The sequence below is a fragment of the Coffea arabica genome, chromosome 7e (genome assembly GCF_036785885.1).
Source record: "Coffea arabica cultivar ET-39 chromosome 7e, Coffea Arabica ET-39 HiFi, whole genome shotgun sequence".
Taxonomy (NCBI): Eukaryota; Viridiplantae; Streptophyta; class Magnoliopsida; order Gentianales; family Rubiaceae; genus Coffea; species Coffea arabica.
In genome coordinates, this window is record NC_092323.1 from 3,511,491 (window position 1) to 3,579,342 (window position 67,852).

Sequence of the window (67,852 nt, forward strand, 5' to 3'; positions counted from 1 at the left end):
AAGGTTAGATTATTTTCCATTATTGCTAGCTGTACTATTACATTGCTGTTTCGTTATAGCTATTATTAGTGACTTGTCAAATGATGTGTAGTTTTAACTTTAATAAATTCGATTTCATTATAATAAATATACAAACTAACCTAAAAGCAATATATTATGATCATCCAAAATACCCGAAAGAATATAAAACACACGCACACACATATATATTTATGTATATTGTCCCTGTTGAAGACTTAATTTTCTGAAAGGCCCCTTCATTCAAATTGATTTCTACTTTTACCCCCCTGTCCACATGAGTTATTTGCATTGGCCAATTGTTCGTGCTCTTGTAGGGATGAGGGGCATCTAAACTACAATTGCAATTGTCGAATGGAGCCCATGCTTTGCGCTGGGTCTTTTTTCCCCCCTCTTTTTTTGCCTTATAACGCAATAGTATTTTTGAGTTTTGTCCAGAAGTACATGTCAGATTGTTGTTGTTTCTACTTTCTACACCATTGTGCATGTATGCATTACCGGTGTTTATGTGCACGTTACCATTTTGGTTCTAACATCACGCTCTGCATTTAAGGTAGCTACACATAGATTGCTATATATGTTTAGAATTTAGAAGAGATTGAGATTTTTATACAATTGTATGGTGCAATTGAAATTGGCAATAATGAAAGCTTCTAAACCTTTTAAAAGTATCGTAAGATGTTAAATTCGGCTAAAGCAGCAATCAAATAAAGGGAGGCTCCTTTAAAGATTTATGCATATATTTGGAAATGTTTGGATAGTAGATTATTTTTGGATATTTTTTTATTAAAAAAATAACGTAACATTTTTTTATACATGTATTACCATTACATGCGTCACCAATGTATCAGCACTTACTTAGGATGTGGTATGCCATGTGAATTCGACATATAATTCATCAATTACAGCTAAATTATACTTAAGGTGCGTTTGATAAAATTGAAATATGAATCCATAAGTTATTGAATTGTTAAGTATTAAATCTAATACATTTGAGTGTATATTACATTCCGTGATAAATGAATAGCTTATCACTGAATTTTGAGAGTAAATTTTGCATAAAAAATTCGTTGCCACTTAATTAATTCAGATGTTCAATTTTTGTTATCAAACGATTTGAATATGTTAAAATCTAAATCTATTAAATTTAAGTGCTGAACTAGGTTATCAAACAGAACATTAGTCAAATAAATACTTACATAAAATTAGACTAAATTTGCCACGTTTGAGATTTAAACTCAAGACCCGATCAACATATATATAGATATGTATATTACTTTTTAAGGTATGAAAACTAACTTTTAGGGAAAGATATTCGAATCAATGTGCTGAATAACGGCATTGCTTTGTCATGCACAACGTTTTTCTTTAAACCTATAGTTGATGTGTACGTATCATTCACTTTTGTTATTGAACTATGAATTGTTGCTCTGGTAGACGAACAATGGACCCTCGTACGCAACGACGCGAGTCAAGAGGTAGAAAGTATTTTGTTTTGTCTGCCCAAATCCCAGCCGTATTCTTATCCCGCACCAATGCTGAATATGAAAAAAAGGAGCCAATCCTCCGCAAGCAACCTCCCGAAGTTAATAAATTTTGAGACACCGAAGAGATATCCCATCTGTTTTAGATTTGGATGATGCCAAACAATCAATCAACGGAGAATATTATTATTAGCCTGTTAATTTCATGCAGAGACGTGAATCAAGATAACACCATTTGTTATGTTTTGGGGCGGTGGGGGTGGTTGAGGTGGCTAAATCAAGCAGGCATTTTGGGCTCCTGTCCCTTCCAATATCCATCCCAACTTCGATACATCTTTTTCATCGCGAAAGAGAAAGAGAGATGTGAGTGCCGAATCTACCATGTGCATCCAAAACCCATCTACTCAGGCTTGGTGACCTCTGCCTGGTGGTTCCACTCAATTAATTCTTCCCGCTTTATCATTTGGCTATTTACATTCTCATGCTTTCATTTCATGTCTCCGACGAGGCTTAGCTACCAATTAGTCTCACCTTCTAAATACTACCAAACAAACGGGGGAAAAAATCGCAACGGATCTTCTGTTTCATATCCTGTGTCACTCTCTGTTCCACGTTTTATTATATTACTATTTCTCCTATATAAACATCATATTTTAGTTTTTTTTTGTTTTCTTAAGATTCAATAACTATTAATTGAATAAAAAATAAATACAGCAGCTTAAAAAAAGCAATATATAATAGAAAATTAAAAAATACAGTAGAACATTCTTAAAAAATCTCATTTTTTATGCATTTTGATTTTTTGAGTTTGTTAAATTTTGTGTATAACTCAATTAATAGTTATTGAATCTTAAGGAAAAAAAAAAACTAAAACATGATGTTTATGTAGAAAAAATAGCAATATAATAAAAAGTGGGACAGAGAGTGGCACAGGGTGTGGGATAGAAGATCTGTTGCGGAAAAAAATCCCCTTTTTTTTTTTCCCTGGGTACAAATAAACAGAGAGAGTTTTCTCCTCCATAATTGTCAGGCAGAAATGTTGGTCCAAAAGAAATAGGCTTTCATTCCATGGAAGCATTTTTTTGCTCATGTGATCCATCACGAACTAGCAAATTTGCCCGTGTGATCCATTTGTTTCCTTCAGTAAAATCTCCTTTTTTTTTTTCCCTTCTGGAATTTATTCTGTTGATCATGAGTTAACGGAATTCATCCTGGGTGGGTTCTTCATGATTATTCGCAAATGAGAAGGAAAATGGAAATGTCAAAAGGTCGCACAACTAGGTAGGTTAATACGATTCCTTGCTCGTCTAATGGAAGACCATGCTCATCGCGTCGATCCCAAATGCTATGTCTAAAAGTTTTTCCTGTTCTTTGTTTCCTTGCAAGTATTTAACGAAAAATAAATAAATGCACGACAGACCCCAGCATTATATCCTGGAAGAAAAAAAAAGAGGAAAGAAAAAAAAAATGAATAGAAGAGCTTTATTGCTGTTCCATTGCTTTTCCCCAGCCTAGCCCACCAAAGCTTTTCATTTCGTAAAGATGAAAAGAAATTTCTCAAGAAATGCAGCGTCGTGCTCCCATCGTGCATGTTGCCATCCACAGCAGACCTTTGCTTTCGGCTTTCGCGAACCAGTTGATCTGTGCATATAAAGGCTTCACCACCTTCCTCCCAAGTCCTACCTAATCTTCTGATCAAAAGTTACGAATCAGAACTTGATTACTAAAATCATGCATACTCCTCTGCTCTAGCAGTATAATAAATACTACTAATAACTAGCTGCGGCTAGCCTTATTAGCACGATCATGAGCAGCCAAACAACGTGGCTATCTAGGTATAGCTTGGGACTAGCATCTCCCAGGAAAATGTCAAGCGTCGTAGGAGGAAATCCCATGATTCTTCCTCCTGACAAATAGGTCAAGTGTCGTAGGAGGAAATCCCATGATTCTTCCTAAACATCGTCAGTTGACAGGGAATTTAACGTTTTCTAGCCTGTTGTAATTACGTTTTTCGGCAGCTGCAACAGTTTTAGTACATTATTATTGGCAGACAATGGTTAAACTATCAAATCAAATGCTCGCGTCCTAGAAAGCGATATATCCCTCCGTCCAGATTCAACTGATTAGAAGTCCTGAAAACAACGACGGAAATGAAAAAAGTGAAATCGCTGCCACTAATGTTTACAATCAGGAAAGTGAGATTGAATGATCTTAAGTGGTGAGTGTCAGATCAAACAGTTACTAAATAGGAAATACGCATGGTCTGCTAAAGCGTTTGGCAAAAAGAAGCTCACAACTTAACTTACTATGGTTTGGAATCGGCCCTTAAAAAATTGGGACTTCAGCATCGAAAGGTGCTTTGGTCAAGAAAGTATGGAATGGGAACGATAGGCCTGTTATTTGTTTTTGAGCAATGAGATTTATTAATAAAAATGAAGTGGCTTCGGTTGGGTTGTAGGCGCTTTTGGAGACATTAGATCCATTTTCGCGAATAATTTAGGAATGGTTTAAATTTAGTTAACAGCAGGGACTGGTAGGCTACTATGTAGGCATGTGACATGCCCCTGAAAATTACGCTTCGTCCATCTGCAAACATGATGCATTTTTCTTTCTTTTCCATCACTTTGTGCCGTCGCTTCTCCGTCCTCTAACCCAACCCGCCGCAATGACGATTTGAAGAATAACCATTGCGCTCTTTTTCTTTCTTTTTTCTTTTTACTGTTCCACGACCATGATCAATGTCATAGGAGCAGATTGGTTCAAAATTCCGCAATCATTTTATTATTATGGGTATGCTGCATTGGGAAACAGCAATAAATTTGAAAAAAAAAAAAACAGCTTCACAACAATGGACTTTTAATAATAATAGATAAATGAAAACTTATTCTTTAATATTTAATTATGAAACCCATACAAGGAGTCTATGAAACTGGCGGTTAACTGATACAGGCTGACCTTAAACAAACATTATATATTGATATAATTAAAATTGAAACTTATTTCCTATCTTGAAAGTCACTCTTTTGTTTTTCAATGTAAGTGAAAAGGTTCGAAAATGAGTCTCTTACTTGCACTCTTTCCTTCTTTGAAAGTCACTTACCATAATGGCAATTTATTGTGAAGAAAAATAGTACTAACATATATATTCCCCTTGGCCCCAACCAGAAATATATATGGTTCTCAAATTGCTAAAATTCTTTCCTTTGCTTTTAGTTTCTTAGGAATGGGGAGGAAAGAGGGGGAACATGTTTGGATACTAATTGTTTTAAAATATTATTTTATCTATATCAAAAAATATTTTTTTTATCTTACGTATATAAAATTATAAAAATAAAAAATTTACAATAAATATTTTAAATAATTTTCTATCCCAACACGCTTAAAATGCACCTGCGATGAACCTTTTTTTTTATTATTATTATCGGTTTAAATAGAATTACGTAGAGGCCCATCAATGCGGCAGAGTGCAACTGTGCATGAGGGAACCACAAGGCAATGAAAAACACGAAAACTACTAAGAAAAGGTCTCGAAAACTAAAAGAGCAGCCAGCACCAATGAAAGGCAAAAGTTGTAGCGGGAGGGCTGGACGATGCGTGGAGCGGAAAATGCTGGAGTATTGGACCACCAACCAAACAAAATAGTTTTAGTATATGGGGTTTCGAACTTTCCAGTCAACTTACAACAATCTGCTTCTATAAACAATAATAAAAGAGTAATTAAATTACTGGTAGCGTTGGTGTATTTGGATTTGCCAGCTTTGCTTCCAAACTCATATCATCAATTTGATAGCACTTGGATACGGAGATCGCTTTTGTCTGCCTTAGTATGATATGATTGCTCACCCGCTGTAGACATGATTTAAAGGAAAATAACACAATATATATATATAAGACCAACAAATTATAACTCAAAACTTTTCAGTAATGTTAATTCTAACACATGTGACTAGACCTGCTATCATCAGCTGCAATTCTAGAGGAAACTTGGACCAGATCAGAAGTTGTAAAGGGCTGCAGTCCATTCCTGCACTATTCAGTTTACAGGTAGATGGGTGGACCATTATATGGATCTGGTCCAGCGTGAATGCAGTTGTAGTAAAGACATGTTGGATTTGTTATGGATCAAACTACTACTAGTAGGGAAATGCTTCAAAGACTTCTCTTGTGATTTTCTCCCAGCCGAATGGTCCAAGTACACTAGCAAAAGAAGCACAAACGGTACCAATGACTCGAGCGAGCTGAGATTTTGGGCTTCAGATTAGCACAAGACAAAAGGATTTTTCACTTTTCTTCTGTAGGTGATCCTGGACTCGCAGGTTGGCATGCTCAATTCAGGAGGTTTTGAGATTGGATAGGGTGTTGGTTATGAATGCACCGCAGGTTGGCATGCTCAATTCAGAGCCCTTCACATGTAACCGTGTGTAGCCCAGGCCCAAATGCCCCGGAAGTTTAAACTGAAATCTCGGAAGAGCAGATGGCAACGGTCGTAATTCGTCAAGCAATCCGAAACGTCGCCACACCCCCACGCCAGCTGGAAAATCAGTTCAAAATTCAAAATCATTTTGGAGCCGTTCAAACAAAATTGTTTCAGTTTTGCCCCTCGCCTGCTGCCCTAATCTTACCCCGCCATTGGGGCTTGGATTACTCGCTCCAGTCTATATATATAACTCCCTCCCGCATTGCCTCACCACACGACCCCAAGTCCTCTCCTTCTTCTCCTTTCCCAGATCTCGGAGGTCTCTCACTCTTCCGATCCAGAGACGTCTTTGTATACGCCTCTGGTATCTCCATTCCTCCTTTTTCCCTCTCTTCCAAAAATCTCCTATTCATTTCTCAAAACATCGCGAAAATGAGAGAGTGCATCTCCATCCATATTGGTCAGGCCGGTATCCAGGTCGGAAATGCCTGCTGGGAGCTCTACTGCCTCGAGCACGGCATCCAGGTAAATTGCCTTCTATCTAACCTCTTATATTTCAGATCTGCTGTTTCTCTCATTTTTGTTCAAGGAAATGATTCATCTTTGGTTTGATTTTGGGTGTTGTGGAATAGCCTGATGGACAAATGCCGAGCGACCACACCGTCGGCGGCGGAGACGACGCTTTCAACACCTTCTTCAGCGAAACCGGAGCCGGCAAACACGTTCCTCGTGCCGTGTTCGTCGATCTGGAGCCCACTGTCATCGATGAAGTCCGAACCGGCACCTACCGCCAACTCTTCCACCCTGAGCAACTCATCTCCGGCAAAGAAGACGCCGCCAACAACTTCGCCCGTGGCCACTACACAAGTATGTAACGTCATATCTAGTGCCATATATGTCAAACACACGTATCTCGTTTTAGTTTTATCGTTTCATTTCTGCAATCTCTGGATCTGTTTTGAGTTTTAGGCTCTTATTTTATTTTAGTTATTAGACGATTTTCGGGATCTTAATTGTTAGTTCGTAAAATCACGATGTAGTTGGGAAGGAGATCGTTGATCTGTGCCTGGATAGGATTAGGAAGCTTGCGGATAACTGTACCGGGCTTCAGGGATTCCTGGTCTTCCACGCCGTGGGTGGGGGTACCGGATCCGGGTTGGGATCTCTGTTGCTCGAGAGGCTTTCCGTTGATTATGGAAAGAAATCCAAGCTTGGGTTCACCATTTACCCATCTCCCCAGGTCTCCACCGCTGTGGTTGAGCCTTACAACTCTGTTCTCTCTACTCACTCCCTTTTGGAGCACACCGATGTTGCCGTTCTCCTCGACAATGAGGCCATTTATGACATCTGCCGCAAGTCCCTTGACATTGAGAGGCCCACCTACACCAACCTTAACCGCCTCATCTCTCAGGTACTCACTTTTTCTTATTTTAAAATAAAATAAAGACCTTGGTCTGCACTCTCCGTTATTAGTCGTTGTCAAGCAAAATTCGTGTTTCTTATTTATGAAACAAACCTTGTTGTACCTCAGGTGATTTCATCATTGACCGCATCTCTGCGATTTGATGGAGCCTTGAACGTCGATGTGAATGAATTCCAAACTAACTTGGTCCCATACCCAAGAATCCACTTCATGCTTTCCTCCTATGCACCCGTGATATCAGCCGAAAAGGCCTATCATGAGCAGCTCTCCGTTGCGGAGATCACCAACACTGCATTTGAGCCATCCTCAATGATGGTCAAGTGTGATCCCCGCCACGGCAAGTACATGGCCTGCTGCCTGATGTACAGAGGCGATGTGGTGCCTAAGGACGTGAATGCAGCTGTGGCCACCATTAAGACCAAGAGGACCATCCAGTTTGTTGACTGGTGCCCAACTGGGTTCAAATGCGGTATCAACTACCAGCCTCCGACTGTGGTACCTGGTGGAGATTTGGCTAAGGTTCAGAGAGCCGTGTGCATGATCTCCAACTCCACCAGCGTTGCTGAAGTGTTCTCTAGGATTGATCATAAGTTTGATCTCATGTATGCCAAGCGTGCTTTTGTGCATTGGTACGTGGGTGAAGGTATGGAGGAAGGTGAGTTTTCTGAGGCTAGGGAAGACTTGGCTGCTCTGGAGAAGGATTATGAGGAAGTTGGGGCGGAGTCTGCTGAAGGTGAGGAAGATGAGTACGACGATTGAGCACAAGTTTGAGCTCATGTTTGTGGTTGAGGGGTGCTAATGAGTGCTGCTAAATGATTTAGTGTTTTTTTTTTTGTTTTTTTTGGTTCCTTGTTTGTGGGTCAATTAAAAAACCAATGTTCTCATTGGTATGAACAAATTGCCGTGTTGATTTTGGCTCATTCTTAAATCTGGATTTGGTACTTTCTATTTTGGTTTACTGTGTTTCACTGTTGTTTTGTTCTTGAATTTCTATTGAGCTTGATTAGTAGTAATTGGCCTGTTCTTTTTACTTCTTTCTTCTGTTCATCGTAGTCATTTCGGTATATATATATTAGCTATGTCAATTCAACATGCTGATTTCAAGAACATAATTCATAAAGCTTTTTAATGACAGTTTACTGGTGCCACAATTTTTGAGTTGTGTTCATTTTACTCAAAAAACTTGAGTTGTGTTCATTTTACTCAAAAAACTTGAGTTTACTCGAAATTTTTGAGAACGGGTTTTGGAATTTACGAGCCAGTGCGCGGGTCAATTACTTCAATTTTAGAACTTAATAAACAACAGCTTGCGTAGAGATTTATATAACGAAAGTTACATATATTTGGTGAGGAAAGAAAATTCATATTATATCTGGGAGAGAAATTTTTTTAGTTTTACAAGCAAAAAGATCAACATAAGTAGGAGACAGAAGAGTTGAAGTTGCACTTGCACTTGGGTTTTTTATGAATATTTGTTGAGTCGGAAGTGTACAAGAAGAGATGATTATAATTCAACACCCATAAGAAGAATAAGAGCAAAGCAGATCTCGGAAGATCCAGCCGTAATTTTCAAGCAAAATGTTGGGTATCTGCAATTAGGTAGCTAATTATGACAGCGAAGATGGGAAACACGCTGAGCTCTTCTTCTTCTAGCTGTTGGAATGAATTGGTTGCAACAATGAGAGGGGAAGCCCTGCCGCGGGCATCATACACTCAATGTCAATGTGGTGGCTATAAGTAGAAAAGCAAAAAGGACTCGATATCTCCTTAAGCGTTACGTTTGCTGCAAAATGTATGTGGCAAGAGTGTATATTTTTTTTATTAGCAGTGGTGTATTTTTTTGATGAAAATTTTGAGGTTGTGGCAGAATAATTTCAAATCCAAAGATGGAAGAAAATACAATAATGCCAGCACCCGCATGGGCACTGCTGGCAGAGCATATATATTAGGTATAATACTCTACTTGTTACCACCATTACTCAAAAAAAGAAATGAGTGTTACCGCAGGCAGCCTTTCGCTTTCTCAAGATTTGACGAAACTGCCTTCCGTTTCACTTAATCTTGCTTTCCTTCATTAGGAGTGCATTGAAATTTACGGCAAAATTATTGAAGCAGAGAACTAATATTTAAAACTGTACAATAGCAATAGTAGCATCATTCAGTTTAAAACCAAAACTGTACAGATAGTAAATAACCTCTCTACTGCCTATTACATTTACATACACAATCACCTCTCTCTCTCTCTCTCTCCTTCCACCACCAACCGCCTGAGTGTATCGATTGAACCTACGAAATTCCGTGAAATGCGTCAATTCTCCATAGAAGAGCACAAAATCATCATTGATTTACTCAAGATAAGACAAGAAAAAAAGATTATGCTAGCTAGCTAGCAGCTGGGGATGTTTGAAGAAATGTTGGGCCTCTTCTCAGGAGGAGTTAAGAAGAGATTATTGAGTTTTTATTTAAACCTTCTTGATGATGATTAGTTAAAGGGAAGCTAGAAAGTAATGATTAACCTGACATTCATTAATTAATCAATTGAAAATTCAAGCAGGCTATTGGTCCAGATCATTAGATGGTGAAAGCAACCCGCGAAACCGCGGATTCCTCCAAGGTTTTGGTTTTCTGTCTAAAAAAATCTTATGTGAAAAGAACAAGAAATTGTCAGATAAAACAAACGATTAAGATGAGGCAGAGGAGGGTGAAACAAAATCAGGCACCAAAGTCAGGGAAAGAAAACAAACCTTACCAGACATCATAAAGCTAAAGTTTTGATTTAGTCAGCAGCCTGGACGGACGGCAGAAGTACTATTGTTTCCAGTACTGAGAGGTGAAGCCGGCAAGGCTGCTGGCCGCTTCGACAGCTCCATCACAACGCCAACCTCGTGCTTATTATTATTATTATTATCATCATCAGAACAACCAAACAGGTTAAGAAGCACATCCGCATGAATGTCCTCTCCTATGTGGGAATCCTCATCTCTGATCCTCCTTATCTGGCTATGCAGCAAACTGAATCCGTCTCCAACGTTGTTTCTGGATGTGGTGGTGGTGGTGGTCGTCCCGTACCTATTACTACTACTACTGCTACTACTATGACTCCCTGCTATATGATTATATATTCTATTTTTGGTTATGGGAAGCAGAACTGATCTAGGCGAACAGTCCATCTCCTCCGACGATGAACCCACGCCCTCCTGACCTGCGTCCACCAACTCTCCTCCAACACGGCAAACCGTCCTCTTGACCATCATCATCCTCTTCTCATGAATATATATATTTACTAGTCCTTAACTCTGATCAATATTACTGCATAAATAGTTAAAAGCAAATATTCGGCATGCACGGCAACGCTCTCACAAGCAACAAAACTATGCCGCTCTTCTGATGTCACCCCTGCTCCTGCCTTCTTCTTCTCTTCCAGTCTCTGATATATATATATATATATATATATATATATATGTGTGTGTGTGTATTTAAGTGTATCTTACGCAACACTGACGTACCTAATGTGTTTATATATGTAGGGATAATTTCTGAAACCTCCCCTGAGGTTTCTAAATATTTCACTTAGTTCACTTGAAGTTTTAAAAATTACACTTACCTCCCTTGATTTGACACTTTGGTAACCAAACCTTAAAATAAGGTCAAAAATTTAATGAATACCTTAATATGCCCTTATCTTATAAAGTTCAATTCATTCTTCTAAATAGTTGTAAAGTAATTTGACACAATTATTTAAAAAAAAAAAGAGCATCAAATATATATATTTTTTATAGTGCTTTATTGGGAATATAGATTATTTTTAAGATAGAGAAGAAAGTATTATTTTGTGTTTTTTATGTTTATGGACTATTTTTTAAAAATAAAAGTTTATGTAGTAGTTTAGTAATGGAACTACCATAGTTTGGTAGTGATTTTTGGCCATTTATTTTTAATTATTGTTGATTTATTCTTGATTTTGATACAAAAAAAAAGAGCTAAAAAAAATGGATGATATAAAAAGTCATCAAAAAAATTACTGGTTTAACGTTTAATCTAAATAAATTTAGCGACAACGTTGATAGTTCTTCTATACTTCTAATGAAATATAAGAGAAATGAATAAGAAGAAAAAAAGAAAAAAATTATGAAATCCATCCATTGTATAAACATGGCAACAAGAGAGTTTTATTAAAATATTAAGATTAGTATTGTCATTTTAAATGGATAAGAGAGGTAGGTGTAATTTTTGACACCTTAAGGGAGCCACGTGCAGTTATCAAAAATCTTATGGGAGGTTTCTAGAATTATCCTATATATATATATATATATATATATATATATATATATATATATATATGATAGAAGGGTATGTCTCGAATAGAAGGAGCTTTAAAGGTTGAATCGAAGCAATTTGTGTAATTCTTATTGTTACTCGTGTACAATTTTAATAAAATCCTCAATTTAGTTGTTTAAGTTGATCAATTTAAATTCACATCCAAATTGTTAGTATATTAGAAGTTACAAAAATTACATGTACTAATTTAAAATTATACTACAAAACTGGAACTCCTGAGGCTGCTGTTAACTGTTAGGTGTGAGGGAGGGGACGTGTGGGTTAGGTGGAGGAATACCAAATAGCGGCGTTGTTCGGATGCATGTGCGTGTGTATGCGGTGTTGATGGTGTTTACTTGCGGAGGATGGTCCGCTCGATGCCATTACTATTCATATGATTTTTGGTCAGTATTATGCTCTGCATGTTCCTTCGCTCGGCCAAGTGTCTCGGACGGTTAAAAAAGCATCTTCATACATCACGTGTTTGCGTCGCATGGGGAAATTTAATACTACTGATATTATCAAGACTAGCAAAGGAGTACTTGAAGCTGGACTTAAGACAAAGAGTTTGGATTGAGTTCGAATTTGTTTTTATTTTGCATTACTTGAATTCGAACTCGAACTCATGCTTATCAACAACAATCGAACTTATTACGAGTTTAATTGAGCTTAATCAAATCTAAGAAATATAAATTTATATTTTATATAATTTTAAATAAGAGATAAAATAGACACTTCATCTTAATAAATAAAAAATTCAAAAAAAATACTATGTAAACTTCGAATAGCTCAATTAACCGCCATATCTTTCTCATTTCACATATTAAATTTGAGCGCGATTTGTCAAATAGTTTGAAATGCTCAAACTCAAACTCGAATTCAGGCAAATACGAATTCGAACTCAAATTTTGATCGAATAAACTCTTAAACTACTCGATCAAGTTCGACTTGTTTGTATTCCTAATAAAAAACTACATGGTTTCGAGTATTTTGTCTATATCAATGACAAGACCTGTGCATTTTAGAAAGTGAAAAAAATATTAAGCCATAAATAGATGAAATTAATAATTTTGGATTTTGATATTTGTCAAACACTAACAGTTGCAAATGCTCTCCTTGCATCTGAAATCGAAAACATTTTATTCAAGTAAAAAGCAGAAGCTATTTTCAACTCCAGAAACTTCTGCAATTGAGGACACTCACTGATCCATGCGTTTTTTTTTTCTAAACGATCCATGCGGTTAAGCACCAGGTCTGTTTAGATATTACTACTAGTAGTTAAAAAAAAGGTATTAATTTAGTCAGGCACTAATGGCTATGTACCGTGTGATATTGATACCCCATAATATATTTGATGTGTAGGGGGCCTTGGGATGTTCCTTGACGTACGTGTACAATAAGACAAGCCCCATCCATTTTATTTTTTGAAATTAGTAAATCACGATTCTCACGTGCCCCTTGGGATAGCACTTAGCAGCGCGACAAGGAGAGGATTAGGAAGTACTCAGTCCACGTGGCACGAAATTAAGAGCGCGAGGGATCGTGGCCAGCGAGCCTAATCTCAATTCTCATGCATTCACCCTTGGAAGAGTATTGGACAGTGAGTGGACACCCTTCCCGTTTGGGTTAGGACTTGGGAGTCTCAGAAGAGACCATTAGTGGCCTGCGTGAAATATTAAGCTGGATTAGGCTTCAACTTCTTCTCTCAATTTCAAGAGACGCAGACATCTGTAGGAGATGGGCCTATATTTTGGGCTGGGTCCTGGGAGGGTAGGAGTTTGTAGTCTTCACATTACACGTGTTAAACTCACATATCATCGTATCACAAAGTCATCGCCGTACGCCAACCAACGTGAGTTGCCACATCGGGTATTTATCGCATGTCAACGTCCTCATAGGACTCAAACAAGACCCGCGCCATTCATTTTTTTATTTATTTTTGTGAATGGAGGATATCTATATGTGATAGCTCGTACTTACCCTATCTCATACTCAACTGGGTTAAAGGAGACCAGAGGAGGAAGAATTTACCTCTAGACCAAGAAAAGCATTATTGTACGGTTTTCAAATTTTTATTGCAATGCAAAAACTTAAACCTCCTCTAATTCACAGTTAAACTCGCTCTTATAGAAACAAACATAAACATATGCTACTTATGCAAAATGTGAATTTTAAATTTAAAATTGAATTACATGACACACATTCACACCCATTTGTATATATATATATATATATATATATATATATATATATATATATTATCGGAGCATAAAAATATATTGCCCATAAATAAATGGAGTACATAATTTAACCAAAAAACTGTCCCTTGGATTTATCTTGCGCCCTTTCAGAAAAGCCGTTTTTCTCTCAACACAGATACGAACGTACATGAGAAAACTCCTTACTTATCTACTCAAGGATTCCTTTTCTGCTAGTTCACCATTATTTCAAAAAGTGTATTGCTACACCATTAGAAATCGAATTCGAGTTCTAATTCCAGGCTTCGCTTGATTTGCTTTTGTTGATGAATACTGAAAAAGTTTCTCCTTCGCGGGAGGGAAGCCTGGGAGAGGGAGTTGGAATACCTAATATCTGATCACCTTTCAGGACGAGAAAAACAAGCTGCACGCTTAAAAGTTAAAAGACCCATAACTGAAGATGAAACGCAGAAACAACGAGACATACACCTAAAAAAAATGAAAAGGTAGGGTGGAAAAGCACCCACTCCAGCCTGGATCACACTGAATGAATCGATAGCATAACCACAATAATAATAATCCACGTTACTAAGAAGCAAAACTAGATTCTGAAAAATCTAATAAGACAAAATTCCAAATAGCAGTCAGATGTAAATGTAATGGCTATCTTCTGGAGGGTAAAAGAAAGAAGGCATCTAACACGAAATGGCTCACTCTTCATCTTCTTCATCACCATCACCACCAGCAGCTTTCTTTGCAGCTGCCTTCTGGTTCTTACGCTTGACTCTTCCAGCACGCCCGCCACCAAATGGACTGGTGATTGAAAAGTCAATGTGCTTCTGGGAATCAACTCTCACCAAAAATGAAGGAACATTAACTACCTGCCTTCCAACCCTGACAGAATTAAACGAATCAGTATGTAGCATTTTACCATATGCTTCCTAATAATGCAAGTCTATAACCCAAAAATCCAGGAGCCTTGAGCAAATTTGTAAAACCAAAAGACACAAAATTAAAACACTGATATTGAACTTACGCAAATTTATAAACCAAAAGAGGCATATTTGAGTTCCTGAATCTTCCATTGTCAATTTTATACAGGCCAAGTTAGACAAACTGCTTTTGGATTAGCTTTTCAGTCACAGAAAAAGCAACCTCAACAAGGAGCACCTAGTCTAACCTCTAATATGAAGAAATTAACTGAACTAGACCAAAAAGAACCTCCATGCATGATTATCCACACACACAACCTCAGATTACAAAAGCACTGTACATTTATGGTACAATAGTTCGACAAGGTTAACTTAATTCATTTTGGAAAATTTTCTTTCAGGTGTTCAGCAATCCTTGCTCCATACCTTTCCAATAGAACTGACTTCATGAGCATGTGGCAGGCTCAGAACTCTCAAACCTTATAATTATCCATCATTCTGGAGATATAATTATTACCCAAAATGTCTTATTATATATCCAAATTGCCCACAAGCAGAAGCACTGAAGGATAACAAGTGTATATAGCAATGCAAAGGGCATTAGCATTCTTTTATACCTCATAAATCAAAAACTCATTAGAAGCATTTCTCATTAACTAAAGTCTTTCCAAAATCACTGAGCAATATCAAATAAGCCTTTCCAACTTCTGGATTCACATGTGAAGGTACAAAAGACACCTAAGCAACATTAAGGCAATCTTCCAGCATCGATAGTCAAATGAAGAGATATAAAACACACTTATCCAATTTGACGAAGTACTCGTGAGCTGTGTATATACCTGATGTGCCTCTGTCTAATGAGCACGCGAGCATGGTGAATTGACTTGGCCATGCCTGTCTTGAAGACGAGTGTTTGCAGGCGGCGTTCAAGAAAGTTCTCCACAGTCAGAGCCAAGACATAATCGAGCTTGTTTTGACTCTCTTCCAAAAGTCCATACCTGTTCATCCTGCGCAAGAGGGCTTCACCCTCAAAGATACGACGAGGGTCTTTCTCATCAAGAGTTAGAAGCATTCTAGCATTATTACGAATACGGCTCAATGCATACTGGACCCTCCAAAGCTCCCTCTTGCATCTGAGTCCATATTCTCCAACAAGCCTCAACTCAGCATCCAAACGCTCCTTCTCATATGGACGCCGAGGCTTTTTGAAGGTCTTCCCATCTAAGATACGAGGGGAGAAATATGTATCCTATTAAACAAATCTGAAAAACAATCCACTCCAAATGAACTAAGCAGAAAAGATTAATCCAATAAAAAATATCTCAAAAATTGCATCACTCAAAAGCTATGCAGACAAGAACCACATTGAACAGCATCAGTAAAATAAAAAAACCCAAAAAAATTCGCAGAATAAGAGAGAAAGGGTCATACGTATCATATATCAAGATATGATCTAGTTAAGAGAAGTGCTATACAAGCATAGGGCAGATCACAGTTATGAAACGCATCAATAACATGCGCGATCAAAAAGAAAGAGAGTTCGGTACAGTGAGAGATCATACAGTTGCGATAGAAACTGACGTGAACCATGGCTGCTACTGGGCCGGGGGATTGCTCGCCGTCGTCAGTGGCAGTGGAAGTGAAACCGAGGAAGACACAGCCAGACAACTCTGCTATTGGTTGGATTCCTCGTTATATATTTCAGTATTCACTTCGGAGGCCAATCCCACAAACCCTAGCATAAAGCTGAAAGATTTCCTGGCTTATTTTATTTTAGGCCTATTGGGCTGCAGCCCATGTCACCAAGCCCGATCCATAATAATACAATTTTGTACTGGCTGTTAACAGTGTAGGAACTATTAATTATCAGAATAAACTACAACATGGCTTGGCCCATCTTATTATCTGGTTTTTGAAATGGTAAAATATTTTGTCTCATAAATGCAATTCGAAATCAACTGTTGAGACATTAACTAGTGAACTACTAATGCACTTTTTTTTCCTTGTAAGAAAACCATAATGTATTTGTTCTGGTTTTCCATTAAACTTTTGCCCATAAACTTTTCCCTTATAGGCAAAGTCTTCATTTTTTTTGTTGTGCAAAACAAAGTCTTCATTCGAATAAAAAAAAAAAAATTATCGATGTGAAACATGCTATGGTAAGCTACATTTTTTTTTTCAAGGGATCGTCTGTGTACCGTAACCTTTGCAAGTTTGCACATGTTTCTTTAAACTATATATTGATCATGTTTAATTTTTAGTGTCTCAATATACATCTTAGCTGTGTAAACAATTAAGCAAAGGCGTGTAGAACACAACAATACATTTGTTCCCCTGAGGGGAAGGAGATGACACTACAATATTAGCACTACAATATTTTTATTGTAGTACTACAAATCTAATGTCAACTCCTAGTTCTTGATAAATTTCTTTTTTCCAGCTCAGAGTAGGGAAATGATATTAGCACTCCTTAAAAAATCAAAAGCACTCCTTACACTGTATCTAATGTAAAAGAGGGGAAGGAGCGCTTAAGGTTTTTTGAAGGATCATTTCTTGAAGAGTTTGGTGGTGGTAAGGCTAAAATAACATGAAAATAACATTTTCATATAAACAAGTAGTCTTCAATCCCACCCAAAAAACAAAAAAAAAAGATGATACGAAGAAGGTATATTTTTTGTACATTATCGATGTGAAACATGCTATGGTAAGCTACATTTTCATTCAATATCATATTTATGCATGAATTGTGAAAATGTCACTACTGTTAGTTGTTGATAACTTCGTACCGTCCTACTTAATTCAATGAAAACGGGAACGACCTTTTTTTTAAACAAAGGGTAGCTATCTTCCAGTATTACTTAGTTTAACAGAGAATATCCCCAATATCATGTAATCCTCTAGGCTTACCGCCCACCAAATTCTTCAGCTCGAATAGACCAGGTGCAATATCATTAACCTTTTATTTTTTGTTTTGAGTGCACATTTTGATCATCTAAGATCAACCTCGCTAGAATTTTCATCTGTTATTGTGTACAGTTTTACTCACAAAACATGGCATTCCACACATCTATTATGGCAGACTAAGATTCAGATCCATTACAGACAGGCTTACAACTTACAAAAAGATCGTCTCAGACATAGAATTCAAGAAACATCAGTATTTACAATGAGACATGCTACTCACTACTAATTAAGTTCCAGATCTCAGCTGCCGCTGGTGCCAGAGCTAACACTATCACTACTGAGTAATCTCACGTCCATTTAGCTGTTCGTCAAGTATTTGAGATGGCCATGAATCTGAAGGTGATGGATAGCGAGGACGCGGTTTCTTCACATTGGAGAGAGAAGCATTGCATTGAAAATCTTCCGCTGTATCATTTTGGGATCCTTTGTGGTAAATAGGAGAATCATGATGTAAAGGCACAACAAAGATGGGAGCAACAACCGAAGATGATAGTAGTTGGTGATCAGTGGAAGGCAGTCTCAAACTATCTTCTTGCAGTTCTGAAGCAGCAATGGGGCTTTGTGAAGGCCAAATATTTAAGTTCACTGACGACTGGGATTGAGTCCTCTCTGTGATCTCACTCTGAAGCTTCTCCACCTGAGATTTGAGAGCGGAGTTTTCTTCAATGAGCTCATTCTTCTCAACAGCGACCTGTTTGGTAATCATGAAACATTAACTTCATCAAACAAATATGATTGCCATCTGGAATCCCCACGTTGCCATTCACAAACACAGTAGAAATAAAAAAAAAATTTTGCTCAAAAAATTTATCATGGTGCTTAAAAGTAACCAAGAAAGCAATACAAATTCATAAGCGTGCAAGATTAACTCAGTCATCGAATTGCATCAGTTCTGTAAAGTGAATAGAAATGGATTTCAGATTAAGCAAAAGCAAGCTCAGTTTGAAGGAGCTCACATAATGAGATTCGGATAAAAGAGCAGCATTATCCTTTTTGAGACTGTAAACCTGAGCAAGTAGATCCTTAAGCAGTCGAATGGTATCATTCACAATGCAGGCCTTTCCACTGGACAGCTGAGCTGGTTCTGCATAAAAAGACAGGAACCTGTAATTAAAGGGAAGTTGAGAATCCTAGTAAGTTTGTAATGAAGAAACTAACATAGCCAAATAGTATTTGGCTCCAAATTATTTGTTTGCGTCACAAACACAATTTCTAACACAGATTTTTATCTTCCTAATCATCTTTTTATCTCACATATGTCACATCACAAAAAGTGCTACAGTAATTATTCCAAATAATATTTCAAATAATCTCCTATCCAAACACAATCAAAGACGTCGGTTATGCTATACACCAAGCACAACATTACAGAATTTAGACCTAAGACAGGAGGAAGGAGAATTATACCAATAGCTTTCCTGAGCTCTACAAATAGGACGTTCATGTGGTCACGTTTCTTCTTCTCCCTCTCTGCTTTATGAATTCTTTTAGAAGGTTTTCCCTGCTTCTTTTTGCTGGAGGAATGCCTGATGCAAATTGTTTCAAGAAAGATCCACAAAAATGAGGTCAACAGGTTCCACATCCTCGCAGAAAGATAACAGTCACTTGGATTCTGAATGACAATTGCATAAATATCGGGGAACCTCATAATATTATGCTTACGGTTCCATAGAATGCAATTGTCACAGTAAAAATGCACCTTCTCTGGTGCAACTCAACAAGCTTTCCCAGATCTATGTCAAGGCATCCCAATCATACTAAGCAATGCTATTTCTGACTCAAGAACTAAGGTGGAAAAAGGACTCATGATACAAAAAGCTAATGATTGCCCCAAAAAATTTGACGGGGTAGGTAGTTAAATCATACATAAATGAGAACAAAAGTGCTAAAGGAAACAAACCTATGGACTGCATTGCCCTCGTCACCGTCTGGAATAGCAGTTTCTGAAGCCATACTCTGGTCTCTAGGTCACTTAAACCCAATTCAATAGCCTTTAACCTTTTTTTATAACCTGCTATAAACCCAAACAATACAGAAGCAAAAAAAAAAAACCAAGATAATGCAGCAGAAAACAGAAACAAGAGCAAAAACTTCAACTAAGTAACAGAAAAAATAAGTATAGGGAAAGTCAGCCGATGCATAAGTAATTACTATAAACAGGTTTCAGTCTTTAGAAGTATTAAAGTATAATTGATAATAAACACGGCAAATATAAAAAATTACATTTTTTCTAAAAGTCGTCGGATCATGGGAAAAGATAAAAAAAAAAAAAAAAAAGAAAGAAAATGAAAGAATAGTTGAACGTAGGTTTTAATTTCATCGGACAAACAGCACACACGTACCTTGTGGTTGAGTGGAGAATGAAAGAGAGAGGGCAAGCAAATTATTGGCGGAGTTGCACGGTAGAAACAGGGGATGGAGTCGCCTCTCCACGCGACGGCGTGTGGCTGCCACCTTCATCTTACATGCGGTCCAACCCGACCACGTAAGCTTTGTCTCAATTGTCTTTGACGATGATGGCCGTGCTACTTGTCTTGTTTATAAGTTTTTCCTTCATGAGTTTAATTTTGACGAAATGATTTACATATTTCACACCAAGTCAAGTTCGAATGATCAGATGAACTCTTTTGTGCAGGAGTAATTGATTAATCTCACTTGGCACGGCAAGCCTCTTCTCCTGTTGATGTGAATAGACTCAATAGAGTTGAAGCCGACCGTATAATTTTGCAAGGTCAATCTTTTCGAGCATTGATTCAGTTCACTATGGAGAATTTTAATTGTTGCAATGAACTGCATTCATCAAGCCCCTGTAAATATCAACCTTCGACTTTTGCTCTGTGTGTTTGAAGTGATTTGATAACATCATATCAATTAAGTCTTTTCTATATATTGACGCTGTATGCATCGTTGAGATGCGTTTTGATTGGACATGATATCCATGTATAAAACCCTTGTCAACAGAAACGGTGTAACTTGTAAAAACTCCAAACTAAAATTTTTCCAAAAAAACATGTTTGGATACTAAATTTTTTAACAAAAATTTTTCGTTTGCATCATAAACACATTTTTCAATTGACATTTTTATATTCTCAATCACTTTTTTATCTCACATACACAAAAAAGTGCTACAGTAATTATTCCAAATAATTATTTGAAATAATGCTCCATCCAAACAAAACCATGGAACATTCTTGCATCAAATTAATTCCTCAAAAAGACATGCTTTTCATTAATTAGTGTATTTTGTTGCGAGACGATAACGGTTGCATCTCACATTCTAAAAGAAGGGAAAGGACTAAAGAGACCAAAGATAATTTGAAAGAAACTGAACCATCACCGGACCCATCTGAATTTTTTAAACAGAGCTACTTAGTGTAGCAATTGGTGAATCTTGACCTCCCACTTCCATCAAGTTTTTAATGTTTTGATGGTGCCATCAGGCCAAAGGCTGGTTTCTCATTAATTAGTGTATGTTTTCACACAAAAGAAGAGAATAGTACAGAAAATGAGATTCAATAATTAAATGGGCGCCACAGATTGAATAGACACGATTATACTTTTTTTTTTTTTATCGATACGATAGAATTCCTATAACCTAAACTAACCCATTCTAGGGGGAAGGGGAGAGGAAAGGGACTCGATGTGAGTAGAAATTCCATCGAAACTGGTCAATGAAAATCGTCACATATTATGATAATTTTTGTAGGAGGCAAGGTTCGAACCTTGATACGATTGTACATTTGCCATTCATGATGGATAATCAGGAGAGGCTGGCACAAATTTTTTTTTTTTTTTTTTTGGGGATTTGGGTCTGCAATATTTGCAGGCAAATGAAGCAGTCTTGCTAAACTGTGCGTATTTTATTACTTCACCATGCCTCATGCATGCCTTGCGAGTTTCGAGATCGAGACTCCTCGTTGACCATAAAAGAATCTTCAAACAGTGCCCGTTTGAAGAATCTCTCTCATAGTACGTCGTCGTTTGGCTCGATATTCATTCTTGGGACCTTTTCACTTTGGCAAAATGGAATGTCAAATACCCTAGCAAGAATGCGACGCCTCCCCGCCGTGACTAAGCTGAAGCCTCCCCCGCCGTCCTGCAAACTGCAATACAAATATAAAGCAGGGTGAACTTGGGAAGAATACAACTCTATTATCCAATTTGATTCCCCGTCAAGACTAAAACATGTCCGCCAAATGGAGAGCCATTCAGCATCGCCACCGCTACACTTACAGCTCCGTCGTCTTCCCTCCTTACTTCATTGACGCATTAAATCAAACACCTTCTCTACCCTTCTTTTCCCAACTCAAACACCTCTCCTCTCTTAACTCCACCTATTCCCAAGTCGAACACGCCAAGAACGTAGTTTCAGCTTTCACTGACTTGCTCTCAAATCCAAACGCCGACGCTGCCACAAGTGTTCTTGCCTCGAAATTCTACTTGGAAATTCTTTTCTTCGAGAACTCGTTGCCTTTGCACAGAACTTTAGCTTCTGGTCTGGCAAAAGCGAAGCACTTTCATGGTCTTCTGAAAGACTGCTTTCGGCAACTTTGTGAGGAGTATGGAGGTGGAGATGGGAATGGGAAGGGAAAGAGGTTCTCCGTTTCGCGGGCGGCGTTGTCTATGATGAGCACCCCCAAGTTGGGATATTTAGTTGAGGTTGTGGAGGAATGTGCGGTTTTGGTGGGTTTGGATGTGGTTTCTGGGTTGGATGCCGTGGTTTCAGAGACCAATGATTGGTCTAGGCCTTCACCTCTCGTCATGGAGCAGTGTCAGGAGGCTCTTTCTTGCATATATTACTTGCTTCAGCGTTTTCCCACCAAGTTCTCTGATGGAGGTGAACGTCAGGATGGCTTTTTAGCAATGGTTTTTGTGACTGTTTTGAGCATTTTGAAGTCGCTGGCATTCTCAAGGGACTGTTTTGTGGCGGCTGGGGTGAGTTTCTGTGCGGCTCTGCAGGTATGCCTCAGTCCTGAAGAGCTCGGCTTGTTTATCATGGAAGGCATTTTTATGCAGACTTCCGTCATTAGTTGTAAGATTAAATTTCGGGACGTGAATAGCAAAATCCCCTATAAAGGGGATATGGTCAATGAAATTTCCAAGTTTACAGCACTCAGTCGACTTTGCTTGATTAGGGGTATTCTTACTGCAGTTTCAAGAACTGTTCTTAGTTCCAGTTTTGTTGTGTCGACTTGTGATTTCGAAAATGATAGCGCATCTGGGGATAGTACTCTGATAAAAACCATACTCTATGATAGCATTTTGCCTGAGCTGTGTAACTATTGCGAGAACCCTACAGATAGTCATTTTAATTTTCATGCGTTAACAGTAATGCAGATCTGCTTTCAGCAGATTAAAACATCAATGCAAAGTAATATTGGTGATTTTGCAGAATCTTATAATCCGCTATCTGAACAAATGGGGCGTAGAATACTGAGGACCGTATGGAATAATTTGGAAGATCCCTTAAGTCAGACAGTCAAACAAGTTCATCTGATTTTTGACCTCTTCCTAGACATTCAGGCTAGCCTTCTTTGGGCGGAGGGTGGTGAGAAAATTAAGTTGTTTCTGCGGGAGATTGCATCTGATCTTCTTTGCCTGGGACCCCGCTGCAAGGGGAGGTATGTTCCTCTGGCTTCCCTGACAAAGAGGTTGGGAGCGAAAACCATCCTAGCTATGAGTCCTGACATACTATTCGAAACAACAAAGGCTTATGTCGATGATGATGTCTGCTGTGCTGCCACAACATTTCTTAAGTGCTTTCTTGAGTGCTTGCGCGAGGAATGTTGGTGTAGTGATGGTATTGAAAATGGTTATGCTAAATACCGAGGTGATTGCTTGCCCCCTTTCTTGTATGGGCTTGCTTCTGGAGTTGCAAAGCTACGCTCAAACGTGAATACTTATGCTTTGCCGATATTGCTTGAACTGGATGTGGATGGATTATTTCCGATGCTTGCTTCTATTGGTGTTAAACTGGTTGAGGATGACACTGAAATAGTTTATCCTGAGCTCCATTATACAGAGATGTATTTAGGGCTGGAACAGCGAGTGGCCATTTTGGTTTCCTTGCTCAGGGTTTCTCGTTCGATTGCTTTGATTGAAGGTGACATTGATTATGTTTCTGAATCTTTCGAAGTTTCAGAGAATAATAGAAAATATGATATGCATTCGTTTGTCTGTGTCAGGGGAATTAAAGTTACGATCCCAGTCAAATGGCTAGTTTTGGCACTTAGCCATACTGATGAGTCACTTCGCACAGATGCAGCAGAATTTCTTTTCTTAAACCCAAAGACAGCAAGCCTTCCATCCTCTTTGGAGCTTAGCCTGCTGAAGGAAGCTGTGCCATTGAATATGAGATGTTGTTCTACTGCTTTTCAGATGAAATGGACCAGTATGTTTAGGAAGTTTTTCTCTCGTGTTCGAACTGCCTTGGAGAGACAATACAAGCAGGGAAACTGGTATCCTTATGGGTCAGAAGCTAACGTTGGAGTTGCATCCAGAAATGGAACCAGAGAAATAGTAGTAGAAATGGCAGATGATCTGTTTAATCTAATGAAGTGGTTGAGTTACTTTTTTTTCTTCTCTTGCTACCCTTCTGCTCCTTATGAGAGGAAGATAATGGCCATGGAGCTTATATTGGTAATGTTGAATGTCTGGTCTGTCATGCCACCATCAAAAGAAAATCATTGTGCTCTTTCTTCTGAAACAAGTCTGTATCCTTACAGTAAGGGCTTTATTTTAGCTGATTCAGCCTTGCTACTGGTTGGATCGATTATTGATAGCTGGGATCGTTTGAGAGAGAATTCGTTTCGTATTCTACTGCATTTTCCTACCCCGCTTCCTGGCATTTGTAGTCCAGATGAGATCCGAGTAGCAATTATATGGGCAAAGAAGCTAGTCTGCAGTCCACGTGTGAGAGAATGTGATGCTGGAGCTCTGACTTTACGTCTTATATTTAGAAAGTATGTCTTGGAGCTTAATTGGAGTGTTCAATTGTCACTTGATTTTGTCTCTTGTCATGGCCAGGTAGAGCTGCCAGATCGCAGGCTTGAAATTCTTACACATCGCTCGCCTGCAGTAGAATATGTGAGGTCGCTGGTTGATTGGTTGCTCATTACTGTGGAAGATGGTGAGAAGGATCTTTCAGAAGCATGCAAGAAAAGCTTTGTTCATGGTGTCCTGCTTACTCTTCGATATACATTTGAGGAACTGGATTGGAATTCCACAGCCGTTTTGTGCTGTATTGCTGAGATGAAACTTGTATTGGAGAAGCTATTGGAATTAATTATGCGAATAACCTCTCTCGCCCTATGGGTAGTCTCAGCAGATGCATGGCATTTGCCAGAAGACATGGAGGACATGGTGGATGATGATCGTTTTGACAAGGAAGTTATGTCTAAGGTTGCAGTGGAAAATGTGATGGAGAATGAGAAGCTTGTGCAAGATGCCAGGTCATCAGAACAGATTGTTATGGTTGGTTGCTGGCTTGCTATGAAAGAGGTATTTTCGGAGTTTTCTCTGCATTGATATTGTTTGTTCTGGAAATGCATATAAAACTGGCAATGTCACTGCCCTTGTTGTTGCTGATACTCGTTCTTATTTTGATGTAAGGTTATCAAATAAGCGTCATAGAATCTCCATAGTAGTAATCAATAGGTCTACTTCAACACTGAGTGTGGGAAAGAAGGGGTAGAATTAAACTTTGCCATTTCTATAATTGGAATACCTAGATGCTCAATAAATAGATGACCAGAAAAACTTTTCTTGTCTATATATTTCATAATAATCTTTAATAGATCTACTTCAACATTGACTCTGGGAAAGAAGGGGTAGGACTAAACTTTGCCATTTTTATAGTTGGAATAGTTAGATGCCCAATAAATAAAGGGTTATTATCACTTTACCCCCTTAAACTATATCACTACTATCAGTTTACCCCCTAACATTATCTTTTAGTTACTTTACCCCTATAAGTAATTCAAATTTTGGACAAAAATACCCTTTTATTTTATAGCATTACTACATTATTATTAACACTTTATTTGTTTAGATTATAGTGATACAATCACTTTAGTTCCTAACATTATTTTGTAGGCATTTTACCTCATCGTTATCTAACTAGTATGGTGAAAATTTTTTAAATATAGTAACCTTTTTTTATATATACTTAAAAATAAAAAAGTTGGAATGGTTATTCTTCCTTTTTTTTCACTTTAAGAGATTGAAAAACATAAAAATAAAAAGGGTTTTCTCAAATTTCTTTTTTTCACATTTATTAATACTAGAAAAATAAAAAGAGATAGGAAAGAAGGAGACAAAAAATTAGATTTTGCAAAAAAAGAAAATAAAGAAAAGTCTAACATTATTGTATTACTTTAAAGTTGTCGAAATTAGGATTGGAATTTGGCAGTAAACAAAAAAGTGAACTAATTTTAAAATAATAAAAGTATTTAATTCTTTCTTATTTGTAATTTTTAAAACAAGAATTGAGCTCTCTCTCTCTCTCTCTCCCTCTCCCCCTCTCCATCTTTCTATTTTTTTTTCAATATTAATAAGATTGTCAAGAAGAAAGAAATTAATAGTTTGACCTTTTTTCTTGATACTAAAAAGGAGAAGAGTCACTCTAAATTTTTTATTATTTTTATTATGCGAAGAGGAGGGTATTTTCTTCTAAAGTTTTTTAATTTGCTAAGTTGGTTTAATGGTAGGATAAATTGCCTAAACAATGACTGTAGGGGTAAATTGATAATGAGACTATATTTTATGGGGATAAGGTAATAATAATTTTAAGGGTTAAACATGTCTTTTCACTTTAATTAACAAACTCCGTTAAGTTTGACCGTTAGTTTTGGGGGTAAAGTGACTAAAAGATAACATTAAAGGGGAAAGTGATAGTGGCACCAAACGTTAAGGGGGTAAAGTGATAATAACCCTTAAATAAATGACTATAAGAACACTTATCTATATATTTTGCTGTTTCAGGTAAGTCTTCTTTTGGGAACTATAATACGGAAAATTCCTTTGCCTACTGTGGATGCATCAAAGTCTAATGCTTTTGATGGCAATGGTGATTATGTATCAGTGTCTGATGGGGTGCTTGATATGAAGCAACTTGAGACAATTGGAAGCCACTTTTTGGAAGTCCTTCTGAAAATGAAGCATAATGGTGCAATTGATAAAACAAGGGCTGGATTCACTGCTCTTTGCAATCGTTTACTTTGTTCGAACAATCCGAGGTTTGCTCATTGAGCTCTCCTAAGTATTTTGCGGTTATCAATCTTTGTGGTGTCATGTTTAATTATGTCAAGAAGAGTCATTTTTCTTTGTTAACTGCTACAACCCATGGCATCTTGTGAGCTACTTTTGTAATACTTTGATTCTAGGGAATATGGTGGAAATATGAAATGAATTAAAAAGCCGAATTTGGTTGAAGAGTTCTCATCCTTATTGAACTATTTGGTTTTTGTTGACCATTCTGCTTAGTATTAGTTATCTCTCTCCTGTGGAAAATTGTTCTCAATGTCAATGAACTCCTTGTGAACTGAGAATTAATGCATGCTTCTTTGCTAATTAAGATATAGAGGTAAGTAAGTGTTAATAAAAATCTATGACCATCAAATAATATGTTTTCCTTAATCAGTTTTGTATAGGACATTTGCCAGAACAAATACATTAGTATAGTAGTTTCGAACTTTAGGTTGTGTTTCTGTATTTGATGCTACTTATTGTCAAGGCTAATATCCATTGCATATTTTTGAGTGCCTTTATTTTTTGAATGTTTTGCCATTCAATGTACACAGCTAGCTATACATTCCTAATCTTGTTCCTAGGCACAGTAACAATTACCACAAACTTGGTCTTTTATTTGGCTAGAGGGCTGATTATTAGTCTGTTACTTGTCTACCTATGACTGGCATCTGTAAGATCTTCCTTGTTTCTTTGCTTTTAACTTGCCTGTTTGTTTGACAAGTTAAAAAACTTAACTTTTTCAAGTTTGAAATGTGAGTTGGAAGCTGTTTAAGCTGTTTCTTCACGACAACCTTAATGGAGATTTAACAGCATAGGATTTACTTGTAATAGCAGTCTTAAGTTTCTGCCCCTATGCCAACTTTTGGATCCTTTAAGTTGGTCATTTTGAGTCTATTGCATAATGTTGCTTCTCTTGTCACAGACTTTGCAAATTAACAGAATCCTGGATGGAACAACTTATGGAAAGAACAGTGACAAAGGGACAAACTGTAGATGACCTACTGCGGAGAAGTGCTGGTATTCCAGCTGCATTTACTGCTATCTTCCTTGCAGAGCCCGAGGGTTCCCCAAAGAGACTTCTGCCAAGGGCACTGCGATGGCTGTTAGATGTAGCCAACAAGTCTTTACTGGAACAGACTAAAGCAAGCAACTGCACTAATGACTCAGCTGATGCCCTTTTGACAAATTCAAGTCAAGTTGGTCAATTCGTTATGCCCCTTGGGATGGATGCAAAAGAGAAAATCTCAAAGATCCGGGATGAGGGTGTTGTCCCAACTGTCCATGCATTCAATGTCCTTAGAGCCGCTTTTAATGATAGCAACCTGGCAACTGATACATCAGGCTTTTCAGCCGAGGCTTTGATTTATTCCATACGCTCTTTCTCTTCGCCGTACTGGGAGGTGCGGAATAGTGCCTGTCTTGCATATAGTGCTTTGATTCGTCGCATGATTGGATTCCTTAATGTACAGAAACGAGAATCAGAAAGGCGTGCTCTAACAGGGCTTGAATTTTTTCACAGGCATGCTTTGAAAATTTGACTTTTATGCCTTCATGTGTCCTGTTACACTTTTTTCTGCCTCCTTCGAATCTTTTGTGTCTACATGTTGAAACCAGCAGCTAGATTATCTACTAAATTTGTGGTCTTGGTACATTTTCTCTTGAAAAGTGTAATCAAGACTCATTTCAACAACATACTTGTGAATCTGAATAAACTCTGTGTTATCCTTTGTATATCTTTTCATGTTTGATAGTTATCTTTGAAATGCTTCATATCACAATGGAGGAAAAGTGAAGGTGTCAAAGTTTTTCCTATGTGTATTACTGTATGATCAACCATGATGTGCATGGTTTTTTTGGTCACCCAGTGGAATTGCTTAGCAGTTGTGTATGTGCAGGAGAGAAGCATGTTTTGTGTGTGCAACTTGGTCAAAAACTTGATTTTTGATATTGCAGTAATGTATATACTCTTACCATTTCGTGGGAATATTATACCTGCATTCTTTGCCTAATTTTATGCTGATCCTACGGATGTCGACAGGGAAAGGAGTGTGTTGAATTAGCAACATGTTGTTTTCAGTAACTTCTGTTTTTCTGTTTGGCTAGTTGGTGCGTCTTTTTGGGGGTGGGGATTGGTTTTGGGTAGTTGGCAAGGGAAACTGGGGGATACAATCTGCTGAGTTAGATGAGTCCTTTGCTGAAACTTGATTTTTGAAATCAAATTCTTGAAACAGTCATGAGCTTTGAGTGGTAGAAGTGGTATTCTGAAATACTTCTGGCTGGCATTGTTAACCAGGATAGACAGAGAGAGTGATTAATGCAATTACATGAAAGCACGGTCTTAATCATGTTTTTTTTGAAACAGTTGGTTCTTATGTTGCATATTGCATCTTCCTTTATCATTCACAAGTTAATTAGTTGATATTTCCAGCATAGAACTTTTGCATCCCTAGTTCCTTCTGGTTTTAATGTCTTCTCTTCCATTACTAGAATTTGGCATTGCTAATCTAGTGCCTATACCTTTTACATGTGGATGCGTGAGTGCTGGAACAAGTCTTGAGTATTTCTTTCATCCTTTTAGTTAATTTGGAGCATTCCAATTACATTACTAGGGTCCATAGATTTTTTATCTCTTTTTATTTTTGGTTCTGCTAACTGATCTTTAAATTCTTCCTATTTTGAAGAGTTGCAGATTAAAGTCAAAAAAGAATTTCGCAAGCTTGAACCATTATTGCAATCTATTTTTGCAGTTCCATTATCAAGACTATATGATTGTACACAATTGCTTACAATGTCCTAAGATATCTCATTAATTGCTTGCTTTTTGTTACAGGTACCCTACACTGCACTCTTTCCTATTTCATGAACTTAAAATTGCAACAGAGTCGCTTTTGGATGGGTCTTCTGGACAACAAGGATCTAATTTGGCAAAACTTGTGCACCCAAGCTTGTGCCCAATTCTGATTCTGTTGTCACGGCTAAAACCTTCAGCAGTTACAAGTGAAGCTGGGGACAGTTTGGACCCTTTCATATTCTTGCCATTCATCAGGAAGTGCTCTGTCCAAAGCAATTTCCGTATCCGAATTCTTGCTTCCAGAGCTCTAACGGGCCTGATATCGAATGAGAAATTGCCCATTGTGCTGCTTAATATTGCCTCTGAGTTACCTTGCACAAGGAATGTCTCTTCTGATGCATCCAACTCAATTGACACACAAAATGGTACTTGCCATACTTTTAATTCACTTCATGGGATGCTGCTGCAGTTGAACACGCTTCTCGATAACAATTGTAGATGCCTTGCTGATTCCTCCAAAAAAGATGCAATTCTGAAGGATCTGATTGAAATTCTTGCAATACGTTCATGGATTGGTAAGTTTCAACTCTGCCCTTGCCCTATCCTGAATAGCTGCTTTCTTGGGGTACTGGATAACATGCTCAGTATTGCAACAACGTGTCAAATGAGCAGAAGTATTGCTGCTATTTGGAACCTCGTATGGGAGTTATCTTCAGAATTTTTGGATTTAGAAGAACCTCAGAAATTGTCATATCATGATCCAACTATTGTAGAACTTCGCAAACAAGCAGCAGTGTCATATTTCAATTGCTTATACAAAACGTCTAAGGAAATTGCTGAAGAGGATATTTTGATGCCTGGAACATGTTCCTCAACTGCTTCAAGTTTGTTAAGAGTATCTGATTTGGACAGTGCTCTCTCAAGATTTCAGGAAAGGCTGAGAGGCTGCATGTCTGACACATCATACGAAGTTCGTCTTGCAACTTTCAAGTGGCTAGTTTTATTTCTGAAATCAGCAGGATTAAAAATTGAAGGAGGCAATTCATCTTCTCATGAGATCAAGACATATTTGTTGTACAATATTGATCTCCAGAAAAAACTAGTGGAGCTTCTAGCGACCGAGAATAACCATAAATGCACATATTACATTCTTAAAATTATCTACATGTGGAACATGTTGGAATGTGAAGAAAAGGGTGAACTAGATGTCAGCCTTGGATCAATTGGTGTGGATCGCAGTTCATTGTGGTGGTTTTGGGACAAGTTAGTGTCCATGTACAAGGTCACTAGACATTCAAAGAATCGACAAGTGCTCATCTGCTGCATGGGGATATGTGTAAAGCAGTTTGCTAGCATATTCTCAAGCTTTGTTTGCTCTAACATGAAGAAGGAAGAGATAGCCATATCCAGCCGATATGATCTTGATGGGAGACTCTCCAAGTTTTACGATTGCATCAATTATTTTGTTGAACTAATACAACTACACAGTTCTGCATCAGAGCCTGTAAATATGCGGAACGCAGCTGCAGAATCAATAGTTGCATCTGGTTTACTTGATCATGCAAAGATAGTTGGTTCTTTAGCCTTCAGTAACAGCATTCCAGGCGAAAATCCTAGTTCAGAATTCAAAGTAGAGGAGGTTGTGAACATATATGGCCATAAGATTCTGAATCTATGGTTGACATGCGTAAGACTTTTGGAGGATGAAGATGTGGAACTCAGAAGGAAGCTTGCCCTTGATGTTCAGAAGAGTGTTACATCCACAACGTGTCAAAATGTTGAACTGGTTCCCAGCCAAGTGGAGAAGGTTATTGAGATGAGTTTTGACCATCTCTCTTCAATCTTTGGTCACTGGATTGACTACTTTGATAGTCTCTGCAATTATGTTTTTAATGCTGTAAACTCTGTGGTCAGTGTTGTGCCAAGAGGAGACCTTGTGAGACGTGTTTTTGACAAGGAGATTGATAACCATCATGAAGAAAAGCTATTGATCTGTCAGATTTGTTGCTCTCACTTGGAGAAGCTTCCAATTTCTAAATCTTGGGCAGCTAACTCCTCTGACAATCACAGGGTAAGGGACCTTTTACGTGGTTGGAGGAGGAGATTTTGCCACTACTTGACATCATTTGCCAATGACTCTATTGGCCGACGGGAAGTTGATTGGATTGGTGGCGCCGGTAACCATAAGGATGCATTTTTACCCTTGTATGGAAATTTACTAGCCTTCTTTGCCCTGTCAAATTGTATCTTTGAGGGGGAGAAAGAGAGGAGCAAGTCCATGCTAGATGAAGTTTCTGTGCTTGGCAGGACTCTGCGTCCATTTCTTAGAAACCCGATGATATGCAACCTATATTTGTTAGTGATTGATTCACATGAGAAAATGGTCGGCGCAACTGCTAGTGATATGAACAAAAGCTTGATAGGAAATTCTTCCGACTGGGAAGGTTTCAATCCTTATTTTCTCCTTAGGTGTGAAGTATAATCTTTTGTAATTCTAATTCCATGATCTGTACGCAAAGGGATCGCAGCCATATCTTTTGGGAGTTAGGAGCCTCCCAAAGTTGTAGAGACCTTTTGAGTTTGCTACATATCTAATACATGTATAACTTGCTCTATAATTTCCGCGAATATCTCTTCATTACACACAGAGGGATTTCTTTATTGCTGCATTTTTCTGTTTTACTCGGCGCCATCTCCATTTCGAAGGCGGATTTCCAATTTTTTTTTTTGGGGTAAAACTTCCTACACACACACTGCCCAACCATTTTTCTTCTTTAATTTAAATCACGAATAAAGGTGCTACAGTAATATTTTCCTATTTACCCATCTAATCGATCCGATATCGGACTGGATATTTAGACCACATAATAGAATGGAATCGTGTTCATGAGACATCACATCCGATCAAATTGGTACCCTTCTAGGTATTTCAGGAAGGCCACCGGACCTCTACCCTTGGTGTTTTTGACCCTGGATATAAGTTAAGAAACCTTAAACAGAACATTTGCATATAATAACTAAGGCCATGACTACACTTGTGTAAATCTCTTCATAGCAGAAGAGAGAACTCTGCAGGAGGTACGTGCAGCTACAGTAATAAAAATTTTCCCAAGTGATTAGTCGGAAATAACTGAAATTTGTGCTTGCCATTACAAATTTGCAAAATACCAACAAAAGAGAGATGCAAAAATAACTATCAAGTGTCATCCTCCTCGTTGCCATCCTCATCATCATCTTCCTCATCATCATCACCTTTTCCCTTAATTAAAGATGAGGAAATAGACATTAGACGCGGGCAGTAAAGGAAAGGAAATAAAAAGGCAAATGATATTTGCACTCTAGGCACTCCACACTTGCTCATTTTCGTTTAAAGTGACAAAAAGACCCATAACCTAGAATCCTTGACTATTTGAATAACAAAATTGCCCCCAAAGGCATAGTAAATGCATAGAGGGGCAATTTCGTCTCTTTAAATAATTTATAGGTTTTTTGTGTCATTTCATTAACTGATAAGCGAAGATAGGGTGCAAGGAGCTTATCTTGGAGTGCCAATATCATTTGCCGTAAAAAATGAACTAAATTGTAACAGATTATAGAAAAATGTTACAAGCAGTTGTAGCAGTTGACAAATAGCACAGAAGCCAATATTTACAGCTCAAAAACAAGAAGGAGTCCATGCACCAAATACCACGAAACAGAGCTAACAGGAAGTGAAACACCAGAACTTCTCCTACTTCTGTATTGCCACCATAGCCAGAGTTATCTGACCTCTGCTTTCAAAGATAAGACCCAAGAGACTTAAATCTGTTTCTTATTTACTACTTAGCATGTACTTCTTACAAAACACAACAGATGTCAGAATTGGAACAAAAAAGTGAAGAGAAGTCATGAAGGTACAAGTAAATTGGTAACCATCCATATGACAACATCAAATAACAGAAAAGTGGCCTTTGATATGGATATTGGCAGCTTATTATAAAAGAAAGTGAAAACTAAAGAAAGCAGATTGGTGTTATATGTCAACCTGGTCCTCTGAGTTCGTAACTAAATGATCACCAACTCAAGAAACAAATCTCAACTCTTGGATGAATATCCATAGAAGTTATGGTACTGATAAAATTGGAACTGGGGGACTAAAATTTAGTCAAATCCAGGAGAGAGGGTGCATGAGTTAGTAAATGAGAAGCTTTTCTAGGTTCTAAAGTGCCTGCCTGTTTCCATGGGTTCCACAAAATGTAAAAAAGCAAAAGCGTTGATTTATACCTCTTCATCATCCTCTTCTCCCTCGGAATCCTCTTCATCAGCTTCCTATCAAATCAAAATATGAATTCTGTAAGCAAGGAGAAAGAGCTATAAATCAGAAAAAAGGAACAGTCAAAATGGATTTTACATTGTTGAAATATTTCAGAGGGTTTGGCCATAAATCCTCCTTAATTATCTCTGCCACCTGCATGTTTAAAGTAGATGACAGATAGAATGAGAACAGGGAAGAAACCATACTTCTTTATTCATCTAGAGCTACAAAGATCACAATAAAGTGATCATTAGAAGTAACAACTTGAAAGCCAGCCAAAAGTGTCAACCATATATATTACTACATTTTACCACAAACAAAAATAGCTAATAAAGTTCTTATAATTGTATGGAGAATGAATGTGAAAAGGCTTCATAAATTCAACAAGTAATTACCTCATCATTAAGCCCCTCTACCTCAAGCGTATCTTTTTGTTGTGTTTCAGAAAACCAACTAAAGAAGCTGCATTGACAATGCCCAAAAAAAAAAAAAATGGTGAACTCTAGATCATACTTTCAGTTTAAGGGAAACATACAGGACCTTTAGTAGATAACTTATAGCTTTCAACAGGTAAGTGACATCAATTCATCAGATGGTCACAACAAGATAAAGGTGAGAAGCATATATGCAGATTTGCATGTGCTTAACAATTGGAAGACCATGAAGATTTTCCTCTTCACAATCACAATTGGACTTAAAATATAGTCCGGACTTGAGTTGCAGTTTCTAAAGAAGAGATTTTCACTTGGTCAATGCTCAGCTAGAATACTAAGCATAGCTATTCAAGCTAAAATGTCAGTCAACACCATGGTCAATGAAAAGCATAATCAGCAGTTGGAGCTCAATATGTATCTACTATACATTAAACAACTTTTACAATCTAAAACATGCATGCAACAATGACGTTAACATCTCCCTAAATTCCTAACAGTTGGATAATTATTATCCTTAGCTCCATGTGGTCATCTATAAGTTGAAGATGCTAACATCACAAAGCGTATTTATTTTCCATGTCCAAAAAGCCAATCATCTGATATAGAGTCTAGGGAAAAATCTGAATAGAAATGCATTAATTAGCAGAAAATACCTGTCATCAGATGCTGGTCGTTTATTTCCTTTCTTTTCATGACTGCCTCCATTTGCAGCCCCCTTCAATTTTTTGAAGTTGTAGAATTCAAAATTATATACAATAAAGGATTCAAACTGCCCAAGAAGGAATATATATTCAAATTATTACCATGCCTTCCTTCCACTTGATAGCTGTACCAATTATCCTTGTTGTTCCTTCATCTAAGAAGATAAATGTCTTTGTCAGCTTCGTATCTTCAAAATATGGGTTTTGCTTGAAATTCTGAAGATCAAAAGCAAGATTTCAGGTAAGAATACAAGTACAATACATAGATCAATAACCAGCCTGCAATGTCAATTGTCCATTTGTTTTTCTGAAGGATGAAAGTTTCACGAGTAAAAGAAGAAACACACAAATGTAATTGAGTAACCCGATTTCACATCCTTAAAATCCTCCACATCAAGCGAATCCAAATATTTGAAAATCTGCATAAGAAATAAATGTACAACCAAATAATCAGTGGCTAACATTCACTAAAGATGGTCAAGAAAAAATAAATTTATCCTCCTATGCTTATATCAGGAGGGTAAATTGAATGGCAAACTAATCAGACCAAGTCAAAAGGTAAACTGAAAGGAAAATCCTTTGGACTCCCAACCAAAAATTTCCAATCCACTAAATTTCTAAGCACGTTGCATACCTTCTGATCCTCCTCATTCAACAGATCACCAAGCGCTGGATGACTCAAAAACTGCAGGAAAAAGTAAATTAATAAAAAATAAATAACTAAAAGGATCCCCTAATAAGTTTCAACTTCATTGAAATTAGAAAAGGGATGGCTTTGTAACTCACAGCAGTCAACCAAAAGTCAGGAATTGTCTTTATGATCTCGCTTCTTCGGACATAAACAGGCCTCCGTAATTCATTGTACTTCTGTTCAATTTCCAGTACTTTGTCACTGGCATCTTCATTTACCTGCAAAGAATAAGTCTTTTAGTCAAGCCCCACTTCCGCGCAAAGAATCCCAGGCAGGAAAGAATTAAGAGAAGAATTCATCTGGAAGTGTCTAATCAACTTTTGTTTTTTTCTGTCTCCCTTATTTATTTAGCCATCTTTCCTAATTCCTGGGTGTCAATTCTTTACCATATCAGCATATATACTTGCCAGAAAATTTCCAGGTCCACATACATCATATCAAGATCAAACTAACTGGCTACATGTATAAACAATTCCCATCTTTGTATGTCTACATAAATATATCTACTTACAAAAATCTACACAGAATGAAATAATTCAACAGCCTGTCTAACAGATCATAATATGATAAAGAAGACCTGATGGAAAGGCAAAAGGATCCAATCCAAGACACGATTATGCATGCATAAATACATGTATTGATGTATGTCAGGGGGATCCAAAAACGTTCTTCAGCTCATCTTGGACATCCCTAACTTTCTTAGTTTTAGCAGAAAGTTCAGCACGCTGAACAGGATCTTCCTCATCGCTATCTCCATGAATGCTCGATTTCTTTCCAGGAAATGCAGCCATACTTTTGTTGGAGATAGTGAGGCAAATAGAAATTCTCAGGCCAAAAAATCTTGCGGGTTTGTGATTGTAAATAACTTGCACTTTCAGGAGAACATACTATTGGCACACAGAACAGGTGGATGGTGGATGTCAAGTCAAAAAAAGCAAGGTCAACATGTTTAAGTATGCTCCTTCAGATGTGCAAATTCAGGGAAGAAAAAATTTCACATCTGTTATGAGCATCATTGTCCAACCATTCATCCTTTCAAATTTCAGCAAAAAAGAGTTAATGTATATATCTTTGCTAACATCTACAGTGTAAGAGTTAGCAGGAAGGAACTACATCAGTTTTCTCATATATTAACCTTGATTAACACCAAAAAAATGAGGCAACAACTACAAAAACATTATCAAGTACTCGCCCACTCCACAAACAATTTTTCCTTGTAGAAGACAGAAGTCAACATATTAACTAGCATCTGTACAAGGATCAAGGAAAAACAAATACTCCCTCCGTCCCACTTTGATAATCTTGGTTCTTTTTTCACACAGTTTAAGAAAAAGTAGTTAACTTTGTTGAAACAATCAATTTAGGTAGCTATTTTCCTAAAATACCCTCACATTAATTAGAGTACAACTTTATGGGAACTTGAATTGATGGTAAAAAAAGAATAAACTCTCGTTAAATGGGGTAAGTTTATAGTAACAACAACTTACATTGAACAAGGGTATTTTAAAAAAATTAAAATACAACTACATTCTTCAATTGGAAAGTGGACTACAATTTGGGACAGACGAAACAGGAAAACATGACTATCAAAGTGGGACGGAGGGAGTACAAGAAGATTTTCACGTGCATAATTCTGTGCCTTCAAAAATTATCCTTTCCAACAAAAATAAAACTGCATACAAAGCCTTTTCCTCTTTATTTCCATTCGTTGCACCGAAACACTACAACATTTTGCAAGGCAAACAGGGATCACCTTTTGTAGAAATAAACCGCTAGAAAAGTTATAATTGAGAGGAAGAAAAATTAAGTAGATATGTAGGGGGAGATGGGAAACAGAGGAGACCAAAACTAAAATCAAATTTTTTTAATTTTGCCAAGTAAAGGAAAAGTATTCATTAGAATATTAACCTAAAATGTGGTCTGTTTCCATCAAACTAAAAAGTACCTTTCGCCTGATAGGAGGGGATAAGGAGAAGTAACAATTGGAGGTGGGGGTAATAAAAATTATATTGCTAATCTAATTAAAAACTATCAGAAGAAGCAAATGCAAGGCAAGGAGCTTCTTGTATCTGCAGCGATCAACAGATGAGTGTATAGAAGGACCAATTTGTACTTGCTTAAGCTCTAGCATCTAAATATCAGCCGTCCACAACTCAACCCAACCCTCCAATGTATTGACGTAAAAACCCTAGTGGCTCTCATCTATGACCATGCAGATGTTAGTAATTCCACGAACAAAATCCCAATATGTGAAACTAGTACTGGTTCATTCACGATAATGATGACAATTTTTTCTAATAGAAAACTAGAAACGTTTAGTATAAATTATGCAAAAGGAAAAAAAAATATACCTTTTCAAGCTCGTCCTGGACTTCTTGAAGCTTCTCGATAGAGAGAACAAGCTCGCCATCAATGGGATCGGAGTCTTCCTCCGCTGGAGCGGCCACCTTGGATTTCTTTCCTCGCTCAGCCACCATCTGTTTGTTTAGAGAATGAAAGGAAACCCTAGGCGGGTTGTAGGCAGTTAAGCTTAAGCTTCAACCCCTGGATTGGATTGGTGGAATGAGGAGTGGGGATTGTATGAAGCGGCAGAGTGAAGGGAGTCCAACTTCTTTTCGAGGGCAGAGACAACAATTAAATGAAAATATGTGGGCAAATGTTTTTAAGTTACTTGTTCACCATTTTGTGTCTAAGCTCTGCTAGTACTCAATCGAAGCTAATTTATGGTCACAAACATTCTCTTACCATCAATGAAAGGTTTTGGACATATATATACTGTAAATCTTGCATAAAATTGAAGGTGTATACATTATCGCGGTTGGATATATGATATATATACATAATTTAAATTTCAAATTCAAATTCAAATAATCTGTCATGAATTTTATGATGAAAGTGCATATACTGTTAATACAAAAGAACGGCGCAAAAACTATGCTAATATAAAAAACAACAGGATGAAGATATCAGAACCAACAATGAGCACCAACAACATCATCAGATCCTCGAATTAAGTCTAATAAGATAAATCTAATTAGTAGTTAGAAAATAATTTTTATTACGAATGTCTAACTCTAAGATTGTAACTACCTCTTTCAAACATAAGGGCGATATAATATATCCTAGCATACTCATTGGAGTTTTTTTTCGCCTCTTTATATGATCATATAGTATAATCATGTAATAGTATCTCTTTTTTTTTTTCAGTGAAGGATCAATAGTAATTGTAAGTTTTGTCGGGATGATTCCTTCGGAAAAAAAAAATAATGACTTGTGTTTTAGTCCTCTATGTTATGGCCTCTTCAATTGATTCTTTATTGTTTAGATTTGACTTAATTTTCAGATATTCTTCTGACTTATTTCATTTTTAGTTCCCGTTGGCGTTGTATTTGAATGCTAATTGATCCTTAAATCCGTATTGACTTTTTTTGTAGTATGCTTTGAGGCGTCCTCCTTCAAAATCAAGCATAAAAGATGCATGGATCCTATGTATATATCGTGGAGTCATTGGCATGCTAATCAAGAAGCCAAACTATGCAATTTCGGTACTCAGCTCTATTCTGTTATTAATCGTTAGTTCCCCACTTCTTTTTTTTTTTTTTTGGAGAGGGAGAGCAGTAGAATAATAAGATTAATAGAGATAATAATATTTCTCTCAAATAGTTTGTTTTATTGAAGGGAACAAAACCCAAAATAAGCACAACATGAGTTGATCTAGCAAATCTATGAGTGGATGGTATGCTTGGAACTTTCACATAACCACAGTGGTAATCAGTAAGGTCTAAACGTATACTATGGTGATGACTCCAGCCCAAGCACCCTTCCAATTATTTATGATCCATCATATCGATCTCTCGCAGTATCCATCTCAAGGAATGCTGGAAATCAAACACAGGAGACGAAAAGACAAATTCCGGTTAGCGAGAAAACGTAATAATAATTACAGTACTATATTAGTAGTACGCATCAAAAAAGAATGATGACGGTCCAAATCAAAACCAAAAGCAGCAAAAAGAAAAAAAGAAAAAAAAAAAAAGAAACACTAAGCGCAGCACCTGTTGCAGTTAGTACTAGAAGAGATGGGGAAAGGCAAGGAGACACCACAGCGTCCAGGAAGGCTTGTGGCAGCATCCGGCTTGAGATTTGGGAAGTGGCCGGCGGCAGACTTGACGCAGTTGCATGCAGTTCGCCTATCTTGTTGGGTAGGGATGCTCCCCAAGTTTTTCACTCCACTACAGCATGAACTTGATGGAGTGCCTCCTTGGGTGAGATACGGCACGCAAGGCTCAAGTTCGTGGGTAACTTGTTCACAGGTGATTGCTTCACCTGGCCTTGCCACCAAGACTAGCACCAGAACAAGACTTACCACTGCAACCACCTTCATCATGTTTTCGCCGGATCAACTAGTAGTATACGATTTGCGCGGAATATACTCGAGTGAGAGGGGTTACTAACAAACACTGCTCGCTTCTTGCTAGGAATTGAGAATGTTGCAGGCTATTTATAGCAGTAAATTAACCTGCTGGGATGCATGCATGGTTTAGTAGTATTCCTGAAATAGGAATCCAATCTGCGACTTCACATGTGTCGGCGCGGCTGGAAGCGGTCATGACATGAGAAAAGTGGCCCGTCACTACACCTTGACCTTGCATGCAATTAAATGGGATATAAGACTGGTGACAGTTGTTGGGAACGAAAAGGAGGGATAGAAGAGAGTTTAAATCGCTTTTCCCTTGTGTTAAGAGTTTGGCTCGCATGTCATCTATCTACGAAGTCATCTGTCTACCCAGGAGGCCAGGCACCCACACCACTGTCTTCTTCGATAGGTAGACAAGGATGATGACCGTAAGGGCACGTGAAGCTATCGATCATATAGGTACTACATGGCAAGAACAAGGGCAGGGTAGTCGTCAGGGCACTGAGGAGTCAATGCTTGAACATGACCGATCGACAATGGAGTTCATCTTTTTGTGATCTACTGATGTTATGCTACCGCTGAGAGTTATGAAATAATTTTTTGTTTAGCTTCTTTCATTGCAAATTGATACAGCAACACAACAACTATCAGCTCAAGGGGACGAGCCATAAATGAAGGGTCATTTTTTCGAAACCACCCGTACTTTTAAATCTGCAGCAACAACCTAACTAGAAAAAATACAATTTATTTAGTTTTATCAGAAGATGACCCAAAATTTTGCCATCAACAGAGAGAGAGAGAGAGAGAGTTGGTAATGCAACGCAACATTCATTCTTATTAATCCTATTCCAAAGCAGAAGTAGTCCAGTAATTCTGGAACTGTTTTTGTATTGAGAATGATAAAAGTTGAGCAGTCGTTGTTCGTCTATTAACACTGTTGTTTTGTATACATTAAATTCTCAAATCCATATCTTAAAATTGCTTCTCTGTACCCTGCAAATTACATGTATGAGTCCGAATGTACAGACTTTTGCCAAATCAAGGACGTGTTTGATAAAACTGAAGTTTAAAATCTAAAATCTGAATTCAAATTATTGAATTGTTAAGTATTAAATTTAATACATTTTAGTGTATATCACCTTCAGTGATAAGTGATCACTTAATTTTAGGAATAAGTTTTGTTTAGAAAATTTAGTGCTACTTAGTTAATTCAAATGCTTAACTTTTAGTTATCAAACGATTGTAAATATGTTAAAATCTGAATTCATTAAATTTAAGTGGTAAATTTAATTACGAAAAAGATCCAAGTAGCTGTACACAATACATTCGGTACATCGAAGACATCTGGTATTGATAGAACCATGGGCTATAATTGGGCTATGCCAGCCAATGTCTACTGAAAGTTTATAGTCGGCTTGTCTCAGCCCATTTCTGCAGTTGCCCTTCCAATTTGGGCTGTGGAGGTTGTGATATCGTAGAGTTTCATGTCGACCGGTGAGCCCAAACCAAGCATTCCACATCTTTTCGGGTCGGGTCCAAAATAAAATAATAATTGAAAAATAAAAAGGAAAGTAAAGCAAGGGAGGAGTGGTAGAAAGAAAACTCTTGAACTGCCAGGCTATCTTGAACTGCTGCCGGTGCTCTGTTCCACTGGGCTCTGCGACTCAAAAAGCCTTACTCCCGATTGGTGGGGTGGGGGCGTGAATTGAACCAATTTAGAAAATGCAGATGGTAACATTAACAGCAGCCAATCAACCCGCAGCACCTCCAAAAACTTCATTTTTGGGCCGCCGAGAGCTCTGCTTCGACGGCATTTCGTCCATTTGCTGCTCTGACCAACCCTCCTCAGATGACGCCGCTATGGCTTCTGCCTCTTCTGACCCTCAAACTCCAAATTCTCCGTAAGCATCATTTCGGGAAGACACTTCAGCTTATATTTTTTTTGTGCCCCCGGGGGGGGGGGGGGGGGAATAGGTGTTGTTAGTGGGCATTATTTGACTCGTGTGTGATTTCTTGCTTCTCTGTTTTTGTGTTTTTTGCAGGGCTGTTAAAACTGAACAAGGCCAGTGCAAAGATTTGAGTGGGCGCCTTGTGGGGAAAATCTTCCCCGTCACAACACGCCGGACTTTGTTTGCTAGTCTATCCATGTATTTGGGTTATCATCCTTCAAGGTACTTCTCAGGTTCGCACATTTCAGCTTTCTTAATTGGTTTACTACAAATATCAAGTTTTCACCATCTTTTTTTTCTAAATCAATATGAATATATCCAAGTTCATGTCAATGATCAGCATTTCTCATTTGTCATCTTGATGCCTTGATATGCAACATAATATGGGCTGGGCTCTTTCAAGTTACAATAAATAGCATTCCTACAGTACCATGAGATAGAGATTTATTGGTTGAGCTGTGGAGAGATGTACAATCTTGGAGGACACCATTTGCATTGTCATCAAAAACAAAATGAAGTCTTTCTGGGCATTTATTTGTAAAACTTTACGTTGACTTCTGATCCTGTTTGGATGTTGGTTTGTAATGAAGCATATGCATTGGGGGATCCATCAGTGACAGTTGAACAAGTGACACCACCTGTTTTTCCTTCTGGGCCACTTTTTCCTTCCGAGGTCTATTTCAGTTTGTGTTAAATTTTCTCTGTGCCAATTCCTTGGGGAATTCTTGAAATTTATTCTTTGTAGATTGGATATTCTCATGACAGGTGGTGAAATTGATATTTGTACTTGGCAGGAAAGAATTGTGCAACTCTTTGAGAAGAATACTTATTCAGTGGTCAACATCTTTGACGTAACTCTTCGTCCTCAACTTAATTTGTCTGGTGTGGTTGAGGTATTCCTCTTGATTCTCTTAGAATTCTTTCTTTCTTCTTCTTCTTTTTGTTTTTTTTTTAATTCTCTCTAAGTGACGCAGCATCCATAAACCGTGCAATTTCCTTCATTCTTCAATTTATATTCTTTTGTTAACTTACTAATAGCTGAACCCTATAGCACTGCTTTTTAATGCCAGGTCCCTGAGGGAAATGGTTCTGGCATTGTTTGGGATGGACTGGGGCACATTGTCACTAACTATCATGGTAAGTGCTTGTGATGGTCTCTGTCTCTGTTTGTTTGAGAGGTGGTTGGCTGTGCATGCCATGTGTGTCTCCATGTTTTTGTATGGTGAGCCAATTGATCCTTTGCCATGTTGCCCGTTTGGAAAAGATCTTTTTCCTAAATCACCTTTTTCCTAGGTATGATTGTGCATGCACTTATTTGCTGGAAGGCATTGCATATAATCTGTCTTTTTGTAGGTGTCTCTTGTAATTAAAGTTGCTTTACCAGGTTACTCTTCATAGTTGCAGTTTATCCCTGCAAAACAACTAAGTTTACGAGAGATGCCATGAAAGTGATAATAACTCCTGCATTGTGGATCAGTGCGTAGGGTATCATTCATCTGTGTTCATCATACATAATTAATACGGGAAAAGTGTTGCTGTTGAACAATTTCTTTTGGATTCTTAGTGGAGGATGGAAATCCAAGTAACTTGCCCTTTCTTGGCAGTGATTGGCAATTCTCTTTCAAGAAACCCAAGCCGAGGACAAGTTGTTGCACGAGTCAATATTCTTGCTTCAGAAGGGTAAGCAAAACAGTTTAGATATTACTGTCAAGTGGATTGCATTTTTACTTAACTTCATCCTGTTTCTCTAATGTTTCCTTTTCTTTTCAAAAGAGTGCAAAAGAACTTTGAGGGCAGGCTGATTGGTGCAGACCGAGCAAAGGATCTTGCTGTATTAAAGGTAAAATCCTTCTAAAAAATGTGACATATAGAATACGATGGCACAGGTAATGCTCAATGTACAAAGATATTTTTAGATAGACCTGCTGCCTATTAGAAGTAATTAACTCCCACTTCACAGTACTTTAACAACCAGGAGAGCTGTCTTGTCCATTTCTGTGAGTGCCAGTGACTGATTTGTCTCTTTATCAGTCTACCGCAGAAAAATATCTGATATTCTCCAGTTTTAATGTCTGATTGAGTTCCAGTAGTTAATCTTAATCTTCAGAAAATTAGAAAATTGTGTCTGGTAATTTGTGATGTCTGTAGCCTCTAAATTATCAACTAGATTAGTTAAAAACCTACATATCTTGATTTGCTTATGTTTTCCGCAAATCTCAAGTTCTGTTTAACTCTTTACACTTTCATATAATTAGGTGGAAGCATCTGCAGATCTGTTGAGGCCAATCAAGGTGGGGCCTTCATCTTCTTTAAAAGTTGGCCAACAGTGTTTAGCCATTGGAAATCCATTTGGTTTTGATCATACACTTACAGTTGGGGTCATCAGTGGTCTAAATCGAGATATATTTAGTCAAACTGGAGTTACTATTGGTGATGGAATCCAGACTGACGCTGCCATCAATCCTGGAAACAGGTCCTAGTTATCAGTTCATTCAATATGCTAATACTAAATAAGTGAACTGGCATTGAGTCTAGAGTTGTTGTTTTTCATTGTTGCAGTGGAGGTCCTCTGTTGGATTCAAAAGGAAGTTTAATTGGGATTAACACGGCAATATTTACTCAGACAGGCATATTTCTCCTTAGCAGTTTGAATTCTGCATTTAGTTATTTGTTTATTTATTTGGTTGATCGAGGGGAACAATACTTTTTATTGTTGCCTCCTTGAATGACTTGGAAAATGCTGAAAACAATATTGTGTCTTCAGTGCAATTTGAAATGACTTGTCAAACGTATCAACGTTCAACTTGTTTATGGACAGGGACATCTGCTGGTGTTGGGTTTGCAATCCCAGCATCTACTGTGTCGAAGATAGTGCCTCAGCTTATTCAACGTGGCAAAGTATACATTATTGTTCTTCCACTTTATGCTTTATACTGCAATCTACTTCATGAGAATCTAGTTTCCTTTCGTTTGTTTCATGACTCTTCTAATTGTTTGCTGGAACTCTTAAGCTCCACTGACGAGCCTTTGGGTCCACTGTCTTCAGAAAGAAAAAGAAGTGGAGAGAAAGTGAAAAGAGGTTTTAAATTTGTTTTCCTCAAGTTGCATCTGGAATGAAAGAGAAAAGAGACTGTTAAAAATTTAATCTGAAGATACTCAGTATGACAATTGGGAGGGACAAGATTTTTTTCTTCAGGACCTAACAAATTGAATTGAAAATGTGAAAATAGAAAGTTGATTCTCTTGGTCTTCGTATTTTGAATAACTCTCTCTCTCTCCTCCCCCAAGAATCATTATCAACTTCAGATTGATATCTTTATTTTAAGTGTGCATTGAGAAAAAACAATTAATAGCTGTGCAAAGAATATATAAATTCTAGTTCAACGTTTCTCTGTGGAACATGCCAGGTTGTTCGAGCTGGTTTAAATATTGAATTTGCTCCAGACCCAGTTGCAAATCAACTCAATGTTCGAAATGGAGCTCTGATTTTGCAGGTGTGTCCGCGTGTGTGTGTGTATTGCTGACAGCATTATGACAATGTTTTTTTTTTTTTCATTTATTGTTTGTAAAATCACTTGTATTTAGATTCATTCACCTTTTTATGCTTTAGGTACCTCAAAATAGTCTTGCCGCCAAGGCAGGTCTTGTATCCACATCGAGAGGCTTTGCTGGCAACATCATTCTTGGTGATATAATTGTGGCGGTGGACAAAAAACCTGTGAGTATCTGTTTGATTTTCTATGGCCTATTATGATTGTTGTCAGCAAACATCATTCTCTGTGATATAATTGTGGTGGTGGACAGAAAACCTTTGAGCTCTTTCTTCAATGTTGCTCCCTACTACTAGAAATGTTGTTAGTGCAGTTAAGATAAGTGAGGCTAGAATTGAGCATTGAAAAAGCTCAATTCTATTAGAAAAATGTTGCTCGCTACTACTATTTAGAGCAAGTTCAATTTTCTGGAGTTGTGTTTTTGTGAAATAGAAGCACAAATTCAAGGAAAGGAAGATGCTTGCATTCAAGCATGAAATCAGTGCTGTAGCAAAATATATGTAAGGTGATCCTTAACAATAACAGTTATCTGAGATTGCATCAAGTTTAAAATGCCAATTAAAGCTGAGATCCCCTTAAAATTCCGGTCTTTCCTTTGCACCCTTGTGATTAAACAAAAGGTTCTGGAAGTACCTAAATTTAGCTCACTTGCTATTCTGAGTGCTACTTGTGTCAGTCTTTTTGTTGGGTTGAAATGATTGGTGAAGAGATGTGCAATTATGTTACCGACAACACACACAGAAGTCAAAAGGACATGCTGAAAAACTTGTAAATTTCTTTTCAATTTATCCTTATGAATTTTCTCACACGTATTCATCCATTTTCTTATTGCAGGTTAGGAGTAAGTCAGAGTTAAATAAAGTGCTTGATGATTATAATGTCGGAGATGAAGTTCTCCTGCAAATACGAAGAGGCAGTGAGACTGTGGAGTTGCCTCTAGTTCTAGAGGAGACGGCTTGATGCAAAGCTGTGACTTCCAAGTTTTCCAGTACGTAGAGATCGATATAACTTATATTTGCTCCTGTTGATTCAACCATTGATGATAAAGGATCCATAGCGGATTGAACAAAAGAAACATGTATTTTCGTTTTTGCAAGGGGAATGGAATCCATACATGGTTGTTTAACGTAGCGACACTTGCAAGTGTAAATGAGTAATTATATATATATTTCTCCGGTTATCGACTTCTAGCTGGTTCATCTTTCACTTTCTTTTCTGTCCACTTCGTAGCAAAGAGTTGCGATATATTTGGCAGTCGTCGGTCAGGAAAATTTTATGGTTGGCAAGTGCTAATGTATTTTGAAAACTTCCGTTAAGACTGGCTGTAAAACTAAGCCAAGCCCATTAATCATTTATTCGAAATTCAGTTCCAAACAAAAGTCTCTCTAGAAGTTGCAAAATTTTTGGGCAGTTTTCCTTCGGGAAAACTGATCAACTAACTTTACTTTTGTATCACATACAGAAGTTCGCCAATCGAACAAGTACTTTCATATGTTTCGTCAAAATCTCATCAGTACCAGTACTGAGTAGTTTATCATCGGGCTGCTAAGTGCTAGGGCTTTAGATTTACTTTCTAGGCAACTTTCAATAATTTCTTTGTGACAACAGACGAAAGATGATATGCGGTTGAAATTGATCTCAAGTATTGCGAGAAACTGCCCAGTTCTATCGCGCATATATATATATATATGTATATATTTGTGGATTGCCTGGCGTAGCAACCTGAGATTGCTCGGCATTGGTCGCTCAAGTCCTAACTGAGAATGTTCACAACTACAATGATATTAAACAAAACGTTCTCCCTGTTTCTGCATACTTCATCCATGAAAAAGACAGGGTTTCTTGGACTGTCAGGCCATCGTAATAATTACAGGTTTCATTTTAATTAAACAACAAAAGTTCCCAGTGTCTAGGGATCCACAGGATGGGAACTGCAAAAAATTCGTGTACCATAAGTCCACAATAAGATGGAATGTTCCGCGAGGGATGTAAGGTCACTTTGCAGCTTCCCATGTAGACGAATGTGAATAGGAATTATGGTACCGGGATGCTGCCGAGGTTAACGTCAATAGGTGCTTCCTACTTCTTTGTACAATTGTTTTATAATGAATTTTTTTTTTAATCTAAATTGGCTTAAATCTTTTTTGGCGTTAGTCTCTGGTGGTGACTTTAATGGGGCAAGAGATGACAAAATACCATAACAATGTTAAAATATACCACCATCTTCTGTGTGTCACTTTAACGCCTGAACAGTTCATAATAATCTTGACAAAAGAGTTTTCATCATCTATTAAAAAAACAAACAAAAAGAAAAACAATAGGGAAGATAGAAGGGTGAGCTTTTCAATTCATATCACATTCGGTCCTAAGTACCTCACTTCAATTGGCGAGATGGTACTGCTGTGCTGTGTGGAAGCTTAGCTCATTATCAAATCAAGCAAATCCTTCGATCCATCGCAATTAGACTAAAAATCTGCGTGCTTGTAGAAGCAAGTTTGAAGTCGAGATCTTCTTAATTTTCTCGAGATTATACTATGTTTCATTAAGGTCTCGACATGCATGTTTTGCTAATTACTACTGCTAGTTATCAGACAGTATCTCGTTATCTTAGTTAATAGCATCCTTGTGAGAATTATTAGTTGCTAAGTACTATTTCTTGTAGTGGTTTTGTCTCCGAGATTCCATCATTCGGGTAATGGTATCTGTGTTGACGTTAATGGGTTCCCAGCTACTTTCAACCGCATGCAAGCGAATCAATATATGTATATGTGTGTGTGTGTTGCAGACCACCTGCATGGACATTTGTTTGCATGACAGTATGGGGTCTCGATAAAATGAGACCACCCATACACAATAACAAAAAATATGTTAGACTGCTCAAGCACCATAAGATTGATCATTAAGTGGGGATTTTCTTTAATGCTTAATTAGCCTACCATCATTTTGTTGTCAAGCTAGGGTTGATCAGCTCCTTATTGTCGTTTTGGAATGCCTTAATCACTGAGCAAAGGATCTGAAGTTTCACGTTCAAACAGACACGGACATTAACTATATCTTTAGGGGCGTAGTTGACAACAAAACTGCTATCTTCATCAGGACTTGCATTTTTTTTTTATCTCTGTCTTTTCTGATATAGTAATACCAACAAATCATTTAATTATCACATGTTGCATTCATGCGTTTTACTCTTTATCTTTTAGATGGGAACTAAAATTTTGAATCAGCTTCTGCTATGATGGGAATGTGCGAAATCTCTAATTAAAGAAGCCATTAAAGTCACAGTCTTTCCCAGAAGATAAGGTTTTTGAATGGTAAATTAACACGTAAGTTTGATATTATGGTTGCTTTTAAGAGATTATGATGAAGGTTCATAAACAGAATACTTCCGAAGAGCTTTTTATAAAAGGAGAAACCAAAGTGGTTTGCTAGTGTAACAACATGTTTCTCTGATTCAACGCGTATGGAAGACACTGAGCAGCAGGTCTCTAGTTAAATTGGGATGCCCATTGCTTACAAATTGTTCATCTCTTATTATATATTCTTAGCACGAGTTATTGAGCCAGGAGAAGCTTTTACAGTTTTTTTTTTTTTCAACTATCCCAAATTCGTAGTGGGGTATAAAATCATTGAAGAGAGGAATATCTAAGCGAGAGATTTCGTTTTGAATCCTAGAAGAAAACTATTACTAGATAAACGCAGCTTTCGAAGAGCTAGTGATTATGCAATATGTATAAATCTTGAAGACGTGGTGATTTTTTTCACCACAATCAGTTCAGACAAGAACCAAGAATCTTCATTAAATACATACAAGAATGCTACCTTAAGCAAGGATTAATCTGTAATCCCAGAATATTATACAAGAAAGCTACCTTAAGAAATTGAAAGAATTCTAGGATACCCTGGAGACCTCTTACAGCCAAGCCTGCGGGTAACTATTTTAATCACAGCCAACATCGTTGATGTGGTTATATGGTTCATTTTTCCTTTCACCAGGTCATATTAGTTAAAGCTTTCTGCTTTGTCTACCATCAAAGAGTCTCTCTCACTAATACATACATGATGGAAAAGACCTAAAACGCAAAAAAAAAAAAAAAAAAAACATAAATTTACATTAGGGAAAATAATATGGTAACCAATTCCATACTAGGTAGTGTTCGAGAAATTTCAAGACTCTATGTTTTTGTGGTTGCAAGGATTAAAGTGTACTCAAATTCCGGACTCGTAGAGGTAGAACTGATTTCCTTTGTTGGCTTCCGGTTGAGGTCCTGCTGGTTGATACTCGCAGGTGCATTACGCAATGGCCATAATTAGCAGAACCTCTTACAGTTCCTAGACTTTTAACAATCCAACAAGCAAGTCGCCTTCATAAAATTTAATCAATTATATCGTGTATATTGTTCTTATCCGAGTCACCATTTGAGAACGATAAGAGATGCTCTCCAATCCAAGAACATTGGTGCATGGGACAATAATCAAAGACAAAACATAAAAGAAAATACTGCTCACTAAAACTATCTAATGCAGGCTGCAATCATATTTCCCCTTTGCGCACCTAAGCGTCCCTGACGAGTTACCAACAGGCTTGCAAACCCACTTAAATTACCAGCGGGTTTCACAATACTCGGCCATTTGATAGTCAAATGTTTAATAATTTCTCGACGAATCTGATCACATATCCACACTGAAGGTGACGTTTTCATATGGGGCAGAAGGGAATGAAGAAACAGAAAGTTCTGAGAAGAACGGAACAAAAACCGACTGATTTTGATCCGACAATCCTGACATGATAATTTAACTGTGAGGGTTTCGCAGGAATTTCCACAGAGGATCTGCGTAGATGATTAATAGTGATACTCAGCTATTAAAGATGTGATTAATTTTATCAGTATACGGCTATCCAAAAAACTATTCAAGCAAACAGGATATTAAAGTCCTTAAAACAAATGATGTAAGAATGTTGCTTTGTCCTTTTGTCTTGATGGGGGGGGCAAAAATAAAATAAAATAAAATTTATATGCAGAAGAAGCATCCAATGGAAGAGCACGTCAAGTGTGAAAGCAGATTTCCACACACATTTCATCATCTTGTAGTCTTTTTGGGATCGTTAATTTGGATTTAAACGGACCCCCCCTGCGTTCAAAAAGGGGGGAGAGCTTCTTTGAAAGTCCATCAACTTGACTTTGGGTTTTTCTCCTCTACAACTACCCAAAAAAAGGCGGCCGAAGCTTCGGAGGCAGAACCACTTCTCAGGAAGCACACAATGGCTTCGAACCAACTGTCCCATGCAAATGACTTGTATGATGCACATACTTAACTGAGACTTCTACGGCCTCAATATTGGTTCAACTATCTTGAACACGGACCATATTAAAACTCAATCCCCAGTTTGTCCAACGTTTTTTCAGTCCTCTTTTAAGTTTTCCGTTTAGGTGACGAGATCAAGGAAAGGAGAAACAGAAGCATGGACGACAAGGGCGATGGAGATAAGATCGATGATGTTATGTTGCCTGGTTTTCGATTTCATCCCACGGATGAGGAGCTTGTTGGATTCTATCTGAAGCGAAAGATTCAGCAGAGATCACTTCCCATTGAACTGATTAAGCAAGTGGATATCTACAAATATGATCCATGGGATCTTCCAAGTAAGATGAACTCTCTGGCCATCACGGTTCCTTCAAAGTCCAATTAATCTTCTCCTTGTTTCTATCACCTTGAATTCTTTAATGAACACGGAAAATAACTCCTTTGTCCTCGTTCGTCTTATTCAATTCCACACTTGAAAGTGATATTCTTTTCGTTCCTTTCATGTTATTATATCCTATTTCTTGCAATCATGAATAAGGTCTTACAGTTACAATCTACAGCTACAAATCCCTATTCTTATCAACCTGCCATCCAGTTCTCTGAGAGCAAACTTCTCCGAGTCGCTACTGCGTGTCACAGAAAATGATATTTTGCTCACAAATCCTCTTGCATTTTTCATCTCACAGAAATATTACAAATATCTCGATCGCTACAACCCAACTTCCATTTTCAAAAGCTAATATGATGTGTATTGCAATGAGTTACCCATTAAACTACTTTTCCTCTCAAATTTGCAACAGAGCTGGCATCAAGTGGGGAGAAGGAGTGGTACTTCTACTGCCCAAGAGATCGGAAATATAGGAATAGTGCTCGGCCCAACCGTGTCACAGGAGCTGGATTTTGGAAAGCCACAGGGACTGATAGGCCAATATACTCTTCGGATGGCACCAAATGCATCGGCTTGAAAAAGTCCCTAGTCTTCTACAGGGGCAGAGCTGCCAAAGGAATAAAAACTGATTGGATGATGCATGAGTTTCGACTTCCTACTACTTCGGAATCAGCACCGCCCAAGAAGCTCGCAGACAAAAACCTTTCTCTGCATGTAAGCTCACTTCAATTTTCATGTTCCAACTTGTCCTTCAAAACCCACTTAGAGTCATAGTTGCTGTGCAAGTGATACTCCGCTAAATTCCCACTTTCTCCTTGAATCTGCAGGACTCATGGGCCATTTGCAGGATATTCAAGAAAACTAGCTCGCTCGCTCATAGAGCTCTTTCTCACACCTGGATGGCCCCAGTATCTGAAACATCCCCAGACATTTTCCCACAAGGTGCACAATATGCTCAGTATGGTTCAGAGAATTTATCTTGTGCTACAGAAAGTGGATCAACCATGCAGCTCTACACTAACAATGACTTACAATCGGCTTCTACCGCCATATTCTCTGCCCTAAACATCCCTTCGTGCAAACCCCTAAATGGACTGCTTTCTAAACCATCTTTTTTGGCTGGTCCAAATGGGGATATCCCCTGTAACTTTATGTTTCCACCTTCGGAAATATCAGGACCACCAAACAAGTGTTCGCTTGATGTTCCTTCAATGCTTTTCAACCTTTCCCCTACATTCCTGGGGGATGTCAATAAGACCTCAGAAAGCATCGAATTTGAAGGATCTCAACACCATTTCAACAGCTTTTCTATGAACCCATCACCAGATATGCAAGAAGGTATAAGCATTGAAAACGATGAAGGAGGGCTCAGAAAAGATCCAAGGGACGGTGATGCAAGTAATCAATGGGAAAACATGAGAGCAATTGGTTTCCCTTTCAGTTTGCCTTCAACTCTACCCGATGTATGGAAGCCTAATCTGCCATGGGACTCTTCAAACTGTCCTAGTGAAATATCCACTACCTACTCCGCAAACAAGTGTTATACATAATCCTGCCTTGTTGATAAAGAGAAACTATTTTACCTTATAATGTATTAATCCAATCCCCTACCATAGAAAATTTTTTCTTTTCCCTTTCTTGTAATTATGTCTGTATTCCAAACTACTGTACAGGCTTCAGCTATCTCCTCTGTCTATAAATTTGAAAAGACGCTACCTTTATGCTGTAGCTTCATTAGCTTTATTTTTAGTTTACAATTAAATTTAGTACGGGTCCATTTTGTTGTGCTCTTATACTGTCATTGATGCAAACTGTAGAAAGTAAGCAAATTACTGAACCTTGCAACCGCGACTCTCATCTCAATCACTTCCATCGATAATTACTCGATGATTACGCCTGTTTCTAAACAAATCAAGAAATATGATGGCCGTTAGAATTCTGCACAAGGGGTCGTCAAGGTCTCGAAACTAGTTTAAGAAGAACGTTTAAAAAGGTTAACGGTGAATGAGGTATCAAACACATAACACAGCAACGTATCTTAAAGGGGTCGGGGGAAGCAGGGCATCTGACCGACTACCAAACATAAATAAAGGTTCAGAGCAATATGCAGTTAGCCAACTAACGAATTACTTTATAAGTTGGTGAAATATTGCTTTCTTTTTCTGGTTATGTAGTAAATCAAGTAGTAGTAAATGACACTCAGGCACCTTATACAGATAGGGCTTCGGGTCCTCTCTGACATACGTGAGAGTTACATCTCTATTACACACTCAAGTTATAAAACAAGTATACTACTATAGGAGTATCATTTAATTCTAATTGTGTCGTCACCGAGTTGATGTCAACTATGACCAAATGATCCTTCTGAAAAAGTCGCATTATGCTCTTCAACTTCAATTTATGATTAGTAGCATCTCATCATGAAGTCCAAAGTGTTTTCTACCTGATCCTCTTTTCATTTTGGCTGACCACTTCAGCAAATTAAAGTTAGACAGTAGAAAAAGTGCAAAACTCACGATCAATTAAGACAGTTTCCGGTTATTCACCAACGCTATGTTGAGTGTATTTTGCAAGTCCAGCACTTCTCAGAAATTCAAGATGGGCGAGTTGGTCTCAGAGCCGGGATTTGGCCTTTTTCCACGGGTAGAAAGTGTTGAAAGGTCAAACCCCCCTATTGTGGGTCTAACTCTAAACAGGTGGCTCACCATAATAAAGCCAAATCCTCCCGTTTTATCTAAACAGACGGTCGAAGACATTTTTTGTGTTGTCGCACACCAACAGCCATAAGTCAAGATGGCCGAGTTGGTCTAAGGCGCCAGTTTCAGGTACTGGTCCGAAAGGGCATGGGTTCGAATCCCATTCTTGACACAGAATTTACTTTTGGTTCAAAATCTTGACATAAAATCCACTTTTGGGTTTAATAACATCTACTATTAATCCGCAGACACCATTAGCGGACTCAAAGCCCCTAGCATTTGAGTAGGCCTGTCAATCGGGCCATATGAGCCAAACTTTCACAAGTTCAGGCTCATTTCATTTAATTTATAATATTTTTGGGTTTCGGGCCATTAGTTTCGGATTAATAAATGTGAAGAACATACTCAACTCATAAAATATTCTGATTTTAAGCCTTATTTGGGTTTAATTCAAACTCACTTATTACTCCTCAATTTTCTTAATATAATTACTATAATTATTAAGTTGTGAAATTAATTTAAAATTTGCAGGACTACAACATTAAAATTAGATATGAACGAGTAATAGTTCTTAAAAAGTACATAAATCAAAAAATTTTCAACAATATTTATATCTAGTTTGTTCAAAATACATGAAAAAATAGTAATAAAACATGTGATCATAAGTCAATACATCTTCAAAGGTTGGAATTTCTTCATAACCTTGTAATTAAAATCCAAACATGCTTGATGATTTGTATTTTTGGAGCAAAAAGAAATCAACCAATATTATACCAACATAAAAATTTACTCAACCAATCAGAAAAGTTAAGAGTTTCAGTTAAGCATTACCAATATTGACTCAAGAAAGTTAGTAGAGGAGTTTTCAGACGTGTTTTTATGTTTTGTAATTTATATATATTTAGTATTTAGTAATAATATATTTGAATATATAATTATATATAATATCAAAATATAAATATTATATATACATATATCATTATGTATAAGTAATTAAAGGATCGGGCCTATATCAAATTTGAATCTAATGACGTCCAAACTCAACTCATATTTAATTCGAACTAATTTTTTAAGTCCAAACTCAGACTGACTTACTGAAATATCGGCTCATCAAACTCATTCTCGGACCAAACGAGCCAAACTCAAGTTGGACCAAACGAGCCAAACTCAAGTTGGCCCACTGACTTACTGAAATATCGGCTCATCAAACTTTTTCTCGAATCAAACGAGCCAAACTCAAGTTGGCCCAGCCTCATTGACAGTCTTACATTTGAGCCTTATTTAGCAGCTAAATCACGTGAAATGTATTTAATTGAAATGGCGGATCAGAAAGAATACTAGATGGGATTATGTCGATTGTTCTATTTACATACGTTCGGACAAGCGGGAGCCCAAAATTGAGTGTGTTCCCAGGAGTCGGAATAATTTGTGATCACCAGAATGGTTCCCCGAGTACTCAAGCATCTTCTAGCCAGACTTAGTTTTCGCAAAACAAACTTCGGAGACATCAGACAAATAGACACCACAAGATTCTTGAATAAATTGTACTTCGGAAGCATGAAACAAAAGTTGAAGAAGCATTTGTTCAAACTATTCCATTACCGATCATTGAACATTTCTTCATCGTCATCACAAAAGATAAAACTTTGAAACATATCATAAATTTTTCTTAAACAAAACAACTGCGGCTAAATAGTTGTTCCATTTCAACTCTTCGAAGCTAGCTTTTCTTTTGCCTTTTGAATTTTCAGAACCTTTTTCACAATCTTTTGCTCTTCAACCAAGAAAGCACGGATAATCCTACAAGGAGAAGAGGGGTGAATCAGATTAGTTACTTGTACAACCATTCTGAAGAAATAGGAGTATATAATAACATGTCCATAACAGACCTCTCCCTGACAGCACTTCCAGACAATACACCACCATAAGCACGATTAACTGTCCTACGGTTCCTGGACAATCTGGACCTCTTGTATTCAGCAGGTCTTAAGTGAGGAATCTACAAGAGTACAGCGAAATAGATACAATTAACCAACCGCAGTCTGACATTATCAATGACATTGTTTCACAAGAGAAACATGAAAAATGCCCTAGATTCTTTGCATGATTACACTACCACCAGGAGCAACGCGGTAACATGAAACACACAAACAATGAATGTCAAAAGCTATCTAATACAGAGTAATCAAATATAACTGGATTTGCATCATACCATGGAGAGTCTTAGAATGTCAATTGCAGTAGTTCTTCACGGATTGTTCAGATAAAATGAAAGCTAGATTCCATGTCTTATTGAATCTTCAGTTGTAGGATAATAAGCTGAATAATATCCAATTTTTCACACGAAATCTCATACATTTTATACACTTCGAAAAATCGTTAAACTCAACAACTTAAGATCAAACTGATACAGCATGCATGATACCAGATTCATTTTAAGCTTTTATCACTCTTCCTAAATGCACGCATGTGAAAGTAAAAATGATTTAAATAACCCAATCAGTACAATGTCTAACAACAGTAAATACCACTTTAAAATACATTAGAACAATACCCAACACATCAAAAACTGAACCTAGAAATTAGAACAGATATGTCAATAAAGACAACAAATATATTTTCAGCAATAGGTCTTGACAAATATAATGCAGAAGTAATAAATGGATATAACTCAAATTTGCATCTGGAAATTACCATTTCAGCACAGGCTATTTAAATTTATGAAGGACTTAGTCTTGTATTGAGATTTATACATGTCTTGGTTTTGTCCAAACCAAACGAGGTTTACAAGTAGCACACTAGCTATAATTATCTTCAACTTCTTGAGGATGTTTTTAACTACAAGGCTCGTATTGATCTGCCTTAAGAGTGATTTGTGGTAAATAATCTTTCTGCAACTTAAGGAGTGATTTTAATTTTTTTTTTATGCAAAGTAACTCTATCACAACTGTGGCTCAACCAATTAAAGGTTCACAAAACAAATATATTAAGAGCTGGAGAAACATAAGGCCCAATCATAATTTAGTACCATTCAGGTTAACCATACTGATTCACAAATCCGCAACCCCCTTCAAAAAAAAAAAAGATATCTGTGCAATAAACCTTTCACTAGCTTGAAATAATCATCTCTCATAACATGAGATTATTTCCAACACTTCTTAGCCAGACGGTCAATGTCAAACCCCCAGCCCAACTAACAGAATCAGGTTTATAATTCAAACACGACCACAAAAGATAAGAGGTGTGCAAAGGCACATTATGGGACCAGAAGCATAACTGTGACCGACCACGTTTTAACCCGCGCAAACAGAAAAACATGGAAATCAAAGGAAGAAGGGAAGAGAATGGCGTACCCCTTGGATTCTTTTCCCAGTAACTGGACATTTAGGACCACTGGCTCTCTTCTTGGTGCTCTGATACACAAGCCTCCCCCCTAAATTCCCATTCATATACAACTCACATTAGCTGACACACTCCATTATTAACAAAATCAAGAAATTATAAGTTGCCACATATTGCAGTCAACAAAAACAAATAACTTCGGATCTAAATAACCCCAATCTACGTCAAAAGCTAAAGACACTCCCCAATCTAGTACTCCAAATCAGTAGGGACCCAGGCAAAACCAAGCGTATCACTCTATCAGTATCACCAATTCTATACCTAAATCAGTAGGTTAACGGCTAACATACCAAAATTAAATTAAAAATAAAGACAACCGATAACCCAAAAAAAACGAACGAAATGCTATTAAGAATTGAAGCTAGGGTTTTGGAACAGGAAGAGACATGAGAGAACCAATACCAGGGGTTTTGACGACCCTGTGTTGGTTGGATTTAGTGGCATAACTATGCCGTTTTCGATACGTAAGCCTCTGCGCCATCTCCTTCAATCCACCAGCTCCACCTCTCTCTGTCTTCCTCTCTCGGAGTGTAAGTAGAACAATGAATGAGAAAACGAAAAGAAATTGAGGAAATGCAAGATATGGTATTTATATGGACTTTCTCCCACAGCAAAACCCTACATCCAACGGCTGTACGGAAGCCACGCTCTCAATGACTCACTAATTCGGGGCTAATTCACTTTACGCCCCTATAAACTCATATATTCAACAATTTAGACCTTCTATTCTGAGTATTTTAAATGAACCCAAACCCAACTCCAGGATTGGAGGCCTTGCAGTTGCGGTTGCACTTGCAATTACCGAGGGAGGTTTTTGGTTGCTCAATTTGGGTCATGTGCAATTGATCTTGCATTTCTTTGTATAAAAATTTTTTAGGTTTTCGTAAGGATATTGAGTGTGTTTAGATAATAGAATATTTGAGATTATTTTTTATAAAAAATATTATAGCACTTTTTTGATGTGATGCATGTGAAATAAAAAGATGATTGAAAAATGTGTTAATAATACAAGTAAATAAATTTTTTCTAATAAACCACTGTTCTTTTTTTTACATTTTCAATTACCAATTTTCCTCACATACATGATACATCACATATTACAAAAAAAAATAAAGTGCTATAGTAATTTTTCTCTAAAAACTCTCCAAAAAGTACCATCCAAATTGGCTCTTAAATTTTGAAAACAATATATTTGAATTTCACAGCTGACAGTTTAGATTAGAGTCACATTCGTTTAAACCTACTTAAATTGTAAAATTGTTTTTAATAAGGAGAAATTATACCAATTGTCTAATGTGAAAATTTTGTCCTTCATAGTCAAAATAAGCGATGTTAGTCTCTAACAAATAAACAATTATCAGTTTTGATCCCTACTCGTCGTTCTAGTCGAATTTTAGCAAGAATATGTCACGGACATATTACGTGGTCAATTTCTAAAGAGAATTCCTCTTTCCTCCCTCCCAACTCTTTCTGCCACTAACAAATGTCACGAAATTTGTGTTTCCAATTGCCTGGATTGAAGAGATCAAAAGGAAATACAAAGAACTAGCATTTGCTAGCCAACCCAAATTTCCAGGTAGACATCTCGATTTAGTTGGGTAACGGTGTTAAGACCGAGCAAGCTAGGTTGAATTTTCGACTCTTGATTTTATTGGGAAAAAATGAATTAAACCAAATTTGTTAACATTATTGGTTTTTCTTCCCGGCTTTTAGTCGTCCTAAAAGATGTCTAGCTAAAGAAGGGTACGGTCTCAATATTTGTGTTGTTCAAAAAAAAATTTATATATATATATATATTTGGAGGGAGGTGGGGATCGGGGATGGAGTTTCAGGTAACATTTATGATGTCGAATTTTACAATATTGCGGCTTATATAACAATATTACGCACAATATAGATAACTAGCATGTGGATTCGAATGATTTGTTGACACAAAAGCACTTAAAATCATAAAAAATTCTTTTTGACATGATTAAATTTTGTATGCACTGATGATGATTTATGCACCATGACAGTTGAATGTATGACAAATATATAAATTTTAAATTTTAAATTCAAATTTGAATTAAAATCAAGCATTCATATCTGAAGTATATAAAAAAAAATTAAGTATTTTTGTTTTGTTCTTTTTTGAATTTACCTAATTCGAATTCAACAGTTGTGTGGTATAATTTGTGCAAACCCCATCAACGCATGGACCCTCCACTTTTGAGAGCGATGAGTTCTTTTTGGTGGATAGATACTAAATGATCATCCTTTATCTACGGGTTGCTACGTATGCAAAGACCCAATATACTTTTTGCCCAGCCATTTGTATGCAGAAGGGCATCCATTTCATGGAGCCGGCTCCTGGGTCAATTGCCTTTTTGGGCCGTGTTTATCGTCTGGGTCAATTGGCTTTGACTTCTTTTCTTTTGTTTTTTTTTTTAACAGAAACGGTAGATAATTGCCTTTGACTGAATCAGATTCTTTTTTTTGAATTAGACTGAATCAGATTCTTAAAAAGATAATTGACAAGTGAGAATTACCTTCAAGATAAGTGTGATTGATATGAATGAGGATCGGGACGGTTTCAGATTGCAAGGGTCTAGGAAGCTTACGGGCTAAGATTTGACCCAAAAAAATAAAAGCATCAATTTTAACACTATGTCAATGTGTGAGGTTGATCAAAAAGCTGTATACATTAAAAAAAAAAAAAAAAGAAGAAGAAGAAGAAGAACTAGCATTCAATTGAATTAAACATATTGAAGTGTGTTCGAATCATAGATTCGCCCGATCAGAAGACCCTCCCTGTTTGAATTGCTATTTTTAGGATTTTTTATAAAATAATGTACTGTAGCGATTTGACGTGGGTGAGATAAAAAAATAATTAAAAATATATTCATGAAAAACATAAAAAAAATTTTGTTAGTGAAAAATCACGATACAAACAAGGCCATGATCGGGGAAGAAAAAGAAGGGGTGAGGTTGGTGTGGTGTGTCCCCCCGCCCCTGGGGGCTGGGTTGGTGAGTTTGGAAACGAAAACGGTTTTCTACAATTTTGCCTACCGTTCGAGTCCCCTCCTGATTGACACATTTTCTCGCGCAAGCTTCTAGATGAGGAAGATATTCTGTGCATGAAGCTTTGCCGATGTAATTGTGTCGTTGACTAGGTCTGCAGCATAACCCCGCAAGGAAGAATCCCTTGGGCATTAGTTGGATGTGAATGAAGAAGAATCAGCGGGACTAGGTTGACTTGAGAAATCAACTTTCACAACTTGCCAGAAAACTTTTTCTGAAGGAACTTGCCAGAAAACTTTAAACCCGAGTCAAAATAGTAATGATTCCAGGCTTGCCAATACTAACAATGTGTTAGCCTGCCTGCTAACCATGACAATGACAATGAAATGATACTTGGTACCTCCTATTGAGTAAGTTTCGAGCAAAACCACACGTATTGATTTCTGAAAATTGCACTGTTTCGATATCGAAATACTACCTTCTTGACACAAGGTTTGTTAGAACTATATGAACACCTACCTGTTTTAAGAATCATGTATGAAATTGCTGAAGGAGTACTCATTGTGTGCTCTTCGTTCTGTAAAGAAGCGTTCAAATCACATCTATAACACTCCACGGTATCATCAAAGTTAAGGGAAGATAAATGGCAACTTACACGAAATTAACCGATATTGAGTCGATAGTTTCAAATTGTACAAATTAATAGTCTATCCGTACTTTCAAAGCTGGAATTTTTTTCTGAAATTGTTCGAGTATCAGTTCTTGACACTCTTTTTTTTTTTTAGCTGAAGGGGGGGGGGGTGTTATTTTGCGAATTTGTTGCGTAATTTGCATCCACCAGTAGAGTTGGCCATCTGTGCAACCCATGTGTGGTTATAAAGCCCCACGTAAATTTTCTGAGAGTGTCTCTCTCTCCTCTACATCAAACATAATAAAGCAGCAACTATTATCAGCAAGGGAACAGCAGAAATGAGGGTTCTACCTGTATTTTCCTACTCTCAATACTAATCCTGCTTAATTTACTGTGACACCATACTAGTTGCTCAGTTGTTAGTCTTGACATATTTAGGACTCTAGCTACTAACTTCAAATCTACTTGAGAGAAAAAGTAAAGAACATGATCTGATTCATCTTCTCTGCTCTTGCGAAGTCTCCTCAAAATGCAATTTCCACCTCTCACCACGTCTTTAAGCTTCCTCTCCTTCTGCATCCCCAAGGGGGGGCCAAAAAAAAAAAAGAAGAACCACTTTACTATCGCAACCTCATGGATCAATTCATGAAAACATCCGCTAAGCCACTAATACTCTTGAGAATAAATTCAATTCAGAATCCAAATCATCTTCTCCAGAAATTACGATTTCAATCCATGAAGCTGCACTCATGCAATTGAAGTATAGTTAAGAATGAATACTTATTATTAAACGTAGATAGAACCTTTTGAAGGATGTTCTTGATCTCCATCAGAAGCTCCAAGTCGCCAGGATTTTGAAGCGCTGGAGGTGCTCCTTTATGACCTTTAGACATTGCGCCGTTGCAATGTTTATCAGCTCGAACAAATCGCCAAAAAATTCTTATTGATTCCTCGATGATTTCTACCATCATGTCACTCGTGATGACATATTCGGCTCTCTCTCCTCGTCTTCCCTTCCTTAAGTTGTCTTCTGCAGTATCAGAATACATGACATGCATGTTGAGTGTGATGCGATTACCCAAATTTTCTCGTAACGACACGTAACAATGAAACAAATAAAACAGAGTTCACTGGCCATTGCAATCAGCTATAGCGATTCTATAGATACCTCTGATTACCGGAACTTGAAGAAGGTTTCGAAGTAAGCACCGACGTTTGACATAACATTGAACTCTTGGCCCCTGGAAATGCTCGTCTTCTACGAATCTTTGCAAGAGCACTTGAAACTGCTGAAATTCTCCGGCAACTTCATTATACCGATGAATCCCACGTGGATCAGAATCCCAGAGATCTAAGGCCTTCCCATATTGCCAATGTAGGAATTCCCACGAAAGGCACATCTGTCCAACATAGACCACTTCCAGATCACTCTGCAATTCCTTCACAAACTTTATCATTGGCTCATTCTCACTGCTTTTATGTTTGAGTTGCCAAAAATTTTGTGAAAGAAGGGATTTGAGTATTGGACCTGAAGTTTTCGGACTTGAGATTGGTTCAAGCGGATCTTTCAGCTGGAGAAAACCTGTAAATCCAATCCACTGTATTAGTTAGTTGGTTTTTTTTTTTTTCGGGGGTAATGCGTAGAAAGGGGAAAAGAACAAAATCATAGATGCTCTGCTCTTCAGTATTATTTTAGTTCTAAGATTTCATTAGCTAAAAATTATTCATGAATATTAATTACTACATGGATTTTCAATGCTTTACTTACTTTTTATTTGGACAACAACCCTCACCACCGAATGACTAGGAAAATGGGAACATGATATGTCTCTTGCTGCTAAAAAGTAATAAGACTTTAGATTCAGGGTCTTATTGTCGAGGGAGGAAAGGCTTAGACGAAGGCAAATGATATGGTTTGGTTTGGTTCAAGGGACGATGACAACTTGGGTAATGCGTTGAGCCACTTCAGTGGTGGTCGATTACTTAAAGAGCTAGAAAACAAATGTGTGGTTGGAACAAATCAGTTTCTTTTTAAAAAATAACAGAGTAAATTATAGTAACTGCGTCTGCGTGCATGCTTCTCACTCAGTCGAATGAATACATCGTCTAAATGGGATGCCTAAAATTTCAATTCAAAAGGCAAATACCAGTTTCTAACTTAAAAAGTGAGGGACAAAAATGGGTTAGCTCTCCATGCATTACTCAATTCAATTGTCTATTGCTTCTTGAACCAAACATCCGCAGCCCAACCAGAAAAGAGGCCGTCACCATCTTATGAGGTGACTTGAAAACATGGGAATTCCTTGGCAAAAGGAGGTTTCAGACTACGCCTATGGCAAAAGGAAATCACTTTACTTCACAAGGCATGGATTGTCAATTGAACTAGTAGTCAGTATACGTTTCTTCTACAAGTTAAGGCTTTTTACACCTAAAAAGAAAAGCTGTTTCTGTCATCTCACTAATATGCTTTGCAACTGAGCAAGACCCATCAGTTTTGCGTTTATAGGGACCCCAACTAACCTGATTTTGTGGGTCATGGTCGGAATTATGAGAAAGATAGCCGGTGGGTAACGTTATTCATGAAAATGAATTAGCACTAATTGGCACTCTATATAACACCAGCTGTGACTTATGATGCTAATTGGCTGTTGGGCAATAATCACAAAGGACCTACGAAAAGCAAGAGGAATAAAAATGCAATTATGGCCATGATGAATTGTTATAAAATCCAGTAATCTAAGAAACTCTAAAAGAGAATAGGGTTTTTTTTTTCTTAAAAAAAAAAAAAGCTCTAAAATAGAAGAAAAGATGTCGAAGAATTTGACTGACCTATTGCATACATCTTCTGGTAATTGAAGATATCAAATTTCCGCATCCTCTCCCTGTAACTCTTGTAGAACTTGTGGAGCTCGCCCATGCAATCTTCACGCTGGAACTTCTCGTCAATTTTCCAGGGCTTCAAGTCTTCCGTAATTTTGGGAAACTCAGAATCCTCTAGAATAGTGGGCAGACCAGTCGCCCTGACCTTTCTAAGCTCCATCTTCAACTGCTCAATCAAATCTTGATGTTCCCACAATGTCTCCAACTTGTTTGGATCCTCAAAGTCACACGTATCCTTGGACGTCGCCTTTTCAGAGTCATAAGAACCATTCAATGGCTTATCATCTTGGTCGGCCTCTGCCCCCATTGAATCTTCACGAAAATCATCCTCGGATAAAAATCGCGACGCCACTGCATCTGGATTACGTTCCAGATCCTGTTCAAGTAATTCTCCCTCTAGCTTCGAAAGTTCGCCCAATATGTCACTATCTTCTTCACCAAAATCGTCGGATTCCCCATCTTTGTCCCCAAAGTCTGCCGTTTCACCGCGTGTGGTTTTGACTTTCTCGCCATTGACATCCATCGAGGCTTCGAGATCAACAACACTGCTGTATTCTTGTCCAAAATCTTCGTCGGACAGAAAGCCATCGTTGTACGAGTCACTCGTGACTGAAACTTGATCGGGCTCAGAATTGATTGACTCTGAATGGCCATCACTTGCGATCACGCAGTCTCTCTCAGTGTAATCAAAGCGAATCTCATTGCGAAAATCATAATCGCCGGTCTCCTGTGGTATACAACTGGTGGCCTCATTTTCCTCAGATTTTTCTTCATCACGCGGACCATCGTCAACTGGCTTCTTCTTTGATTGCACTTCAAAAGTTTCTGCAGCTTCCACGGTGAAATGCTTATGTGAAGCAGCATCAATTTCTTCGACGTTAAAGCTCTCGGAGGACATGAAAAAATCGGACTTACTAGAACTCGTAGATGAGACCTGGTCAGAGTTGAAAAGTTCAGCGCTTTCTTTCTTACTGTTACTGATGTATTCTTCAAAAGTAGGGAATCTGAAAGTGAAAGAGGTGTCAAAATTTTCTCCCTCACAATCAGCCTCGGATTCCGTGAACCCAACCTCGTCCGTTTTTGCTTTCTTCTCCGGCTCGAAATGTGATCCAGTCTCTAGCTCCTTAAATCCAACATCGTTCAACTCCGGCTCCGGCTCTGTTTGGGGCTCTAATGTAGGCTCTGACGGCACATGTTTGAAATCCTTCTGGTCGATAATCTCGGCTGAATTCATCTCAAATTTTTGCCTCAAAGGGCTGCCATTGCCATGCAACCTGTAATGGTATCCAATACGAAATCACGTTAATCGATGAAAAAACTATGCGATAAACAAGCAAGGGGACAAAAGATCTAGTATTCCAATACCTGAAGAGAAAAGGGCTGATGAAGCTGAACAGAGGAAGCAGAAGTCTGGACACAGAGAATAGAGAGGATCCCACCAGGAGAACGAGTTTTTTGTACAGGAATTGGGTGAAAGCACCCATGATCACTGTTCGAAAGAGGACCGCGATTAAAGGATGTAAACGCCAGGCCAGTCACCATGGGCTTTAAATCAATCAGTAAATTCAGTTGGAAGCAAAGAAACCGGGGGAAACAGAGCAGGAGTAGTTCATGGAACTCATGGCTCCTTTGAATAATTCAAGAGCGGACACGGACTTGATACCTATAAACAAGAACCAGAAACCCCGTATCCCCAAAAAACTTCAACCATTCCCATCAAAATCTGAGTCAGGAGACATTGAAATCCGACCTAATTGGAGAAGTTTCAGGGCTGGTGAGATTTGAAAGCAAATATTCAGGGGGGAAGATAGTTACCCATCAGCGACCAGGCCTAGGCGAAAAGGTAAATAAATAATAAAAAAAAAAAAGAACACCCGCCGAGGGAGGGAGGTTTGGTTGCTTTGTTAGTGAGTCGTGTGACACCTTCACCAGAGAAACTGCTACAATTATGAACGGATGATATTAGCAGCAGGGGATATCATTTATTTATGATGCTCTCAGTCTCAGCAGGAGAATTGAAGGGAATAGAAGATTCTGTTCTATTCTCTGTAGTTAATAGCTATCGGGGAGCGGGGGCAATGATAAATCTGAGAAAGATGAGAAAAATGAAAAAGGTGGGTCCATTAGAAAGTTTACGCCTTTACACTTCCGGAGGGGGGAGGACCCCGGGGAGGGGGGGGGGGGCGCTTGGTAAATTAAAATGTTGATATTTTACGTTAATCTGACATAATTGGTTTTTGAGATTTGTGGTGGGCACCAAGGGCTGGACCGCTTGCCTGGTTTCATTGCATTGATTATTGCACTTACCACTACGTCCTTTTCCAAGATTATAGTACCGGCAGATGGACGAGTCACTTCCACATTCCTTTTCCAGTTATCACTTAGTTGACTTTCCTTTTTTTTTAAAAAAAAAAAAAAAAGCCACATCCACAGTATCAAAATGTGAACGTTCAATTCGTTTTTTTTTTTTTTTTGAAAAAAAAAAGGTTGGAGCTCGCGTTTAATTTTTGTGCATTCCTTTTTTTTTTCTTTCTTGTTTTTAATTCCTGAGAACAAGACAAAGTTCAGATATCTCTCCTGTCAGCAAATGCAATACAAATAGTAGACCACTTGATTTGCCCAACCACCCTTGACTTCGTTCCGAAATCCCAAATCTGTGTGTTTTTGAGTTTTGAACAAAAGAATCCGGAAGATGTAAATTTGAGTTTGTACGTATTATCTACATACGGTGTGTAATTAGTTGAGACTGGGATAATTTTCGTGAATAAAATGGGTCAAATAGGAGTGTCGAAGCAAGTTTTTAGTCTTGGAAAACAAAATCGCGTGCCCAAAACGAAAAGAAGAAACTCTCTGCAGTTTTAGGCATTCACTTTACTTAACCTCATTAGTGTCCATATCTATATAATATAGTAATACTTAGAGGTGGCAATTTGTCCCAAACCCCAATGGGTTACCCATGCCCATTGAGACTTTGGGCGGGATGGGTATTGGAATTTGATATTGGGTTTAAAATGGGACAAATTCCAATTGTACCCATTATTTGATGAGAAATTTTGGAAAATGCTTGGGTACCCATTGGGCTCAAATAGCAAGGGCTCCGTTTGGATTAACTATTTTTGGGGGGTATTTTTGAAATATTTTATTATAGTAGTGTATATGAAAAATTTTTACTATAAAATTTTTTTGAAATATTTGATATACTAATATGGATGGGATGTTTTTTGAGTTATTGTATATTACTATAACATTGTATTTGAAAAACTTATTTTTTGAAAAAATAGCCAATCCAAACGGAGTCTTAGATTCAAAAATTATCTTTAACAATTTTTATAGTCATGATTGTATATCTATCTTTTTCTTTATTTGTTAATCCAATTTTTGGTGATAATCCTGAGTATAAAGCACTTGCATGTTTATTTAATAAAACTAAAAGAAATTTAATAAATAAAAAATATTAAAATTATATAAAAAATAAAAAATAAATTAAAGGAAAAAAATATGTAGAAAATATATTTGGGTATTGGGTGGAATCAATCTAAACCGATCCCAAAGTGATCCCGCCCAAGTTAGTCCCAAAACATATATGGGTAAGGTTGGACCCAAACCCATATGACTCGGTTCCATCTTAAACCCAAGCAAATCCCACCCATCCCGCCCATTTTGCCACCTCTAGTAGTACTTATTGGCGGGAGAGTTTTTTTTTAAAAAAAAAAAATCTATC

The 67,852-nt window shown here is 37.6% G+C and overlaps 9 protein-coding genes, 2 long non-coding RNA genes and 1 other non-coding gene across 15 annotated transcripts; 6 read left to right on the top strand and 6 right to left on the bottom strand.

Moving 5' to 3' along the window:
* Window positions 1-6,150: 6,150 nt before the first annotated feature.
* LOC140011004 (tubulin alpha chain) lies at window positions 6,151-8,300 on the top strand. The gene is made up of 4 exons (XM_072058762.1): window positions 6,151-6,444; window positions 6,552-6,786; window positions 6,960-7,325; window positions 7,446-8,300. The coding sequence occupies exons 1-4, from the start codon at window positions 6,352-6,354 to the stop codon at window positions 8,099-8,101; spliced, it is 1,350 nt and encodes a 449-aa protein (XP_071914863.1). The 5' UTR covers window positions 6,151-6,351; the 3' UTR covers window positions 8,102-8,300.
* A 1,145-nt stretch (window positions 8,301-9,445) lies between these two features.
* On the bottom strand, window positions 9,446-10,763 carry LOC113697841 (uncharacterized). Its single transcript, XR_003450015.2, has 2 exons — window positions 10,087-10,763; window positions 9,446-9,628 (listed from the first exon to the last, which is right to left on the bottom strand). It is a non-coding gene; the product is annotated as an uncharacterized lncRNA (long non-coding RNA).
* Window positions 10,764-14,395: 3,632 nt separating this feature from the next.
* On the bottom strand, window positions 14,396-16,518 carry LOC140011160 (small ribosomal subunit protein uS4y-like). The gene is made up of 3 exons (XM_072059662.1): window positions 16,352-16,518; window positions 15,629-16,010; window positions 14,396-14,751 (listed from the first exon to the last, which is right to left on the bottom strand). Exons 1-3 carry the CDS (start codon window positions 16,377-16,379, stop codon window positions 14,568-14,570), a joined length of 594 nt encoding a protein of 197 aa, XP_071915763.1. The 5' UTR covers window positions 16,380-16,518; the 3' UTR covers window positions 14,396-14,567.
* Window positions 16,519-17,825: 1,307 nt separating this feature from the next.
* LOC140010875 (transcription factor bHLH47-like) lies at window positions 17,826-20,231 on the bottom strand. 2 transcript variants are annotated; one of them, XM_072058461.1, is made up of 5 exons: window positions 20,096-20,231; window positions 19,654-19,764; window positions 19,161-19,279; window positions 18,710-18,837; window positions 17,826-18,444 (listed from the first exon to the last, which is right to left on the bottom strand). In XM_072058461.1, the coding sequence occupies exons 2-5, from the start codon at window positions 19,704-19,706 to the stop codon at window positions 18,028-18,030; spliced, it is 717 nt and encodes a 238-aa protein (XP_071914562.1). In that variant the 5' UTR covers window positions 19,707-19,764; window positions 20,096-20,231; the 3' UTR covers window positions 17,826-18,027. The 2 variants fall into 2 exon arrangements, with proteins under 2 accessions (XP_071914562.1, XP_071914563.1); XM_072058462.1 differs by having other exon boundaries at window positions 19,654-19,767; window positions 20,096-20,225.
* On the top strand, window positions 20,107-20,717 carry LOC140010876 (uncharacterized). The gene is made up of 2 exons (XR_011818038.1): window positions 20,107-20,238; window positions 20,389-20,717. It is a non-coding gene; the product is annotated as an uncharacterized lncRNA (long non-coding RNA).
* A 1,081-nt stretch (window positions 20,718-21,798) lies between these two features.
* On the top strand, window positions 21,799-32,436 carry LOC140011434 (uncharacterized). 2 transcript variants are annotated; one of them, XM_072060263.1, is made up of 5 exons: window positions 21,803-22,712; window positions 23,146-25,253; window positions 26,736-26,989; window positions 27,925-28,521; window positions 29,833-32,436. In XM_072060263.1, the coding sequence occupies exons 2-5, from the start codon at window positions 23,172-23,174 to the stop codon at window positions 32,273-32,275; spliced, it is 5,376 nt and encodes a 1,791-aa protein (XP_071916364.1). In that variant the 5' UTR covers window positions 21,803-22,712; window positions 23,146-23,171; the 3' UTR covers window positions 32,276-32,436. The 2 variants fall into 2 exon arrangements, with proteins under 2 accessions (XP_071916363.1, XP_071916364.1); XM_072060262.1 differs by having other exon boundaries at window positions 21,799-25,253.
* A 334-nt stretch (window positions 32,437-32,770) lies between these two features.
* Window positions 32,771-38,604, bottom strand: LOC113699345 (NAP1-related protein 2). Its single transcript, XM_027219641.2, has 10 exons — window positions 38,265-38,604; window positions 36,009-36,131; window positions 35,857-35,907; window positions 35,570-35,641; window positions 35,325-35,438; window positions 35,175-35,236; window positions 34,483-34,549; window positions 34,184-34,240; window positions 34,057-34,101; window positions 32,771-33,052 (listed from the first exon to the last, which is right to left on the bottom strand). Exons 1-10 carry the CDS (start codon window positions 38,388-38,390, stop codon window positions 32,990-32,992), a joined length of 780 nt encoding a protein of 259 aa, XP_027075442.1. The 5' UTR covers window positions 38,391-38,604; the 3' UTR covers window positions 32,771-32,989.
* A 3,319-nt stretch (window positions 38,605-41,923) lies between these two features.
* LOC113700033 (protease Do-like 8, chloroplastic) lies at window positions 41,924-47,014 on the top strand. The gene is made up of 13 exons (XM_027220449.2): window positions 41,924-42,231; window positions 42,373-42,512; window positions 42,870-42,952; window positions 43,074-43,172; window positions 43,350-43,416; window positions 43,884-43,959; window positions 44,053-44,119; window positions 44,535-44,752; window positions 44,839-44,906; window positions 45,098-45,177; window positions 45,687-45,773; window positions 45,890-45,997; window positions 46,665-47,014. The coding sequence occupies exons 1-13, from the start codon at window positions 42,053-42,055 to the stop codon at window positions 46,788-46,790; spliced, it is 1,398 nt and encodes a 465-aa protein (XP_027076250.2). The 5' UTR covers window positions 41,924-42,052; the 3' UTR covers window positions 46,791-47,014.
* A 3,971-nt stretch (window positions 47,015-50,985) lies between these two features.
* LOC113698705 (protein FEZ) lies at window positions 50,986-53,265 on the top strand. The gene is made up of 3 exons (XM_027218611.2): window positions 50,986-51,472; window positions 51,935-52,236; window positions 52,350-53,265. The coding sequence occupies exons 1-3, from the start codon at window positions 51,292-51,294 to the stop codon at window positions 53,070-53,072; spliced, it is 1,206 nt and encodes a 401-aa protein (XP_027074412.1). The 5' UTR covers window positions 50,986-51,291; the 3' UTR covers window positions 53,073-53,265.
* Window positions 53,266-54,309: 1,044 nt separating this feature from the next.
* TRNAL-CAG (transfer RNA leucine (anticodon CAG)) lies at window positions 54,310-54,390 on the top strand. Its single transcript has one exon. It is a non-coding gene; the product is annotated as a tRNA-Leu (tRNA).
* Window positions 54,391-55,787: 1,397 nt separating this feature from the next.
* LOC140011168 (large ribosomal subunit protein eL34-like) lies at window positions 55,788-58,185 on the bottom strand. Its single transcript, XM_072059699.1, has 4 exons — window positions 58,023-58,185; window positions 57,572-57,651; window positions 56,108-56,217; window positions 55,788-56,018 (listed from the first exon to the last, which is right to left on the bottom strand). The coding sequence occupies exons 1-4, from the start codon at window positions 58,099-58,101 to the stop codon at window positions 55,925-55,927; spliced, it is 363 nt and encodes a 120-aa protein (XP_071915800.1). The 5' UTR covers window positions 58,102-58,185; the 3' UTR covers window positions 55,788-55,924.
* A 3,290-nt stretch (window positions 58,186-61,475) lies between these two features.
* Window positions 61,476-66,198, bottom strand: LOC113699999 (uncharacterized). Of its 2 annotated transcripts, XM_027220390.2 has the most exons (5): window positions 65,497-66,193; window positions 64,081-65,405; window positions 62,420-62,833; window positions 62,055-62,281; window positions 61,476-61,824 (listed from the first exon to the last, which is right to left on the bottom strand). In XM_027220390.2, the coding sequence occupies exons 1-5, from the start codon at window positions 65,613-65,615 to the stop codon at window positions 61,570-61,572; spliced, it is 2,340 nt and encodes a 779-aa protein (XP_027076191.2). In that variant the 5' UTR covers window positions 65,616-66,193; the 3' UTR covers window positions 61,476-61,569. The 2 variants fall into 2 exon arrangements, with proteins under 2 accessions (XP_027076191.2, XP_071915678.1); XM_072059577.1 differs by lacking the exons at window positions 61,476-61,824; window positions 62,055-62,281 and having other exon boundaries at window positions 62,519-62,651; window positions 62,780-62,833; window positions 65,497-66,198.
* Window positions 66,199-67,852: the final 1,654 nt, after the last annotated feature.

Excerpts from the sequence above, each read along its gene's own strand:
- LOC140011004 (XM_072058762.1), top strand. The coding sequence starts at position 6,352 with ATGAGAGAGTGCATCTCCATCCATATTGGTCAGGCCGGTATCCAGGTC. Across the intron at positions 6,787-6,959 it reads CGCCCGTGGCCACTACACAA|TTGGGAAGGAGATCGTTGAT; the intron begins GTATGTAACGTC and ends ATCACGATGTAG. Across the intron at positions 7,326-7,445 it reads CAACCTTAACCGCCTCATCT|CTCAGGTGATTTCATCATTG; the intron begins CTCAGGTACTCA and ends ACCTTGTTGTAC.
- LOC140011160 (XM_072059662.1), bottom strand. The coding sequence starts at position 16,379 with ATGGTTCACGTCAGTTTCTATCGCAACT. Across the intron at positions 16,011-16,351 it reads CGTCAGTTTCTATCGCAACT|ATGGGAAGACCTTCAAAAAG; the intron begins GTATGATCTCTC and ends CTCGTATCTTAG. Across the intron at positions 14,752-15,628 it reads ATTAGACAGAGGCACATCAG|GGTTGGAAGGCAGGTAGTTA; the intron begins GTATATACACAG and ends TAATTCTGTCAG.
- LOC140010875 (XM_072058461.1), bottom strand. The coding sequence starts at position 19,706 with ATGGCTTCAGAAACTGCTATTCCAGACGGTGACGAGGGCAATGCAGTC. Across the intron at positions 19,280-19,653 it reads GAGGGCAATGCAGTCCATAG|GCATTCCTCCAGCAAAAAGA; the intron begins GTTTGTTTCCTT and ends AATTTGCATCAG. Across the intron at positions 18,445-18,709 it reads TTTTATCCGAATCTCATTAT|GTCGCTGTTGAGAAGAATGA; the intron begins GTGAGCTCCTTC and ends ATTACCAAACAG.
- LOC140011434 (XM_072060262.1), top strand. The coding sequence starts at position 21,939 with ATGTCCGCCAAATGGAGAGCCATTCAGCATCGCCACCGCTACACTTAC. Across the intron at positions 25,254-26,735 it reads GCTGGCTTGCTATGAAAGAG|GTAAGTCTTCTTTTGGGAAC; the intron begins GTATTTTCGGAG and ends TTGCTGTTTCAG. Across the intron at positions 28,522-29,832 it reads GGGCTTGAATTTTTTCACAG|GTACCCTACACTGCACTCTT; the intron begins GCATGCTTTGAA and ends TTTTTGTTACAG.
- LOC113699345 (XM_027219641.2), bottom strand. The coding sequence starts at position 38,390 with ATGGTGGCTGAGCGAGGAAAGAAATCCAAGGTGGCCGCTCCAGCGGAG. Across the intron at positions 35,908-36,008 it reads CTGACTTTTGGTTGACTGCT|TTTTTGAGTCATCCAGCGCT; the intron begins GTGAGTTACAAA and ends TTTTTCCTGCAG. Across the intron at positions 35,642-35,856 it reads TGAATGAGGAGGATCAGAAG|ATTTTCAAATATTTGGATTC; the intron begins GTATGCAACGTG and ends TTTCTTATGCAG.
- LOC113700033 (XM_027220449.2), top strand. The coding sequence starts at position 42,053 with ATGCAGATGGTAACATTAACAGCAGCCAATCAACCCGCAGCACCTCCA. Across the intron at positions 42,953-43,073 it reads GGCCACTTTTTCCTTCCGAG|GAAAGAATTGTGCAACTCTT; the intron begins GTCTATTTCAGT and ends TGTACTTGGCAG. Across the intron at positions 43,960-44,052 it reads AATATTCTTGCTTCAGAAGG|AGTGCAAAAGAACTTTGAGG; the intron begins GTAAGCAAAACA and ends TCTTTTCAAAAG.
- LOC113698705 (XM_027218611.2), top strand. The coding sequence starts at position 51,292 with ATGGACGACAAGGGCGATGGAGATAAGATCGATGATGTTATGTTGCCT. Across the intron at positions 51,473-51,934 it reads TGATCCATGGGATCTTCCAA|AGCTGGCATCAAGTGGGGAG; the intron begins GTAAGATGAACT and ends AATTTGCAACAG. Across the intron at positions 52,237-52,349 it reads ACAAAAACCTTTCTCTGCAT|GACTCATGGGCCATTTGCAG; the intron begins GTAAGCTCACTT and ends TTGAATCTGCAG.
- LOC140011168 (XM_072059699.1), bottom strand. The coding sequence starts at position 58,101 with ATGGCGCAGAGGCTTACGTATCGAAAACGGCATAGTTATGCCACTAAA. Across the intron at positions 57,652-58,022 it reads CAGGGTCGTCAAAACCCCTG|GGGGGAGGCTTGTGTATCAG; the intron begins GTATTGGTTCTC and ends ATGGGAATTTAG. Across the intron at positions 56,019-56,107 it reads GGAAGTGCTGTCAGGGAGAG|GATTATCCGTGCTTTCTTGG; the intron begins GTCTGTTATGGA and ends TTCTCCTTGTAG.
- LOC113699999 (XM_027220390.2), bottom strand. The coding sequence starts at position 65,615 with ATGGGTGCTTTCACCCAATTCCTGTACAAAAAACTCGTTCTCCTGGTG. Across the intron at positions 65,406-65,496 it reads ATCAGCCCTTTTCTCTTCAG|GTTGCATGGCAATGGCAGCC; the intron begins GTATTGGAATAC and ends ATACCATTACAG. Across the intron at positions 62,282-62,419 it reads TCAAGTTCCGGTAATCAGAG|AAGACAACTTAAGGAAGGGA; the intron begins GTATCTATAGAA and ends CTGATACTGCAG.